This window comes from Zea mays, chromosome 5 (genome assembly GCF_902167145.1).
Source record: "Zea mays cultivar B73 chromosome 5, Zm-B73-REFERENCE-NAM-5.0, whole genome shotgun sequence".
NCBI classification, from domain to species: domain Eukaryota; kingdom Viridiplantae; phylum Streptophyta; class Magnoliopsida; order Poales; family Poaceae; genus Zea; species Zea mays.
This window is the reverse complement of record NC_050100.1, coordinates 35361779-35433867: the sequence shown is the minus strand read 5'-3', so window position 1 is coordinate 35433867 and position 72089 is coordinate 35361779. Positions and strand designations below refer to the sequence as shown.

Genomic DNA, 72089 nt, shown 5'->3' with positions numbered 1-72089 from the left:
AACTGGTTTATAGAAATTGAGGTGATTCCAAATATACTAGTTTAATAGGTATATACCCGTGCGTTGCCACGAGACGGGGAAGCGGGTGGAGCGGCGCCTAGACTACAAATATAATTATTGTTTATTACTAAACACTAAGTGTCGGGTACCATAATTAGGGGTACCCCCAATGCTCCTAAACACGACTAAAAAACATCTTCAAAACAAACCATATACGGCTGATAAAGCGCGGTTCAAGTCAAGGCCACGTCTGCCGAGGGACGCGACCTCATCCGAGCCCAGCCTCGGGCGGGAACAGTAGTCTCGGACGGATTCACGCCTCGCCCGAGGGTCCCCTCAGTCAGCAGACGCACCCTCGGCTCGCCCGAAGCCCAGCTTGGGCAGACTTTGTCGTGCAACGACCTTGGCCAAATCGCCTTACCAGCCGATCGTATCGCATGCGCATTTAATGCGGGGATCGCCTGACACCTTATCCTGACACGCGTGCCTCAGTCGGCAAGGTCGAAGTGACCGCAGTCACTTCGCCCCTTTACTGACCGATCTGACAGGAAAACAACAATGTTCGCCCCGCTCCGGCTAATGTGCCAACCACCAGGATAAAACTGAGTCACGATCTCCCACGAGTTTGGCCTCGGGCGCAACAGGGAGCTCCGCCTCGCCCGACCTCAGGCCTCGGCCTCAGCCTCGGCCTCGGAAGAAGATCTCCGCCTCGCCCGACCCTAGGCCTCGGCCTCGGGAGGAGTCACAACCTCGCCCGAGCCCAGCCTCGGCCTCAGGAGAAGTCTTCGCCTCGCTCGACCTGGGCCTCGGACCGACTACGCTATAGGGGATACATCATTACCCTACTCCTAGCTAGCTGCCTCAGGCTATGAAGGAACAAGACCGGTGTCCCATCTAAGGTTACTCCGGTAATAGGTAATGATGGTTCCCCACGTGCGCCCATGACGTCGGTTGCTCTCAAACCCCCTACGGAAGCAAGACAACGTCAGCAGGATCCATGCCGCCCGACAGTTGTGCTTCTACAGGGCTCAAGGTGCTTCTCCGACGGCCACGTTAGCCCGTCTACAGGGCTCAAGGCGCTTCTCCGCCAGCCACATTAGCACATAGCTACACCCCATTGTACAGCTGGGCATCTCCTTGTATCTATAAAAGGGGATGTCCAGGGCTTTCCTAAGGCACATTGAGGTGGGGGACAGACGTTGCAACACTGACAACGTTGGACGTCGAGGACGGACGGGGAGACACGCAGGGACTCTCTCTCCCTCACTCGCTCTCGCCCTCGCTCCCTCATGACGCTTGTAACCCCTACTACGAGCACCCCAGTGCAAGATAACATAAGCCTCATTTCCCTCTTGTGTTCCATCTTGCATCAACCCATCTGGGCAGGGACACGCAACAACAAATTTACTGGTCGGTTGACGGTCCTCGCGGGTCCAAAACGTTGATAGTTGGCGCGCCAAGTAGGGGCTCGCTGCGTGTTAACGAACACTTTCCCGTTGAGTTCCAGATGGGTAGCCTCCAGCAGCCTCTTCAACCGGGGACACTGCTCCGCTTTGGGAGTCTCGAGTTCATGTCCCTTGACGGCAGCTACGACATGGTACTCCTCTCCTCGCAGCGCGACAGCAACAACGGTCGTCGGCTCGCCCGGCAGCGGCGAACTCGACGATGGCTTCCCACCGTGGCAGAAGAGGAACACCCGGGTTTGCCCCGCCACCGTCCTCGCCGGAGGAGGAGGAGATGAGGCAATCGTGGCCATGCAGGAGGCGGCACCTCGTCGGCTGTCGGGCCAGAGCGAGTCGACGACGCCGGCACCCCCGCGGGGGCCATGTCGGGTGTTGTCCTCGCACCTGAGACAACGACGGGTGTCGCTTCCCTACAACGTGCCAACCCCAAGCGGACTGATGACGCCAGCACCCTCGCAAAGGACTTGCTGGGCGTTAGCCTCGTACCTAAGATAACGGTGCAGTCCGTCCCCAACGCGACTTCGCCACCGTCCATCGACCAAGAGGTACCGTCTGTATTTCACCCCGTTCCTTTTAGATTCAGCCTCGATCCACCAAGCGACCCCGCTTCGGTGAGCGCTTTCGCCAGGGCATACCCTGACCTTCCAGGGTATCATATGTGGTCATCTTGGGACCGACTGACGACCGTCTCAACCTCCGGACCCGCGAGTTCCGAGGAAGACGATGACTCCGACTTCGGTTGGGATTTCTCCGGACTTAGTGATCTCAGTGCCATGCGAGACTTTATGTCTGCATGTGACTACTGCCTCTCCGGTTGCTCTGACGATGGTCATAGCCTCGGCGACGAGGGTTGCGACCCAAGCCGCGAGTGTTTCCACATTGATCAGGGGGATCACGGCGAGGACAACCACCTCGGCATGCCGCAACATGACAACACCCATGTGCCTGCGTCTCGCATTGACATCCCGTGGGAGTTAGCTGTGGTCCCAATCCCAGCGAGGGGTCAGAACGCACAGCTCGAGCAATTCCGCGAGATGCAGGCCAAGCTCGACGAAGAAGCAGGGCGGCTTGTGCAGCTCCGACAAAACATCGAGCAGGAGTGGGCAGGACGAGCACTTGCCGGAGGAGCGCCTCATCGGGCCCGAGACCTCCAGCATCTTATCATTGACGACGCCAGGGCAGGGCTGCCCCTGGCCTTCAGCGGGGTCGGCCAGAATCTAGCTGCAGCAGCGATGCTGCTCCGAGCGATGCCAGAGCCATCCACCACCGAGGGGCGGCGTATCCAGGGCGAACTCAAGGGTCTCCTGGAAAACGAGGTGGTCCGACGAGTCGAGAGCTCTGCCTCCCGAAGGCAAGGGTGCCCCTCGAAGCATCGCGCAACGTCCTCCCGACTCATGCGGGAGGCCTTGGTCCGCACCAAGCACACGCGGGACGGGACGCCTGCTGCCCCGGATCGCCTCGGCGACGAGCACCACCGCCGCGATGGTCGAGCCCGCCTCGAAGAGAAGGTGCGCCGAGGCTACCACCCCAGGCACGGAGGACGCTACAACAGTGAGGGGGACCAGAGCCCCTCGCCCGAACCGCCAGGACCGAGGGTCTTCAGCCGGACCATACGACGGGCGGCTCCACGGGCGAATCAACGACGACCCCGGCAGGAGTCGACGCCGACACCAGCAACAAGTCAGCCAGGCCTGGGGCCGCGGCCGCGTCAGCAGCCTCCCCTGGCGTGATGACCGCTCCAACACGGGGGTCAGCCTAGGAGGCTTGCCCCATGGCAACTCGCGCCGCCTGGGCCCCCCTTGAAGAGCACCCTGTGCGGAGGCCAACCAACCGGCATGGCGCGCCGCAGCACCGGCCGCCGAGGCCGGCTTCGTCTTAAGTGCCTTCGTGGGGGCCAGACCAGCCAAGCCCTGCCTTCGCTTGCTAAAAGAGAGAGACAACAAGTTCAAGACACACAATGAAAGAACCAAAGCAGAGGTATCCTCAGTACTTACCCGCTCCGGGGCAAGGCTAATCGTGCCTGTGGGGAGGCCCCTCGGGCCCCTATCCCCGCGGGCGCTGCCGAGGGTTGCCTCGCCGCCGGCTTCGGCACCGTTTCCGCCTCGGACGCCCGAGGTGCCGAGGGAGCGGCCTGCCCAGGCGTCGTCACGACGGCCGAGGGACCTGCCTCCTGTGCAGCCAGCGCGGGCACCTGCTCTTGGGGGACAGGCGGATCGGCCTGACCCCCCGGAGTCACAACAATTGTCTCGGCCAAGGGGTCAAGTACCCCCTCGGCCCACCTCCGCTCCTCGGATTGGGACCTTGGTGTCCCGGCCCCAGGCACTGATGGTGCTAGCCCACTTGGAGGCTGGCTCGGCGACCCCTGGCCCAGCCTCGGATCCGGGATGAGTCCAAGTCGGGCCGCCATGTCGTCGTCTTCGTCATCATCGTCGTCATCATCATCGTCGTCGTCAGGCGTCTCCGGCGACGACTCCCTCGGGAGCCCATCCCTCGCCTGCCTCCGACGACGCTTCTCCAAAGCTTCCCGAGCTAGCATCCTCTCGCGAGCTCGGGCCTTTTCCGCGTCCTTCTTCTCCTTCTCCTTCTTCGCGGCAAGCCTCCGCGCGGCTCGGTCCGCCGCGTTCTCCGGGACCGGTGGCCGGACGGTTATAAATCCTCAACCCCTGGGGACAAACAAAAATCCCAACAGTAAGAATCAAAGGCGTAGAGAACTCGACACAAAACAGAAGGAGGATCAGACACTTACCAGGGACACATACCCACGGTCGGGACGCATCGCGGGCTGGCTAAGGGCGCCGGCATCCGGCCTCCCTACCGTATTTGTTACCCGCTTGAGGAGGTCGTCGGTGGAGAGGGAGGTCGAGGACATCCACGAGTCCTCCGAATCGACCCCCGGCCTCATCTCCGCGAGCCGCAACCGCCGCTTGGCCAAAGGGAGCACCCTTCGATGATGGATAGCGGCGACGACCCCCGCAGTGGTAAGGCCCGCATCTCGTAACTTCTGCAAGGCCTGCAGGATAGGCTGGAGCTTCTCCTGCTTCTCGCGTGTGGCCCCTCAGTGCCAGTTAGTGCCGGCGGCGGTCACCACTCGTTGAGAAAACGGCGAAAGGATCCCGCCGTCGTTCCGGAGATAAAACCACCGGTTCTGCCACCCCTTGTTCGAAGATGCAAGGGTGGCAGGGATGTACTTGAAAGGGAATTAGGCTTTCACCTAGTTCCCAAATAATTTTGGTGGTTGAATTGCCCAACGCAAATCTTTGGACTAACTAGTTTGCCCAAGTGTATAGATTATACAGGTGTTAAAGGTTCACATTCAGTCAATAAAAAGACCAAGTGTTGGATTCAACAAAGGAGCAATGAGGCAACCGAGGGCACCTCTGGCTGGAGGCACCGGACTGTCCGGTGTGCATCGGACAGTGTCCGGTGCGCCCAGAGGACACCAACTCAAACTCTTCGCCCTCGGGAATTCTCGGAAGACGGCGCGCTATAATTCACCGGACTGTCCGGTGTGCACCGGACATGTCCGGTGCTCCAAGGAAGCGCGGTCTCCGGAACTCGCCAGCCTCGGGTTCGCGCGGCAGCCGCTCCGCTAAAATTCACCGGACTGTCCGGTGTGCACCGGACTGTCCGGTGTGCCAGCGGAGCAACGGCTCCCTGCGGCGCCAACGGCTCCCTGCGGTGCATTTAATGCGCGCGCAGCGCGCGCAGACGGCAGGCACGCCCATACCGGTGCACCGGACATCAAACAGTACCTGTCCGGTGTGCACCGGACACCCAGGCGGGCCCACAAGTCAGAAACTCCAACGGTCAGAATCCAACGGCAGTGATGACGTGGCAGGGGGCACCGGACTGTCCGGTGCGCCATCGAACAGACAGGTTCCCAACGGCCACATTTGGTGGTTGGGGCTATAAATACCCCAACCACCCCACCATTCATTGCATCCAAGTTTTCCACTTCTCAACTACTACAAGAGCTCTAGCATTCAATTCTAGACACACTAAAGAGATCAAATCCTCTCCAATTCCACACAAAACCCTAGTGACTAGTGAGAGTGATTTGCCGAGTTCATTTGAGCTCTTGCGCTTGGATTGCTTCTTTTCTTTCTCACTTGTTCTTGAGATCACAACTCCATTGTAATCAAGGCAAGAGGCACCAATTGTGTGGTGGCCCTTGCGGGGAAGTTTTTGTTCCCGGCTTTGATTTGAGAAGAGAAGCTCACTCGGTCCAAGGGACCGTTTGAGAGAGGGAAGGGTTGAAAGAGACCCGGCCTTTGTGGCCTCCTCAACGGGGAGTAGGTTTGCAAGAACCGAACCTCGGTAAAACAAATCTCCGTGTCTCACTTGCTTATTCGCTTGGGATTTGTTTTGCGCCCTCTCTCGCGGACTCATTTCTTTATTACTAACGCTAACCCGGCTTGTAGTTGTGTTTATATTTGTAAATTTCAGTTTCGCCCTATTCACCCCCCCTCTAGGCGACTATCAATTGGTATCAGAGCCCGGTGCTTCATTAGAGCCTAACCGCTCGAAGTGATGTCGGGAGATCACGCCAAGAAGGAGATGGAGACCGGCGAAAAGCCCACTACAAGCCAAGGGAGCACTTCATCGGAAGAGTCCCGCACCAAGAGGAAGGAGAAGAAGACGATCTCCTCCAACAAAGGGAAGGAGAAGAAATCTTCTTCTCATCACAAAGAGAAGAAAGAAAAATCTTCTTCCCACAAGACGCATCGGAGCGGTGACAAGCACAAGAGGATGAGGAAGGTGGTCTACTACGAGACCGACACTTCATCACCATCCACCTCCGGCTCCGACGCGGCATCCGTCACTTCTAAGCGCCAAGAGCGCAAGAAGTATAGTAAGATCCCCCTACGCTACTCTCGCATTACAAAGCATACACCTTTACTTTCCGTCCCATTAGGCAAACCACCAACTTTTGATGGTGAAGATTATGCTAGGTGGAGCGATTTAATGCGATTTCATCTAACCTCGCTCCACAAAGGTATATGGGATGTTGTTGAGTTTGGTGCGCAGGTACCGTCAATAGGGGATCAAGACTATGATGAGGATGAGGTGGCCCAAATCGAGCACTTCAACTCACAAGCCACAACAATACTCCTCGCCTCACTAAGTAAAGAGGAATATAACAAAGTACAAGGGTTGAAGAACGCCAAGGAGGTTTGGGATGTACTCAAAACCGCGCACGAGGGAGACGAGCTCACCAAGATCACCAAGCGGGAAACGATCGAGGGGGAGCTCGGTCGGTTCCGGCTTCACAAAGGGGAGGAGCCACAACACATGTACAACCGGCTCAAAACTTTGGTAAACCAAGTGCGCAACCTCGGGAGCAAGAAGTGGGACGACCACGAAGTGGTAAATGTTATTTTAAGATCTCTCATTTTTCTAAATCCCACTCAAGTTCAATTGATTCGTGGTAATCCTAGATATACTAAAATGACCCCCGAGGAAGTTATCGGGCATTTTGTGAGTTTTGAGTGCATGATAGAAGGCTCGAGGAAAATCAACGAGCTTGGCGACTCATCCGAAGCCCAACCCGTTGCATTCAAGGCAACGGAGGAGAAGAAGGAGGAGTCTACACCAAGTCGACAACCAATAGACGCCTCCAAGCTTGACAATGAGGAGATGGCGCTCGTCATCAAGAGCTTCCGCCAAATCCTCAAACAAAGGAGGGGGAAAGACTACAAGTCCCGCTCCAAGAAAGTTTGCTACAAATGTGGTAAGCCCGGTCATTTTATTGCTAAATGTCCTATATCTAGTGACAGTGATCGAGGCGACGACAAGAAGGGGAGAAGAAAGGAGAAGAAAAGGTACTACAAGAAGAAGGGCGGCGATGCCCATGTTTGTCGGGAATGGGATTCCGACGAGAGCTCAAGCGACTCCTCCGACGACGAGGATGCCGCCAACATCGCCGTCACCAAGGGACTTCTCTTCCCCAACGTCGGCCACAAGTGCCTCATGGCAAAGGACGGCAAAAAGAAGAAGGTTAAATCCAACTCCTCCACTAAATATGAATCGTCTAGTGATGATAATGCTAGTGATGAGGAGGATAATTTGCGTATTCTCTTTGCCAATCTTAACATGGAGCAAAAAGAAAAACTAAATGAATTGATTAGTGCTATTCATGAAAAGGATGACCTTTTGGACTCCCAAGAGGATTGTCTAATTAAAGAAAACAAGAAACATGTTAAGGTTAAAAAGGCTTATGCTCTAGAAGTAGAAAAATGTGAAAAATTGTCTAGTGAGCTAAGCACATGCCGTGAGATTATTGACAACCTTAGGAATGAAAATGCTAGTTTAAATGCTAAGGTTGATTCTCATGTTTGTAATGTTTCAATTCCCAATCTTAGAGATGATAATGTTGATTTGCTTGCTAAGATTGATGATTTGAATATATCTCTTGCTAGCCTTAGAGTAGAGAATGAAAAATTGATTACTAAGGCTAAAGAACTAAACGTTTGCAATATTACAATTTCCGACCTTAGAACTAAAAATGATATGTTGCATGCTAAGGTTGTAGAATTAAAATCTTGCAAACCCTCTACATCTATTGTTGAGCATGTATCTATTTGTACTAGATGTAGAGATATTGATGTTAATGCTATTCATGATCACATGATCTTAATTAAGCAACAAAATGATCATATAGCTAAACTTGATGCTAAAATTGCCGAGCATAACTTAGAAAATGAGAAATTTAAATATGCTCGTAGCATGCTTTATAATGGGAGACGCCCTGGCATTAAGGATGGCATTGGCTTCCAAAGGGGAGACAATGTCAAAATTAGTGCCCCTCCTAAAAGATTGTCAAATTTTGTTAAGGGCAAGGCTCCCATGCCTCAGGATAACGAGGGTTACATTTTATACCCTGCCGGTTATCCCGAGGACAAAATTAGGAAAATTCATTCTAGGAAGTCTCACTCTGGCCCTAATCATGCTTTTATGTATAAGGGTGAGACATCTAGCTCTAGGCAACCAACCCGTGCCAAGTTGCCTAGAAAGAAAACTCCTAATGCATCAAATGATCATGCCATTTCATTTAAAACTTTTGATGCTTCTTATGTGCTTACTAACAAATCCGGCAAAGTAGTTGCCAAGTTTGTTGGGGGCAAACACAAGGGTTCCAAGACTTGTGTTTGGGTGCCCAAAGTTCTTGTGTCTAATGCCAAAGGACCCAAAACCGTTTGGGTACCTAAAATCAAGAACTAAAATTGTTTTGTAGGTTTATGCATCCGGGGGCTCAAGTTGGATACTCGACAGCGGGTGCACAAACCACATGACCGGGGAGAAAAGGATGTTCTCCTCATATGAGAAAAACCAAGATCCCCAACGAGCTATCACATTCGGGGATGGAAATCAAGGTTTGGTAAAAGGACTTGGTAAAATTGCTATATCTCCTGACCATTCTATTTCCAATGTTTTTCTTGTTGATTCTTTAGATTACAACTTGCTTTCTGTTTCCCAATTATGTCAAATGGGCTACAACTGTCTTTTTACTGATGTAGGTGTCACTGTCTTTAGAAGAAGTGATGATTCAATAGCATTTAAGGGTGTGTTAGAGGGTCAGCTATACTTAGTAGATTTTGATAGAGCTGAGCTCGACACATGCTTAATTGCTAAGACTAACATGGGTTGGCTCTGGCACTGCCGACTAGCCCATGTTGGGATGAAGAATCTTCATAAGCTTCTAAAGGGAGAACACATTTTAGGATTAACGAATGTTCATTTCGAGAAAGACAGAATTTGTAGCGCATGTCAAGCGGGGAAGCAAGTTGGAATCCATCATCCACACAAGAACATCATGACGACCGACAGGCCGCTTGAGCTACTCCACATGGATCTATTCGGCCCGATTGCTTACATAAGCATCGGCGGGAGTAAGTATTGTCTTGTTATTGTGGATGATTATTCTCGCTTCACTTGGGTATTCTTTTTACAGGAAAAATCTCAAACCCAAGAGACCTTAAAGGGATTCTTGAGACGGGCCCAAAATGAGTTCGGCTTAAGGATCAAGAAAATAAGAAGCGACAACGGGACGGAGTTCAAGAACTCACAAATTGAAGGCTTCCTTGAGGAGGAGGGCATCAAGCATGAGTTCTCCTCTCCCTACACGCCACAACAAAATGGTGTAGTGGAGAGAAAGAATCGAACTCTATTGGACATGGCAAGAACCATGCTTGATGAGTACAAGACATCGGACCGGTTTTGGGCCGAAGCGGTCAACACCGCCTGCTACGCCATCAACCGGTTATATCTTCACCGAATCCTCAAGAAGACATCATATGAACTCCTAACCGGTAAAAAGCCCAACATTTCATACTTTAGAGTTTTTGGTAGCAAATGCTTTATTCTTGTTAAAAGAGGTAGAAAATCTAAATTTGCTCCTAAAACCGTAGAAGGCTTTTTACTTGGTTATGACACAAACACAAGGGCATATAGGGTCTTTAACAAGTCCACTGGACAAGTTGAAGTCTCATGTGACGTTGTGTTTGACGAAACTAACGGCTCTCAAGTAGAGCAAGTTGATCTTGATGAGATAGGTGAAGAACAGGCTCCGTGCATCGCGCTAAGGAACATGTCCATTGGGGATGTATGTCCTAAGGAATCCGAAGAGCCTCCAAAAGCACAAGATCAACAATCCTCCTCCATGCAAGCATCTCCACCAACTCAAGATGAGGAAGAGGCTCAAGTCGATGAAGAAGAAGATCAATCAAATAAGCCACCTCAAGATGATGGCAATGATCAAGGGGGAGATGCAAATAATCAAGAAAAGGAGGATGAGCAAGAACCAAGGCCGCCACACCCAAGAGTCCACCAAGCAATCCAACGAGATCACCCCGTCGACACCATCCTCGGCGACATTCATAAGGGGGTAACCACTCGATCTCGTGTTGCACATTTTTGTGAACATTACTCTTTTGTTTCCTCTATTGAGCCACACAGGGTGGAGGAAGCACTTCAAGATTCGGATTGGGTGGTGGCGATGCAAGAGGAGCTCAACAATTTCACGAGGAATGAGGTATGGCATTTGGTTCCACGTCCTAACCAAAATGTTGTAGGAACCAAATGGGTCTTCCGCAACAAGCAAGATGAGCATGGTGTGGTGACAAGGAACAAAGCACGACTTGTGGCCAAGGGATACTCCCAAGTCGAAGGTTTGGATTTCGGTGAAACCTATGCACCCGTAGCTAGGCTTGAGTCAATACGAATATTATTAGCCTATGCTACTTACCATGGCTTTAAGCTTTATCAAATGGACGTGAAAAGTGCTTTCCTCAACGGACCAATCAAGGAAGAGGTCTATGTTGAGCAACCTCCCGGCTTTGAAGACAGTGAGTACCCTAACCATGTCTATAGGCTCTCTAAGGCGCTTTACGGGCTCAAGCAAGCCCCAAGAGCATGGTATGAATGCCTTAGAGATTTCCTTATTGCTAATGGCTTCAAAGTCGGCAAGGCCGATCCTACACTCTTTACTAAAACTCTTGAAAATGACTTGTTTGTATGCCAAATTTATGTTGATGATATTATATTTGGGTCTACTAACGAGTCTACTTGTGAAGAGTTTAGTAGGATTATGACACAGAAATTCGAGATGTCTATGATGGGGGAGTTGAAGTATTTTCTAGGATTTCAAGTGAAGCAACTCCAAGAGGGCACCTTCATCAGCCAAACGAAGTACACTCAAGACATCCTAAGCAAGTTTGGAATGAAGGATGCCAAGCCCATCAAAACACCCATGGGAACTAATGGGCATCTCGACCTCGACACGGGAGGTAAGTCCGTGGATCAAAAGGTATACCGGTCGATGATAGGATCATTACTCTATTTATGTGCATCTCGACCGGATATTATGCTTTCCGTATGCATGTGTGCAAGATTCCAAGCCGACCCTAAGGAAGCTCACCTTACGGCCGTAAAACGAATCTTGAGATATTTGGCTTATACTCCTAAGTTTGGGCTTTGGTATCCTAGGGGATCCACATTTGATTTGATTGGTTATTCGGATGCCGATTGGGCAGGGTGCAAAATCAATAGGAAGAGCACATCGGGGACTTGCCAGTTCTTGGGAAGATCCTTGGTGTCTTGGGCTTCAAAGAAGCAAAATTCGGTCGCTCTTTCCACCGCCGAAGCCGAGTACATTGCCGCAGGCCATTGTTGCGCGCAATTGCTTTGGATGAGGCAAACCCTGCGGGACTACGGTTACAAATTGACCAAAGTTCCCTTACTATGTGATAATGAGAGTGCAATCAAAATGGCCGACAATCCCGTCGAGCATAGCCGCACTAAACACATAGCCATCCGGTATCACTTTTTGAGGGATCACCAACAAAAGGGAGATATCGAGATCTCATACATTAATACTAAAGATCAATTAGCCGATATCTTTACCAAGCCTCTTGATGAACAATCTTTTAACAAACTTAGGCATGAGCTCAATATTCTTGATTCTAGGAACTTCTTTTGTTAAAATTGCACACATTGCTCTTTTATATACCCTTGATCATGTCTCTTTTATATGCTATGACTAATGTGTTTTCAAGTCTATTTCAAACCAAGTCATAGGTGTATTGAAAGGGAATTGGAGTCTTCGGCGAAGACAAAGGCTTCCACTCCGTAACTCATCCTTCGCTATCACTCCAACCATCTCTCTATTCTTTGGGGGAGAAATGAGCATCAAAGAAAAGGACTTCGTCTTTGGTATAATCTTAACTCATTTACTTATGACCAAAGGGGAAGAAAATACTTCGGAGGCTCTAATGATTCCATTTTTGGCGATTCATGCCAAAAAGGGGGAGAAATAAGCCCAAAGCAAAAGGACCGCACCACCACCAATTTCAAAAAACTTAGTGTTTTCAAAGAAGTATTTATCAATTGGTATCCTATTGTGTTCAAAAGGGGGAGCAAGTAGTATTTCAAAATGGTATATCAAAACCCTCTTGAACGCTAAGAGGAGTATCTCATTTAGGGGGAGTTTTGTTAAGTCAAAGGAAAAGCATTTAAAACAAGGGGGAGAAAATTTCAAATCTTGAAAATGCTTTTGCAAACTCTTATTCATTTACCTTTGACTATTTGCAAAAGATCTTTGAAATGGATTTACAAAAGGATTTGCAAAAACAAAACATGTGGTGCAAACGTGGTCCAAAATGCTAAATAAGAAAGAAACATTCCATGCATATCTTGTAAGTAGTTTTATTGGCTCAATTCCAAGCAACCTTTACACTTACATTATGCAAACTAGTTCAATTATGCACTTCTATATTTGCTTTGGTTTGTGTTGGCATCAATCACCAAAAAGGGGGAGATTGAAAGGGAATTAGGCTTTCACCTAGTTCCCAAATAATTTTGGTGGTTGAATTGCCCAACGCAAATCTTTGGACTAACTAGTTTGCCCAAGTGTATAGATTATACAGGTGTTAAAGGTTCACATTCAGTCAATAAAAAGACCAAGTGTTGGATTCAACAAAGGAGCAATGAGGCAACCGAGGGCACCTCTGGCTGGAGGCACCGGACTGTCCGGTGTGCATCGGACAGTGTCCGGTGCGCCCAGAGGACACCAACTCAAACTCTTCGCCCTCGGGAATTCTCGGAAGACGGCGCGCTATAATTCATCGGACTGTCCGGTGTGCACCGGACATGTCCGGTGCTCCAAGGAAGCGCGGTCTCCGGAACTCGCCAGCCTCGGGTTCGCGCGGCAGCCGCTCCGCTAAAATTCACCGGACTGTTCGGTGTGCACCGGACTGTCCGGTGTGCCAGCGGAGCAACGGCTCCCTGCGGCGCCAACGGCTCCCTGCGGTGCATTTAATGCGCGCGCAGCGCGCGCAGACGGCAGGCACGCCCATACCGGTGCACCGGACATCAAACAGTACCTGTCCGGTGTGCACCGGACACCCAGGCGGGCCCACAAGTCAGAAACTCCAACGGTCAGAATCCAACGGCAGTGATGACGTGGCAGGGGGCACCGGACTGTCCGGTGTGCACCGGACTGTCCGGTGCGCCATCGAACAGACAGGTTCCCAACGACCACATTTGGTGGTTGGGGCTATAAATACCCCAACCACCCCACCATTCATTGCATCCAAGTTTTCCACTTCTCAACTACTACAAGAGCTCTAGCATTCAATTCTAGACACACTAAAGAGATCAAATCCTCTCCAATTCCACACAAAACCCTAGTGACTAGTGAGAGTGATTTGCCGTGTTCATTTGAGCTCTTGCGCTTGGATTGCTTCTTTTCTTTCTCACTTGTTCTTGAGATCACAACTCCATTGTAATCAAGGCAAGAGGCACCAATTGTGTGGTGGCCCTTGCGGGGAAGTTTTTGTTCCCGGCTTTGATTTGAGAAGAGAAGCTCACTCGGTCCAAGGGACCGTTTGAGAGAGGGAAGGGTTGAAAGAGACCCGGCCTTTGTGGCCTCCTCAACGGGGAGTAGGTTTGCAAGAACCGAACCTCGGTAAAACAAATCTCCGTGTCTCACTTGCTTATTCGCTTGGGATTTGTTTTGCACCCTCTCTCGCGGACTCATTTCTTTATTACTAACGCTAACCCGGCTTGTAGTTGTGTTTATATTTGTAAATTTTAGTTTCGCCCTATTCACCCCCCCTCTAGGCGACTATCAGTACTGCTGCGTGCGCCTCGGCCTCAGCTGGAGGGTGCAGCCACCGGCCCGCACCGCCATACGAACCTTCTTCGCCTCCGTCGTCACGGCGAAGAACTCCGCGGAAAAGAGATGGGTCCATAGGTTCCAGTGAGGGTCAATCCCCAAAAAACCCTCGCAAACCGCCGCGAAGATGGCCGCTTGCGCGATAGAGTTGGGGTTGAAGTTATGCAGCTCCACTCCGTAGTGGTGCAGGAGCGCCCGCATGAAGCGGCTCGCTGGCACTCCAAACCCCCGCTCATGGAAGGCGATGAAACTAAGCACATACCCCGACGGCGGAGTCGGGTCAGCCTCGCTCGAGGGGGCCATCCACTCCGGCTGTAGCCCATCAAAGAGGGGACAGAGCATACCATCGGCAACGAGGGTCTCCAGATCCTCCACAGCGACGGTGGAGAAAGGCCACGGGTCACGCGGCGGAATGACAGTCACCTTGTCAGCCATCGCCGAACGGAGGTGGTGGAGGCGGAAGGGACGAGGTGCGTGGTTTCCTTTTCTCTGGCTGCTCTCTTAGGTTGCGGAAACCAAAGCAGAAGGCAAGCGCAAATAGCAGGGTAAAGAACCACCACTTGCCCCTCTTCCGAGTATATAAAGGCCCGGGCGAGATCCACCCAAAGCTTCGCCCGAACCCGTCGCGAAATTCAAACTCGAAGGTGAAACGATCTTTCTGTTCATCGAATGGCCCGCGCACGCACAACAGACGCCCCGCGAATCGCTCGTCCCGTCGCATTAACTCCTTGGCAGCGCAAGCGACACCTCCGGCAGGAGAAGCGGGCGCTGTTTCGCCTCCGTCATGATGACTGCGTCAAAAAAGGTGCGCCGCCTTATTTAAATTCATATCCTTTTCCTTTTCCTCTCTCTCTCTTGGCACAGGGACCGGGAAAGGGGATATTCCGAAAAGGATCCTTCCCAGCGAAGGAAATGGGCCCCGAGCCCTCCTACTGATCAGGGGTTCGAAGGTTGCGCCCTCTGGGGTTCGGCAACCGCCCTAGAGCACTCGGGCTCCGTGCCCTTTACTGATCAGGGGTTCGAAGGCTGGCCCCTCGAAAGGGTTCGACAGCCGCCCCAGAGTACGCAGAGTCAGGGATGACCCTGGGTACGTCCGTTACATGGTCGAGGCTCGGGCTACACTCTTGAGGTACCCTAGGACATTTCCGAGACCCGCGGGAACGATTTTGTAACGGAATCCCACCGGAGGGAGGCATCGAGCCCTCGGACCCTATCGAATGGGTCCGGGTCCGGCAAATCACCTGCAGGTACTTTTGGAACGCGCTTCTGGGCCACTAGCCGACCCTTATCGAACGGGGCTCGGGCGTCCACTCGGATCACCCGTTAGCAACTCACTGGAAACACCATGTTCGGTGCCCCCCGAGGGTAACATGGCGCTTCCCCCCTTCCTCCTTGCGGAAAGGCGACGAAGGGGCGTACAATAAAAGTTGAGACAGTCCTTGATCGTCCTCTCGCTCCGTGCAGGGGCTCGGGGGCTGCTCTCGCACCAGGCTACGACCGAACTGTTGACCACGTCAACAAACCAGCGTGAAAACTCGAAGCCTGACCGTGCACCCGGGCTACGGCCAGGCCGCATGAGGGAACGACGAGGCCATCCGAGGCATCGCAAAAAATTAAGACCTCAGAGGAGTCAAACCACTCCTCCGAGGCCTCGGGGGCTACACCCGGCGGGTGCGCTCGCGCGCACCCACCGGAACGAAATATAACCGAGAAGGGCCGGTCCCTTGCAAAAAACCGGCAGAACCTCCAAGCGAGTGCCCGCACTCCCTTTGAGGCTCGGGGGCTACTGTCGGGTACCGTAATTAGGGGTACCCCAATGCTCCTAAACACGGCTGAAAAACATCTTCAGAACAAATCATACACGGCTGTTAAAGCGCGGTTCAAGTCAAGGCCACGTATGCCGAGGGACGCGACCTCATCCGATCCCAGCCTCGGGCGGGAACAGTAGTCTCGGACGGATTCACGCCTCGCCCGAGGGTCCCCTCAGTCAGCAGACGCACCCTCGACTCGCCCGAATCCCAGCTTGGGCATACTTTGTCGTGCAGCGACCTTGGCCAAATCGCCTTACCAGCCGACCGTATCGCATGCACATTTAATGCGGGGATCGCCTGACACCTTATCCTGACACGCGTGCCTCAGTCGGCAAGGTCGAAGTGACCGCAGTCACTTCGCCCCTTTACTGACCGATCTGACAGAAAACATCGTTGTTCGCTTCGCTCTGGCTACTGTGCTAACCAGCAGGATAAAACTGAGTCACGATCTCCCACGAGTTCGGCCTCGGGCACAACAGGGAGCTCCGCCTCGCCCGACCTCAGGCCTCGGCGTTAGCCTCGGCCTCGGAAGAAGATCTCCGCCTCGCCCGACCCCAGGCCTCGGCCTCGGGAGGAGTCACAACCTCGCCCGAGCTCAGCCTCGGCCTCAGGAGAAGTCTCCGCCTCATCCGACCTGTGCCTCGAACTGACTACGCTATAGGGGATACATCATTACCCTACTCCTAGCTAGCTGCCTCAGGCTATGAAGGAACAAGACCGGTGTCCCATCTAAGGTTACTCCGGTAACAGGTCATGATGGTTCCCCGCGTGCGCCCATGACGTCGGTTGCTCTCAAATCCCCTACGGAAGCAAGACAACGTCAACAGGATCCATGCCGCCCGACAGCTGTGCTTCTACAGGGCTCAAGGTGCTTCTCTGACAGCCACATTAGCCCGTCTACAGGGCTCAAGGCGCTTCTCCGCCAGCCACATTAGCACATAGCTACACCCCATTGTACAGTTGAGCATCTCCTTGTATCTATAAAAGGGGATGTCCAGGGCCTTCCTAAGGCACGTTGAGGTGGGGGACAGACGTTGCAACACTGACAACGTTGGACGTCGAGGACAGACGGGGAGACACGCAGGGACTCTCTCTCTCTCTCCCTCACTCGCTCTCGCCCTCGCTCCCTCACGACGCTTGTAACCCCTACTACGAGCACCCTGGTGCGAGATAACATAAGCCTCATTTCCCTCTTGCGTTCCATCTTGCATCAACCCATCTGGGCAGGGACACACAACAACAAATTTACTGGTCGGTTGACGGTCCTCGCGGGTCCGAAACGCCGACACTAAGGTACATGTGTTGTGTTAGTTAGCCCCAAATTTCTAAAGCAAAGATGCGTGAGTTTAAGTGTTCACTCAAGCCACATTATGTTTTTAATAGATTATTAATAATTAAATATAATATTAGATTAAATTAATATAGATGACTCAGTTTATAAGGCTATTCACAATGGAGGTTTCATGGGGTGTTTCATGTATTAATTAGCCTGCCACATCAGCTATTTTGATGACATGTCACATCATTTAAGAAGGAAGAGTTTCATGGAGTTTCATGGGGATGAAACCATGTTAACTCGTTTCCAAGATCTTGGAAACTGTGTGAAACCTCCACTGAGAGTGTTTTGTTTCATCTTCATATAATTGAGTAAATTCTATTGGTTATTTATATGCAGCATTTAAGAAGTATGTTGACATATGAAATAGTGAGATGAAACTCTCTATTGAGAGAGGGTATTTCATTCATCCATAAATCTGATGTGGCATTTTTGGAAACAGTGACATGAAATCCCCATTGTGAATAGCCTAAACATTATATTCTCAAAAATCAAGCTGGTCTCTCGACTCTCGTATCTAGAAAAATAAAAACTGGATTCTCAGGGCCTAAATATAAAAGAACAAAACCTCTTGGCTGCTGCTGCTCTCCGCCAACTTTGAAAACCCCAGTCTTCCTTTCTCCACTTGATCCCTCACGTGCTCCTCTGCTCCGCGGCTCATAGTCGCCGCCGCCGCCGCCGCCATTGCCGCCTCCCGCTTGTACGCCTCCCCAGTCCCCACCGGACCCCTCCCTGCGGAGGTAAGGGTAGCCTCTCCTCTACTACCTGTCCTGTCTCCCATGCGCGTCCCGGGGATCACGTCTTCTGGTTGGCTGGGCGGCGGCGAGGACTCCAGCGGGTTCGGAGAGCGAGCGAGAGCGGTCGGCAGATAGGAGCGGTACCTCCGTTTCTAGGGTTGGGGGGAAAGGTGACGGGGTTGGGTTGATGGAGCACACAAAGTAGACCTGAGCGTTTGGGGTAGAAAACCGCGTCAACTTGATCAGCGAGCTAGTGGCTGGAGTTTTTCTTCCTTTTTGTTCTTATCTGATGCTTGCTTAGTTTTGGGTTTATGCATGCGGATTTCTCCTCATATGATACTCGCGTTGGGCGCCCTTTTGCCACTCTAAAACTGTGATTAACTGATTACGGTCTGGATGGTGAATGCTGTTGCTTGAGAGCATCATCATCCGTTGCTGCCTTATGGACCTGCCATTTGAGTGTGAATTCCACTTGTATTGTATTTGTGAGACAGTGTGTAGTGTACCACTTGTTCCGGGCCTATAGGTTATTTTCTGGTGTGTGGTTCTATTGTTTATATGTGGAAATGCCCTGATTGTTCAACATTAGTACATTACCCATCCTTATTGCTTTCCTTCACTCTGACAACACATATATGTCACTGGTATTTAATTGCAACATTCTACCATCTTGTACCCATTTAGGATGCACCTATTGCTATTGTTGGGCGTTGTTTCACCTGTGTTGTCTTTCTGTTTGATGCTTCAGTACTAGTGACCATGGCTCACATGCAGTCAAGTCCGAAGGGGCAAGAGGTTCATGAGGTCACCAGGAAATCCAATGACCAGATTGTTCTGAAACAAGACACTGTTGATGATGAAGACTCTGGTGATACCACCTCCTCTGCTGGTGAAAGCAAGTATCCTGGTTGGCCTGGAACTACTGTGTTCAGGATGCTGATTCCTGCACAGAAGGTCGGTGCAATAATCGGCCACAAAGGTGAGAGGGTCAGAAGACTGTGTGAGGAAACAAGAGCCTGTGTTCGTATTATTGGCGGTCATCTTTGTGCTGCAGAGCAAGCTGTAAGATAGCCATCAAATGATCCTCTACAGTTAAAAATTCTTTTAAATATGTCTTGGTGGCTCATGAGAAGAAAAACCATGATTTATGTTTTGGCTCAACTGAAAAGAAAGAAATCCTAAAATTTGCTTTAATTTTTGGAAAGGTAATCATTTTTGGAAGGGAGCAGCTTGATGAGCCATTACCTCCAGCCATGGATGCCCTACTAAGAGTATATCAGCAAACAATTAACAATGACTCTTTAGATGTGGGACCCGATAATGTGATTGTGAGGCGGATTCTTGCACCAAGTGAGCAAGCAGCAAGCCTTATTGGCGAGCATGGTGTGATGATTAATTCAATCATGGAAGCTTCTCAAACCGACATCCGTGTCCTTGGTAACTTAATTTGACGTAACCTCCCAGCTCAATTTTTGACAACTACTATTTGCTTCTGCTCAGTGCTTGTGTCTTAGATTAGATTATTGCACTGACGTAATTGGAAAATGAGTAATCTGCCAGGAAGCAACATATTGTGTTTTACTGAAGTACAGTTAGTCCTGCTGTCGCACAACTTTGCTCTGATGTTTGAAAGCATAAAGTATGTTTTGCTACCATCGGAGAGGTCCAACTGATATTGCATCTGGATCTTTTGTGAAACATGATAGCACTTAGCAACGCTAGGCAGAAGATGCACTTTTGAAATGTAGTGTTGCACCGTTGTTGTCGCAATCGTTAGTTACACATATGTTCTCTATATGCTGTCAGATATCCATATCTCTTAATGGTCGTACCTACCAATTTGATTCTGATAAAAATCAATCAATCTATTAGTTACAGAACAAGCAGAGAACCCACTGTACACGGTCTCTTCTTGTACTTAACTGGTATTCAGCTTCATTCAAAGAGTTCTGGTAAAGTATAAACTGTGCTAGAACTTTTGAGCTCCTTAATTTTCATGTAGTATTTTTGTTACTTGATTTTTCGCCTATCTTGCAATAGCAACTTTAACACTGAAAAGATTGCTTATGGCCACTGGCAAGTATGAATTGATCAAATTCTCAAAACATATCATTTGCTGATTTGATGAAGCATGATTCTTACCTTATTTGTATCTAATTTGTTACATTCATTGTTTAGATGATGATCTACCTCCTGTTGCACTGGAAGAAGATAGGGTTATTGAAATATGGGGATCGCCTGCAGGAGTGTATAAGGCTTTGGAACTTGTTGCTTCTCATCTGAGAAAGTACCTGGTTGATCGAAGTGTGATCCCATTGTTTGACCGTTATGTAAGTTGTCGGCTACTATTTGAAGCATTTGTTATTCAATTTCAATGGTACACTAGAAAAGCTGCACGTTTGTATGCTCCCCAATATGTACTTCTTGTTAGTGCATCTGTCCTTGTTGTATTCGATCTCATATATAGTTCTTGTTGTACATAGTCTCTATCATGTATCGGTGTATATATTTGGGCCTAGTGCTCTCATTGTATATGAGTGCTATTCATATCATGGTATACATAACATAGCCAAAAATTAGGGTTAGAGTTATTCCTCACTTTCCCTAATCATTCCTCTCTCACGTCGCTTGGTGGCCTTATCTTGTCGTCTTGCGACTCTGCACATCTTCGTAGTCAACTCCTTTGGGTAGGCGACGTTCATTAACACGACCGCTTGTCAGAGCTCGTCCATCAGCTGCGGCGACCCATCTGTTAGCGCTTGCTCCTGTCCGCCTGCTCGCCTCTTGCCCGTGTGCTCGCCGGCCAACACCCATTCTTGTCGGCTGGCTCGTCTGCCCGTTTGTCGCCCGTGCAGGCCACCACCCACACTGACCACCTTTGTTCGCCCACGTCGGTCACCTCTACTTGGTCAAGCGTCGTGTGCGGTCTCCTACGTCAATAGTGTGACCGTGTTAAGTTTTTTAAAAAGTTCATTGTCTGTTTGCCTAAGATGTCTCCGTCTTATTGCAACGCTGTTGTTCTTGTCCTTCGCGGTTCGCTGCTATTTAATGGGACCAACTATCATGTCTGGGTTCGTCGCATGCGCTGGTACATGCGTGGATTGCGCCTCTTGGAGTTTCTCATTGGCGAACTTCCATGGTCGTCTTCTCCCATGACTCTTGTGCGCACTTAGATACATGAGAAGGCAACTGATGAAGACAAGGTGACACTTCTTGGTAATTTTTATGATTGTATCACATCATATGAGTCTTAGTTTAGTGCTTACAATTTTGTGCTTGTATGAGGATGCTCGCACCGGTTCTATTCTTGCTACTAGTGTGGAGGATCAATTTACCGTAGAGATTATTCACTTTGGTCGGCCTCATCTGATGTGGCTTCTCTTCGTGATCGCTATGAGCGTACTGGTCACTTTGTTTGTTACTATTTGTCAGGATCAATTGTTACATCGAGGAGATTACGCAGTGGATGGGTTCTATAGCCAGATGTCTGCAGTTTGGCGTTAGCTTTATGCTCTTGGTCGGCAGTTGTCCTCTGACACTTGTGAGTTTTGCTTTGGTCAGTCAACTGATCTTCAGTTTCGTCGATGTATGACTTCCTGACTTAACTTCGTGACGAGTTTAAGCCTCTTCATGCTCAGTTGCTTGCTCGACATCCTCCTATTTCACTAACGGATGCTCTTGCAGATGTTTGTAATGAGAAGACTCGTTTTTGTGTGGCTAGTTTACTGCCATCTTCTTCAGTGGTGGTTGCTCGTTCTGCGTTCTCTCGACCTGTTGTTACTCCATTGTCTTTACCTTTGTCAACACCCCTCGACAAGGTGGGGGTGGTGGTCTTCACTACAAGTACTATGGTAAAGATGATCATGTAGAGGCTTTTTGCTACAAAAAGAAGAAGGCATATAAGGCTCAGACTTGTCGTTCTTCACAACTTGCTAATGGTGCCAGTACTGGAGGTTCTCAGGAAAGTTGTACTGATTTAGTCACTCAAGAGATGTTGATGCTCCTTCGTTGCCTTGTTGCCTTTTCACTAGGTGTTGCTAGTTATGTGACTCTGTCTTTGACTCTGCTAGGTTGTGCTGTTGCTTCTCAGTTTTCTACTGAGGGACCACCTTCCACATCCACTATAGGTACTCATACAAGGGTTCTTGATTCTGGTGCTTTTTTTACATAAATCCCTCATTGTACCAATCTTTTTTTTATATGTCCTCATCCCCTTATTGTTCATACAACTAATTGATCATCTCTCTATTGTTGGGCATGCCACTCTTTTGTCCAACCCTTTTTGTGTTCATGATGTTTCCTATGTTCCAATTTTTTCCTCGCGCAGGAGAACTGCATATCATTATATTAAGAAGAAAGGTAGCACGACATTACAAGGCCAGCTCATGGCGGCCAAAAACGAAAATACACAAAAGTATCCATTAAGGACACAAGGACAAAAAACTACCACTAAATTAGATATCTAGGAAGGGAGCAGTTAAGAGCGAAATGCCCTTAGCTCCAGCAATCTCCCATAGTATTCTCTCCTCTCTAGTTTGGATCAACACTACAGGCATATTGGGAGACTCTTCATAAAAAGCACAACGGTTTCTATGCTTCCAAAGCACCTAGGCTCCAAGGATGATGAGCGAGTTGAGTCCTTTTCTAACTGGATCCGCAGCAGCCTCAACAACGAGTCTCCACCATGAGAAGGAGATTCCATTCAGATTTGGGGACAAATCTTGAAGTCCCACTTGACGCAACCAACGATACCAAAATTCTCTAGCGAAGACGTAGGAGGTCAAAAGATGATCAATGGTCTCTGCTTGTGCTATGTTCCAAACTTATGTTTGTTGGTTAGCTTATTGATCATGACTGTCGTGTTATTCTTGATCTTGATTTTTGCTATATTTAGGATCGTTGCATAGGTCACCTGGTTGGTACTGGCCCTTGTTGTCATGATTCTCGGCGCATATGGGAGCTTGATTGGATTCATCTTTCTTTCGCTACGCCTGCCAGTCTTATCGGCTCTACTTTTGTTGCTTCGTTCATCTCATCGTTTGCTTATTGGCATCTTTGTGGCTCCCGTCTGTCCACTTTGATTTATTGTGGTCTTTTAGGTCCGGTTCCAGGTCATGAGTCTTTAGATCAGTGCTAGGGTTGTTCTTTAGGAAAGCGATTTCAACTTTCTTATCGTTCTAGTGAGTCAATGACCCTGTTTGGCACAACTACTGCTTGTTGAAAAAGCAGCTTATCTGAGAAGCTGGTGCAAAGCAGTTTCTACTTATTGTCTGCTTTTAGTTTATTCTGAGAAGCAGTTGAGCTGATAAGCTGCTGCAGAAGCTCCCTGTTTGTTACATCTTTTGCTTAAATCTTTGAAGAAGATGAAAATAAGTTGTGCCAAACAGGATCTTCAAATGTCCTTTTGGTATTTCTTTTTGAAAAACTGGCAGGAGCTCTGCCTTTCAATTAAGATAGGGAAGAGGTTATGTACATGCTTAAAAAACGAAAGAACACCCTCCTAACATTCTGGACAGCACAAAGGTGCAAAAGAACCAAAGAGACTCTATGACTCTACACTTCCTAAGTTAAGGCCCTTCTTTGTTGCTCGATGTCCTCCTTTGCTCTAGAGGTAACTTGCACTGCCATTTCAAAAGCGCCGGTGAAGATCCTTCTGTTCCGTTCTTTCTAGATGTTCCAAATAGTGTAAATCACTACTCCGTTGAATCACCTTCTTTCACTTTTCAAAATCTTGGCTTGGGATACCTCCCACCTGTAAGTAGAGGGACTTTAACTCTCATCCAGAGGATGACACTACGAGCTGGGACAATTTTCATTTATTTCTCACACACTACTCAAAATGCCATACCCGTATAAAGGTTGGAGACACATATTTATAGCCCTAGAGGCTGCAGTACCCAGTGTTATTAAAACTAAGTTTAAACGACGTTTAAACTACGTTTAAACGTTAAAACTCTAATTAGAGGTTGAGACCATGTTTTAGCGTTTTGGCATTCTAAACTGTAAAACGCAAAGTTTTATGAATTTTAGACCATTAGCTACTTTTGGGCCCAGTCTATTAGTTACTTTTGGGGTCCAATCCAGCTCATGGGTGAAGTTTTGGTAAGCCACTAACCTCTCTATCTTAATATTTAACTTCATGTTATTGTCTGAAATTATGATGTATTGATATTTTTCCTATGTTGTTTAAAACTACATTTAAACTTTGTTTAAACATTTAAAAGTCAAAATTTCACCCATGAGCGTTTCAGCGTTTTATCGTGTTAATAACCTTGGCAGTACCACACCTTCTCACACACACTACACCCTTAACCATATAAATCATGCTTGTCCACCAAAACTCACATTGTGGGACTATTCCCAACACCCTTCCCCCTCACACATTGTAAGCCAAGATTTATTCAAGAATGCACTGGGCCAACCTGAGCTCCGATACCAATTGTTAGAACTGGACCACCGACACACAGCGTGCCCGCACACACACCTAGGCCGTCGGGTCACAACACATGTGCCCGAACGCACAACAGCGGGTTTTAGGTCTGTTGGGTCAACACCCCCAAAAAGCTAGTCCATTAGGGGGTTGCACCCTCAACCATATAAAATATGCTTGCCCACACACAACTCACAATGTGGGACTATTTCCAACAGACAATAGTTTTTCATTCGAGTACAGAGGTTGAGTTGCATGCTATGGCTTTTGTGACAACAAATGTGACTTAGTTAAGGTGGTTGTTTGCATATTTTGGTGAATATGTTTCTATGCCAACTCTTTTGTCTGACAGTACCAGTGCTATTAGTATTCCTCATGATCCGGTATGAGCTTACTAAGCATATAGGTGTTGATGCGTATTACACGCATGCACATGTTCAAGATGATGTGATTGATCTTTGCTATGCGCCTTCAGAGCTTGGTTGATTTCTTCACGAAGTCGTAGACCAGTGCTTAGCATAGATTTTATCTTTCCAAACTGAGTGTGTTTGATCCACCTTGACTCATTGAGTTTCATGAGCGATGTGGTGTTAGATGCCTATGCACGTGTCCTTGTTGTATTTGGTCTCATATATAGAGTTCTTGTTGTACACGGTCTCTATCATATATCGGTGTATGTATTTGGGCATAGTATCCTCATATTGTATATGATAGTTATTCAAAAAAATTTGAGGACTTGTTGCTTTACAGGTTCCCATGCCAATCTTGCACATGGACATGCCTCCATGTCACTACATTGACTATCCTGAGGGCCCTGTGCATCCAGTTAGTCCAGGCTATCACTCTGTATCTACTGAAAATCTCCAACATGAACGATGGATTGGCACTAGCTATTTGAGGGGTAGGCATCCTATGGGAAATCTACGACATGCTGATACATTTGAATACAGATGGGAAGCACCTACACCTTTCAGGAGATATCGATCTGTTACACCACCAAATCATGCTATAAGTGCATATGGGCCAGAAGCATCTTCACCTACGGAAGCATATCTATCAGCTCCAATGAAATCACGTTCACACCACAGCCTTATAAATGGTTGGCATGCATCTCCAGTTAGTTCAACAGATTCTGATGAAAGAATATGCTCCCTTATATCTGTGTATGGACAACAAGCACAGCTACAGAAACAGACATGTCAATCAGCTAAATTGGGTAAAAATCCACAGTTCGGAATATCTTTACATGGAAGTGAAAGTGAAGCCCATCCAACAAGGGTATCTCCATCAGATTCTACCGAACAACCTCCATCTCCATGCTTCAGAATTCATCCACCAACTACTGTGGAAAATCTTCTACACTGTCGTGTATCTGCATGTGGACCAGAAGCATCACTACCACTACATCTGGCTGTAACATCATCAACTAGTCGATCAACAGTAGTTGCTTCTCAGGTCTGTATGATTTCCAAGGACTCTTATTTACTTGTTTGACCACATGTTTTCATTGTTTTGATAAAAAATGATTTGTGTCTATTTGGTTATTTGACAGGTTAAGAAAAAGATGCAAGTACCAATATTCTATGCTGAAGCTGTCATTGGCCCAACTGGTGAAAGAATTGAATACATTCGTCGTACCAGCAGGTCGAGCATTTTGATAAGCAATTCTGAGGGCACAATGTATATTGAGATCACTGGAAGTGCTGCAACAGATGTTCTAACTGCAGAGCAGCTGATTAAGGTATTCTAAGAAATTTATCGTACCTCTGCTGAGATAGTAATATTAATCATTTACATAGGACATTCCCTGTCTATATGATAAGCAAATACTGAAATTTCCCAGCTGACTCCTGTGTGGTTACACATGTAAAACATAAAGTTTTCTGTACTTTTTTTAAAAGAAAGTAGTTTCTTTGGTTGGATGCCTACGTTCAGTGTCTAGTGTGTTCAGTATATTTGATTAATTGATACTTATTTGGGTAAGAATACGGCTCCGTTCAACGGATGGTACTGGTCTTGTTCAGACACTCATTGTTAGTCTAAGCGTGCTTGTGCATTCTAGTTGTTAACGTTCGAATGCACTACAATTGAGTCTTTCAATTGTAACCTGATTTTAAATTGGAGTTGACCAAAGAAACAACTCAATACTTTTGTTAGTGTGACCAGTGTACAGTGGTCAAGGTTCAAGTTTACTTGTTTTTTTTTTTTTGCAGCAACAACAACAATAACAACAACAAAGTCTTTTAGTTCCAAGCAAGTTAAGGAAAGTTACATGTTTTTGCATTCCATCTTATTTTCTGTTGTTGTACTCCCTCTATCCCAAAAAATAAGGCATATATTTATTGAAAAAGTCTTTAGAGTGGAACTTTGACCATTAATTTTTTTTTTAAAATATGACATCAACGAATACAAATTGAGCATCATATTAAAGTATTTTTGAATATAAATTCAAGTATATAGCATGCATACACTAAAAATATATGTTTTTTTTTGCTAAATTGTTGGTCAAAGTTTTAAAACGTAGACTTTTTCTAAAAAAATGCACGCCTTATTTTATGGGATAGATGGAGTACTACTTATAGAGATCATTTTTAAACTGCTATCCTAAAAAGTAAGTCCCACTTTTCGACGAGTCAATTAATCCCATTTGACCAAAAATCTATAAAAAAGGAATTAATATTTATGATGCATAATAAGTATCATTAGATTAATCATGGACTACATTTGTATAATAAATCTGTTTGAAGATATAAATGTTGATACTATTTTTACTTCATTTAAAATTATAAGACATTTTAGTTTTTCTTGGTACGTAAATATACACTATATAGATACACTATACCTAGAAAAACTAAAATATCTGACAAGTTGAAATGGAGGGAGTCTAAACATACTCTCTCCGTCTCAAAATACTTGATCTTGTAGGATTCAAAATTTGTCCCGCACTTCCGAATGCACATTTCTCTTTCCCCGACACATCTTTTGCTTTCCCAATACATCTCTATTTCTATTTCTCTCTACCTCTTCCCTTATGCGCCGTTTGGTTCACATATTTGTAACATGATGGATAACTGATAACATTAGATTATATTTGTTTAGGACCAGCCGTAAATCAGATACCACACTAGAAACTAATATCAACCTATTTAAATTTGTTACCACTGGTACCCAAGTGTGAATCATTACCATTGTCATTTACATTACATTTCGTGAACCAAACAACACCTTATCTTCTATGTATCACACCTTTTCCCTATTCCTTAATTTTGGTGTCTAAACGTAAAGCGTCAAATATTTTAGAACAGAGGGAGTAGTTAAACTTGAGAGATTTTATTTTAGTCCTTGGATCACATTATCTTTGGGACAGATGTAGTAATTTAAGCTAATGCAGTAATGCTTTAAATTTTGTTGTGCTTACGGTTATCAGGGTTCTAAACATGAGCTATTCACAATCTTGATCATTGTTTCCTTTTCTAGAACTTTATGGCCGAAGCAGCTGCCGCCTCCCCTGGTCACAGTTACGACTTCATTCCATCATATTTGCCAGCACCCAGATCTGCCCAAGCTGATATTTTTGCTTCCCCTGAGACAAGTGAAGTGTCCAGTTTGCCAGAACGGCGCCTGCAAATGATTTACTGAATATCCCCAACAGTTTTGTTTCTGCACATACCACCAAAGATAGCCAAGCACCAATACCGGCAACACAGGAATATACCAGAGAGTAAATTGAGAAGATGTTTTGATATCCACCCTGAGACTATGCAAGCTTTACAATTTCAACCCTTTCATCTGGATTACTTCTAGACTCTTTGTTTTGTTGTAGCCTTGATTCATTCCATGGATTGAACCTTAGAAACTAGAGCCTGAGCATATGCTTCTGTATATGGATTATGGAAGCAAAGTTTTGGTTGATTCAGCGAAGGGGTAGCACGATATGTGTGCCGGGATGATTGAACGGTTGCATTTCACCGAAACAAATTCGTAAACCTTTGCTCCATGAGATACCTATTGTTTGTTGTCTGTTAGCTGCTCTAGTGTCACCTGTTAGTATGATGAATATTTGCTGGTTTACTGGGCCTGGCCTGGGTGCTGCACAAAGTCACCTCCTCGAGAAAATCAGGGTAGGTGTTTCTATTTTTCTGTTGTGGCATGATGTGGAAGAAAACCTCTGGTCCCGGACGTGAGGCTGCGCTGAAACCTCTCGCCTGCCCTGTTGGGCATGCGGGCATTAGAGAGGGAAAACGCCGCGTTTGGGGGTTCCGCTGCAAGGCAGAGGCAGACGCATTCAGCTCCTCGTTTTTTCTCTCTCCTCTCTTCGTCCCCGCGTGGAGAAGGAGAGAGAGAAACAGGGGAGCGCCCCCCACTCCTCTTCGCTGCCAAGAAACCACCATTCCTAACGGATTTCTACCCAGTCTTCTTTAGGATTTCCGATTCGGTTCTCCGGTGAGAGGGTGGTATGCATCGTAAACCGTCACACTTATCGCATTTTTTTTTGTCGTCGAGGATGTGACCTACGTTATGGAATGTGGAAGTGTATTTTTATGACAGTTTTGATTTTCTTTTCTTTTAATCAATAACAGGAATCTTGACCAGCGTGTGCCACGTAATAACGTTGCTGACTTGCTGCACCTTTTTTTTGCAGGGAATTTTATTTTCCTCCGCTGCAACCGGTGCAAACATTTCGAATCCCTCCATTCCATTCCTCTCCGTGCAATCGGCCATTCATATGCTCTTTGGCTGCATTGAGGCATCGGTACGCGAATTTTGATGTGAGCTGACCAGACATGGCTGCGAAAGACGGCTCGGGATCACAAGATCTGGGGGGGCACACGTTCTGGCCCATGCTGTCCTACGCTTGCGGCGAGCTGTGTGTGATCGTACTGCTCTACGTGTCTGCCCTGGCGTCCTATGCGGCCACGAGGCTGGCGCGCGTCTGCGGGCTCCGGCCGCCCTGCATCCTGTGCGGGAGGCTGGACCACGCCCTCCACGGGAAGCCATGGTTCTCTTCGGACTTGGTCTGTGCCGCGCATCGGTCTGAGATCTCGTCTCTGGCTCACTGCAAGACCCATGACCAGCTTGTTGCATGCTCCGGCGATCTCTCTCGGCCTACGTCGGCCAGGTCAAGAAGGTTGTGTTCTTGTTCGGATCCACTCAAGAATGCTCGCGGCGCGCAGAAGCATTCTGAAGCAGCCAATGCTGTGGAGTCTTGGGATAGCAGTGTACCTGCAGATCATCCAAATGAGAAGAGTACGTATGGCATGTGTAGCCCTCGAAATACTATATATATATAATTGGATATTTTGATCCTCTGACTAACTGCACGCGTTGTTTCTCTCTCTCTCTCTCTCTTGATGTAGCTTTTGTGGTGGGCATTGAGGAAGTCCATGAATCAGATGGTTCGCCAGGCTCGCATGGACAATCTACAAAGGACAGCGCCCCTTCTGCGAACGGTGGTGGGGCAGCAAAGAGCAACTACATATCGCCCGCACCAACACGCATCGCTGTCGACCGCAACGGCAGTGTGAAGAATGCTTCCGTCGCTAGGGCCAACTTGACATCTCCTCGGCCATCAGAGATCATCTCTGCCAGGGACAGCAATTCCACGACCCAGCAAGAAGTGAAGGCGCTCCTCTCTCAGATGTCATCTGTGCGGGGCCTCGATGGTTCTTCCAGTGAAGGATCTCCTAGCCCCGGTACCAGCGCTCCGAACGAAGAGAGCAACCCTGCGGCAGCGAGCAAGAGGCCGTATCTCGAGAGGAACTACTCCGTGCTGGAACCTTCAGAAGGGAGCCAGCTCGCCGACGACGTGGAAGGGGAAAGCTCTCTCGAGAACGTGAAGAAACAGCTTGAGCTCAACAAGAAGGCAATGGCCGCTCTTTACAAGGAGCTTGAGGAAGAACGGAGCGCTTCGGCGGTCGCGGCTAGCCAGACGATGGCCATGATCAATAGGCTGCAGGAGGAGAAGGCTGCAATGCAGATGGAGGCTCTGCAGTACCTGAGGATGATGGAACAGCAGGCTGACCACGACCACCTGGCGATTCAGGACCTGCACGATTTGCTTACGGAGAGGGAGAAAGAGTTGCTTGACTTGGACGCTGAGCTCGCGCACTGCAGGAGGCTCCTGCAGAACGATCCGTTCAACGGCGACGGACGTAATAATGGCGCTGACACAGTGAACACAACGATTGACGGCAGAAATCCGGCGGCGATCGAATGCTTGGATGGCGCGGACCTTGTGGGGAGCGCCATGTCGCTTTTCGAAGACGAGAAGGCGTTCATTTTGGAGTCCTTGAGCAGACTGGAGGAAAACCTTGGCATTTTCACAAACAGGCTTGCTTCCGGTGACGCCAGAGGTAGTCAAGAAGACGTGCTGTTTGAAGAGCATGAGCATACAACAGCTGATGGGTCTCCTTCCAACGGTGACAAGTTGAGCGGCGTAGCGAATCTTAAGGCTGGGATTTCTCTGCTCAATATAAGACTGAGGGCACTTGAAGACGACCAGGAGTTTCTCAAGCAGGTGTTGAGTTCCCTCCAATGCGGTAGTGATGGACTGCAGTGTATACAGGAGATAAGCGGCCATCTAGCAGAGTTGCGAAGAGTTGTAACTCGCTAAGGAAAATGGTTTTGCCCCGAGTCCACACTGTTAGGTCATCGTGAGGTAAAAACATATTTTATTGCCTAGATTATATATACTTTATTGATATATTTTTTTCCAACACAGTAGAAACATATTGTTATGTCATTTCAGTTTTCTTTGAAGCAAAATTCTTGAGGTCGGTACTAGTGTTCACAGTTCCTAAATATCCAATGCCTTTACACAGGTCTTCTCATGCAGCAGACTAACGAGGGTGCTTCCAGTGAGTGCCCACAATCCCATCTATCTGAAGATGGATGCCGTTGCAGGAAATACCCATGCTCTTCACTTCTGATCGGGCTCAACAGCAGACCAAAATTTTCCATCTCTTGCACTTGAGTTCCTCATCGACATTTGCAGACTACTGAAGCAGATGGAACTCTAAAAGAAGTGCTGAAAGAGACGAACCATCTCTTGTATGTGATATGGTGGTTGTTGAGAAAGTAGGAGCAAGCCTGTAACTGTAGATGTAACCAACCTTGATGGTTCCTGCCAAGGAGGAGTTAAATTGTACATGATATATGCAGTTGACGTAAAGTCAGCGAATATCTCCTTATTCTGGGATGCAAGGTGTCATGACAATCAAATTTCCTTGTCTCCAACCTTCCAATTTTCCACCGGCTGGCGTTCTGTAGCTTAACACTCCTTGTGGACTAAACATCACCTTTCACTCACATGAAATATATCAGTCCACTAATGTTGCAACTCAACTACCGAAACACAAATGGGGGTCTAAATGCTTCGAGCTTTACACCTACACGTAGAGGTGGTAATGGATTGATCCCTTAATTAATTTTAGTTTAAAAAAAAATAGAAAAATAGAGTTCGATTTTAATCCGATTTGATTCTTAAATTTTATAGTGTAAAATTTAGAGCTCATTATCACCCCTACCTAGACGTCGCCCGTGAAACTCTTTCTGTCGGATACCTTGAGCTTGACCTTTGGGGTCACTTGAGAAGAGGTTTGGAGTTGAAAGAGACTCTAGACCTTTATGATAACCTTAAAATCGTGACACAAGCAACCAAAATCGATCAGAGATGATCTTCTCACGCAGGTCAAGAAAATATTCGAACCCCTTCTCCACCCATACACATCGGCATCGTAGCCTATGTGAGAACAACCGTGACCACTGACCGAGGCCGAGCCTTAAGAGCTTTGGCATGTGACAAACAAGGGGATTTCTTTAATCCCGGCCTAAAATTCGCTTCCATGGGGAGTCGAACTTGGAGCTCGAGGAAGGCCTCAAACAGTACCATCAAAGTATGGCTTTCTTGGCGAGTGAACATTATGGTTGTGGAAACCTTCCTATGGTAATTTCCAAGTGTTCGCCATTAGTTGGCTACAAGTCCATCTAGTCTCCTGTTATGAGAAGTACCTATTGAAATTCTGTAAAGAATAACAGCAAGAAAACACCATTAGTTTTAAAATCCTCCTTCCCTTCGAAAGTTTCGGAGGGAAGAGTGTATGTAGCATAGCTTTAGCCTTTCATAACGGGAGAGTGCTATAGAATTTATGTGCAAGAATTCAACACCATGCAATTCATTGTAAACCAAAGGTCTCAATATCATGCTTATGTGAATGAACATGTTGAAGCACAGAAAACATAAATGCACAACACTAGGGTTCAACTCGATAATACCTTCAGAGGCTCTCTACACAATGCGACGTTACAATACACATGTTTACAAATGGTCGATTGTTGTAGTAGTGACACTATTCATCTATTTATAAAGACGGACTGGTATACACATTCGTATGAAATTACAACTCTACCCCTACTATTACACTGTAGCCCTTCGCTATCGAGGGGGGGGGGTACAATTACACTATTTTACAATCCTGACCGTCTTCATCTTCCTTCTCTGAAGCCTCTTCCGAAGACATCGAAACATTGTTTTCCCTTGCTTTCACTAGACAAGAGTTCATAACCAACAACAAGATTATCATGATTAACTTTAACATGAGTTTACTCTTCTTTCAAAGAGCTAAGTTTAGTATTGAGATTCTTATATATCCCCTCAAGTTTATCATGTTTTTACTTTGAGTTCTTTTAGGGATGTTTTGAGCTCCTTGAGATTGGATGACATAGTTTTATTTTCTTCTTTAAGCTCATCAATAACTTTTTCCACTGTCATATTTAGCAAGTAGAGACTTCTTCTCATGTTTTATTTTTTATTTTTTTATCTCTTGTCTTTCTAACGATTTGTGTGTATTCATTAAGAAATAAAACTAATTCATCATATGTGGGAGCGCTAAATTTTTCATCGTTATCACTAACACTACTATCATCATCACTTTGTATCTATCGTTCACCTTTGTCCATAAGTCATAGGTGTATAGAGAATGATGGTGGTGGATAATAAATCCCAACTGAAAGAATACCACCTTGTCTTCTTCGTCATCACAATCGCATGAAGCTGAGACACTTGTGGAGTCAATGTTAGTGAATCAACCACCAACAATATAGGCCTCCCACCCTTCTTATTCTTGTGGAATTGTTTCTACTATCTATTCTCTTGAATGCTTTGTTCTTTTTTCTCTCATCATCCCTCGAGTCATCTTTCTTGCCCTTGAAATTATTTTTCTTGGGCTTGGAGTATTGGTGAACAAGATGACCAAGTTTACCATGATTGTAGCATTTCATCTCTGAGATGGGCTTTCACTTGCTACTAATGAAAAAATTTCTTCTTTCTTGAATCTAATTTGATGACATCCTTGTTGAGTTGTCTTCTTCACCATTCGTTCTGGCTTTACATCATCACTTGAGCTCTCAAGTTCTTCTTTGGTTTTTTATTTACCTTTCTTCTCATGGTTTTCCTTGAGAGCCAAGCCCTTCTTCTTGTTTGAAAAAGAGACAGATTTAGTGTTGATGTGGATGTACACACGAATAAGCTTTTTTCTAGTCCTCATTGGAGCCTCTCGCAAGGATGCCCACACGAGGGCCAACCTCCCATTCCAGTAACTCCATGGATAGACCTGCAATCTTTTTCATGCACAAGTGGGTCTCCTAGATGACATCTCTTGGGCCTAGAGATGACAATGGGTACCCGTGACCCGATACCCAATGGGTATTTACTCTATTAGTGTATGTATATGGGCTAAATATTCTACACATGGGTCTCTTTTTGGGCAAAAACCTTCACCCAATGGGTAAATGGGTATTACAACGTTCCGCCCTCACCCATACACGTTAATCCGTGGGTATAGAATTCCCGGTAGAAACTTAGCCCAAAAGCATGAACTTGGGCTTCAATCATCCATCTCTTTTGACTATTTAACAACCTTTTGGACGATAATGTCATAGAAGGCTTAACAACTATGTGATGACCATGTAATGGAACATGTATGTTATGTGGTATTATCCTAGTGTTGCTACTTTATTCATTTATATATGATGTTCTTAAATAGATGATTGAATGCTGCTAGAAATTTTGTAATGGTATTTAGATGGATATACTAGACATTTGTATAATGTGGATCTGTAGATGTTTAATCCTTGTGGGTACAGGTGACCCGATAAGTGACCCATACCTACCAGTGGATATGGGTGACCCGATAGGGCTATTTTTTGTCGTGGGTATAGGTATGGGATAGTAATACCCGATGGGTATTTACCCATTGTCATCTCTACTTGGACCGCTTACCATCGTATTTACCATCAAGTTTCCAGCCAAAACTTCGTGGCCTTATTTTGTCCTATACACAGTGGTGGACACATCATAAGAGCAGATGGTGTGATCTCGCAAGATTATAGATCCCTTGAATACAACTCCGATACTAATACGTGCAAGCACAAAGTGATTTGAGGTACGTGAATCTCACTAAACACTAGGGCTAACCTTAGAGCATGCACTAGATATAAGTGAGAGTCTAATTAACCTATGTACTTCACAAAGCATCTATGGTAATCACTAAATGATTCTTATAGAGCTATTGTATGATTCTTATAGAATTAATGTGAATAAGTCACAATTTACTAGATATGTTTCTCAGCAACCACACATCTCAAATTGTGGCTAAGAGAGTATATCTAGTTATCTACCCCGATCCAAATATAGTCATTGGAAGTCTCCGTAAAATTTTTATGTAGGCACCTAACATATCTGGTGCACCATCGAACATGTCCGGTGTATTCATGTCAGCTATTAAGTTATAGTCGTTGCCAATCTTTAGATATTGGCATCTGGGGTGCTATCCAATGTTGCACTAGATACATTCGTGCCCTCTGGCATTCCATAACCCATGTTGTAATATCTTTGAGTACCATGTCTGGTGCGATATTCGATACATCACCTTTCTGTGCTTGGTATCTAGTGCACACATGCCTATTTGATGATCTTAACATAATTATCTTTCGTCACACAACACTGGTATTGTCCGGTGTTTTAATCAGTGTATGCATATGTTTTTTTATTCCTTTATGTTCGGGTTTCTTTGATCTTTTGTTTTAGACTCGTATATCTAATATCTTGTTGATATGTTGATCATCCGCATCGACTTCTCTTTGCTTTAGTCAAATTTATTTCACACATCCTTTAAACTATATCAATGATTACTAGCAAATAGTATTACTTTTTTACATGGTTATAGTGATCATTCAATATTAAAATCTTGTTTTAGATAAATGTCGATCTATATTTTTTAATATAATCTACAGCTCTTAATCACGTTCTTAGGCTATCTTTGGCAGTCTCTCTATTCCACTCTATCGTACTCCTTATTTCAAACAAGTACAGTCTATAGCGTAAAATATTATTTTATACGATTATATACACGCCCTACTGAACCCACCATACACGCTCTACTAAACCCGGCCTTAGAGCATTTTCAAGAGCTCCCTAAAAATGACTCATCAAAATCAGTTTTAAGGAGCATCTAAAAATTTAGTACGGGTAGATTTTAACCCTTTCTCCAACAGATCCCTTAAAGGGGTAGATTGTTTCTGAGGAACCTAAAACCCTCTCATTTGTAGCTACAAATGAGGAAGTTTTAAGAGCTATGAAAAAGTTAGAAACATTTTAATGGAACGGTTGAAGACACGTTTTTGTGTTTTTCTAAACAAACTTGATTTAGGAGAGACTTAACTTTTGTGCCTAAATTTAGTGCATGTTTGGTTCGCTGCCTAACTTGCCACACTTTACCTAACTTTTGTGTCTAAAGTTAGTTCTTCAATTCGAACGACTAACCTTAGATAAAATGTGACATAGTTAGCCACGAACCAAACAGACCTTTAAGCTCTTGGAGATGCTCTTAGTGTACCCGCAGTATTCCTGCCCTCTAACATCAACATGAAACGGAGAGGACGAACATGTTCCGCGGCTCTGTGCTGCCCGCACTGGCTGGCACTTCTCAGGACCTGGACCATGCCTCAGAACCTAGCGTTTGCAGCGCGCTGTGACCGAATTTTTTGTATTTTAGCCCCTAAACAGAAGTAAAATCACGTTTAGACCTAAAAAAATTTTAAATGCAGTTTTGGACCCTTAGCTCGGCGCCATAGCCTGTGGCGCCGAGCTAACACAGCTCGGCGCCATCGGCTATGGCGCCGAGCTTCATGACGTGGCAGCCCGCGTGGCACACCTAGCTCGGCGCCACAGATCTTGGCGCCGAGCTAGGAAACTTAACCGAAACCCCCTTTTCTCTTCGTTTCTTCTCTGTTTCGCTCGCCGCTTTCGTTTCCTACGCCCGCCGCCGCTCATACCGCCGCCGCCGCCGAGCTCGCCGCCAGCCCGCCGCCGCCGAGCTCGCCGCCCGCCCGCAGCCCGCCGAGCGCGCCGCCCGCCCGCAGCCCGCCGAGCTCGCCCGCCGAGCTCGCCCGCCTCTCCGCCCACCGCTCGCTCGACTCCGGCCGCCGCCTGCCGCTCTCCCTCCGGCCTGCTCTCCTCCGCCGAGCTCACAAGGTAATAATTTTTTATAATTATTACTTAATATTTTTGTATTTAGTTGGTATTACTTAGTTATTTAGTGTTTAGTTGTTCGTTAGTGGTTAGTTAGTATTTAGCTTTTAGCATTTTAGGGTTTAGTGTTTAGGGTTAGTGGTTACATTAGTGTTTAGCATTTAGTTAGTATTTATTTAGTTTAGTATTTAGTATACTAGCTAGCCATTTACTTGTAAATATATTTAGTCCTTTTATATGTTAGTTAACGTGTTGTTCTTTCAGTCCTTTTATATTTAGTCCTATTTACTTGTAAATTTTTTTATTGTTTAGTAAATTGTTAGCTCTTGTTCGTGTTTAGTAAATTGTTAGCATATTGTTAGTGTTTAGTAAATTCTTAGTGTTTATATAGTTATCATTTTGTTTAGCGCATTGGTATTACATGTTTTCTGTTTTGGCAACCATCGTGTTGTCGTTTATTCGCAGGTTCTATAAACATCACTTTACAGGGGAGGTGCTGCCAAATTTTTTACTGACAATAGGTTTTTTTGTACGTAGGTGTTCGTCCGACTTGACCTTCTCCACCTTTAGCTGGACTCGTACGCGTTCTAAGGTATACAATGTTTTCGTACATTATTTATAGATTATGTAATTTCGTTTGATGTGTTTATTTAATATTTACTATATAGTTATTAGTTAATATATATTTATTACTTAGAAAGTTAGTAGGCTTAAGTATATAGCCATTATTGAGTTAGTAATCCATTTTTGTAATAGATGGACAGCCTAGTAACACTATACCATGGAGGAAGGGTGGAGATAGATGCTTATGGGAGTGTTACTTTTGATGGTATGAAGATCGTAACCATGTTGTTCGTTGAAAGACCAACTTTTGACCAGCTTTTGGCTCGAGCTTGTGAGGAGATTAGTTGCGACATAAACGACCCTCGAATATCAATTCAGGGTTTGTTGTCCCATATTACATATGGAACAGTTGTCCGACGGTTGATCTCCATTACCTCAGAAGATGATTGGGTGATATATTTAAGAATTGTGAAGACGATGGTTCCACCATGTTTGGATGTGGTTGTTCAAAAGTTACCTGTTAGTCATTGCGGAGGTCCAGTCGGGTTGTCTCCACACATGCCAAATGCATCTCGTATTGAAGCTCCTTTGGTAGAGCTTCATGAAGAAGTCGTTGTTGTGCCCGATGCTCAATCGGGTCCGCACGAGTATGGGATTTCTCGTCCTATTCCCGGCGTTTGTGGGGCTTCTAATGCGGTTGTACCCCCCCAAGAGATCCCATTGACCCAGGATCCAGTTCACGATCATCCTAGTAAGTGTCTTCGACACATTGTTCGTATCCATCATTATTTCGTTTGATTAGACTTTTTAATGTGGTTTTTCTTGCTCCGACCCGATGCAGGATCTCCACATATCGATAATGCTGATGTTCAGATTGATGTGCCTGTGTCATATAATATGGACAACATATGCAGGGCATCCAATAGTGTTGATGTTCAGATTGAGGATGAGGAGGAGCCATATGAGGCTGCACGGGCCGTAGATTCTGATGATGACCGTCCGGTTCAAGAAATGACCGAGCAAGAAATTGAACTCATAAGACGTTTGTGTCCGGAGCGAGACCCTGCAGTACATGAATTTAGCAGTTTAAGTCAATCCAGCCTTGCGTATGCTGAAGGACCGCTATAAAAAAAATAGTAAGTACCGCTATAACATTACATCTGGTGCAAAAAAAATACCAACCTCATCGTAATCGACCATATATCCACAAAAATATCCAACGCCAAGCTCCGAAGGAACTAATCCATACTTAGCTTCAATACCACATTTGCAGAGTACTGGATCAAATTTGACCTCTTCTGCCGCCCACCCCATGTATCTCTTTTCCTTTACCTCTGGCTCTGGCCAATGGGACAAAGGACCATACAACCACTCTCTGAAACGACACTTACGCCACCCGTATGGATGCAAGAGAAAAAATTAGTAATTTATTGTAAATAAAAACTAGTTTATACATTTAGCGTATCAATGGGCTCACATAATCAATGTTCGGACAACAGAACTGCTTGTCATAGTCTTCGTCGATGACATCACGGTCTCCACAATCGCATCGAGGCGGTGAGTCCATCCGTCTTTCTGTTGCTACCTCCTTCTCCTCATCCGTCATTGGTGGAGGATTCGGGGGAGGAGGTACCCAACGCTTAAAACGCTCATGACTGGTCTTTCCACTCAACCAATTAACGAAAAGAAGATATCGAGGGTCAAATTTATCAGGACCATCGATCCACTGGAAAAAGAAACACCTCTCATGTCCCTAAAATAATGGAAAGATGCACTATTACATATCTACAAAAAAATGAATGCGAACAAAATTAAGTGATAAGTCATAAGCTACGTACGTCCAAAGTGCCACAAAGGTAGTAGCAGCGAGCAGCCGTGTCTGGATGTTGTGATTGATGTACCCAAGCCAGTCTGCCACAGTCACAGTTAGGCACGGGGAGTTCAGGAGGAACAGGAGCATCCTTACTAGATACGTCCGGATATAACTCCCGAGGACGACCTCTCTTCTGCCACAACGCCTCTCGGTACATGTCTTTCATCTAATAAACGATTATAATTATCACTTGTACCTATTATGCTTTATAATAAGTTTACACAAACTAATAATCGAAATGATAATATAATAGGTGTATACAAATTATTAAACTAAAAACCTAATATACAAAACGAATCAGTTCGAAATCATACCTTGGTCTACGAAGTGAACCAACTCAAATCTTTAAATCCAGGAAATTTTTACGAAGTTTGGAAATGGGATGAAATGAGCTGCTCTCGGCCAGCCGCGCGGGCGTTTTTATAGGAATTCGTAGCTCGGCGCCAAAATCTGTGGCGCCGAGCTACGCGGCCGCGCCGCCACCACGTCAGCGCCAGGTCAGCCCTGGACGCAGCTAGCCGTTGCGGCCACGTCACAGCTCGGCGCCACAGGCTGTGGCGCCGAGCTGTGTTACCTCGGCGCCACAGGCTGTGGCGCCGAGCTAAGGGACCAAAACTGCATTTAAAATTTTTTTAGGTCTAAACGTGAATTTACTTCTGTTTAAAGGCTAAAATACAAAAAATTCGGGCGCTGTGAAGTCGCTCAGCGCCGCTGTCGCCGTCTTGTTCTCGGTCGTAGGTGCCTTCGCGCTCGATGTCAAAACCTACAGCTTCTTCCATGATGTGTAGGAAGCAAATTAAGGGAGTAAAAATAAGGATGGAAAGAAATTTGAAATGGCTTTACACACCGAACCACTTGTCTTCTTCCCTAAACAGAGCACTAGCTTATTTAACGATCTAGCTCACCAGCAAACCCCAGCTAAAATCCTTCAGCCTTCTCTTCGGCGCATGAAACGGGAAGTCGATTAAAGAGGGAATAAAGAAAGACGGAAAAGAAATTTTAAATGGATACGACTGGCACTAAAACAGGGGTACTATGCTACTAGCTTGTCTAAATGATCTAGCTCACCAGCTAGCTAAAATCCTTTAGCCTTCTCTTCAGCACATCCAGGGACTTCTTCCGGGCGCTCTGCACCGTGCCCCGGCCTGAGAGGCTCCCGAACAGGCTGTCGGGGGCATCCTTGAACTTGTCACAAATTATCGCCACCTTCTTGTGGTCTAAGGCTCCGTAGCTCTGCTCCCTGGTTGCAGGGTTCGCGAAGCTCTCAGGCTGGCTGCTCAGCAGAAGGTTTGTGAGCTGCCTTACTTCGGCTAGACACTCTCTGAAACTGGTTCCCTTTCTCAGGTCCAGAAACCCGGCCGTGCGGTACGTGTCGTCAGCGAACCCCTCCAGCGCCCTCAGATCGACGTCGATGCTAGCAACGGCGTTCGCGTTGAACCTTTTCACCCGGTCACTGAGAAGGACCGTCGTCATAGAGTCCGAGATGTGGCTCAGCGCGCCAGATACAACCTTGAACAGCGCGTCCCTTGGCACGGCCTGCTGCCCGGAAGACACCACCTCGTGAAGGTAGATGATGACCTCGTTCATGTAGTCGTTGGCGTGCTCTGGAGCTTCGTCCGGGGTCCAGTTGATGCTAGTCAGCTGCAGCATGAACTCGTCGATCTTGGAATTCACCAAAGTAACCGATCCGTTGTATGCCGCATTCTGGGAGGCTTTGAGCACAGCTCTGGCACTCAATCCAGAATGGGGCTTCTCGAGGAGGCACCTAGGGACACCACAAAGTCGAGCGGCGTGCCAAAGGAACATGTCACAGGACTGCTCGAGAACGGCGATATTTCCTGCGATCTGCACCACCTGTGGAAATTCCAGGGATCCACCATGTATCAGCTTCAGAAAACCATCATTCAACGTCTCAATCAAGAACTTGTCCAAGTAGCTTTTCACCACATCATAGACGTTTACGCCACCACTGAGTGACAAGTAGCTGACCAACTCCTCGATGAAAGAACGCACAATACGACAAGCATTGGGAACAGAGGAGGAAAATGGAGCGACGTATGGCAAATTTGATACTCCATCAATGGGGTCAAGTTGGAATGCCGCTATGTTTGCGTCGTATTCATTTTGTTTCTTTATAACCATCCTCTCATATGAGTCCCTAGAGAAGGCCTCGTTGAGCTGCTTCCGGCAGTCAGAAAGAAGAAGTTCAAGATACTTGTCCCTAGTTTTATCAAGGATTTCAGCCAGCGACATGGATCGGTACCCATACTTCTTCAGGGTTGCACCAAAAAGGCTGACATAACCTTTTATGAGGAGGAGGTGGTTGGCAGCATGAATGCGAGAGAACTGTTCCTCTAAGATCAGAGTAAGTTTAGAAATGGCTGTTTCAAGCATAGTATCAACCTGGCTCTCAGATAGAAGTCCATCTGCAGTTCGAAAGACACGGTCCTCAACAATAAAAAAGCCAGCTACCTGAGCAATGAAAGGTTGATAGGACTCAACGAAGGGTTGTGATGTAGAAATTTGCAAGTCCAAATTGAGTTGCATGAGCCTGTTATTGTAGTAATATTCTCGAAACTTCTCCCCAAGACCAAGGCCTATGTGAATATGGTGTGCCCTGTACACTGGCACAAGATCAAATTCCAGCATTGCTTCCTCAGCCATGTGCTCCACATCCAAGGTGTAAGCATTCACGTCGAACCCAACGAGGCTAGATTCTTCTGCTTCCCTTTGTCGGGCACAAATTCCCTGATCTTTCTTATGAGTCAGAGATGTCTGGTTTATTGCGACCTGCCCAATATCCTTAGCAGTCCTTCTGATATACACAAGCCACTCATTAAACTCACTACAAACTTTCTTCTCAATGTACAGCTTTACCATAGGAACTTGTTTATGAATGACCTTTTTCAGAAGCTTCAGTGGAATATTTTGCAGGTAGTCCTTCTCAATCAACTCCAATGTTTTCAATGCAGAAAGTAATTTTGCTTCGGTAATGTCCCTGTTGCATACCTTGCAGAGGTTGGTTACTTGCAGACAAATCTTCAACGTAGCTAGGGCTTCCCCAACGTTACTGTTTACAGAATAAATCTCAAAAAGCTCATCAAGCTTCAGTAGCAAAGCGCTAGCAACCTCTTGCAACCGCAGGTTCTCATCAGATAATGTGCCCTTAAGCTCATCAGCATCAACCAGGACACCACGAAGCTCATCAACAGCAAGGATGAATTCCTCATAGTGGAGTCTACAAATCTCTTCGATCTCAACCTCTTTATTCTTCACGATGTTCTGGAGGCTGTGCAAGAGGGCTTCAGGCTTCCCAGACTCGAAAGCGTGCCGGACTACGGGACCCACATCCTCATTGTTTGCAATGAAGGCAGCAAGACCCAAACCAACACCATCCCCATTTTCTGTAGCGCCTCTCTTCTTTGTCTGAGCAGTCATGTTTTAACTGCAAAACAAATGGAAAGAGATGGTGCACATTATAAGACATGCTTGGGTTATTTTAAAATGGTTATTAGATGTCAAGAATGCATAGAATAGAACAAGACCCAAACAGAGAGAAATGGCAATCCATAAAAACAACATCATTTTTTAGAGAGAGAGGCAGAGAGAAATGACAATTCATGGAATTCACATCATTTTGAGAGAGAGAGATGCCATAGTGGAGTCTTATATGGCAGAAGCATTGCACAATGCCACATACACAACAGTTCACAATATTAGAAGCACATCACTACTGATGGCAGGCAGTGTTTTAAAAAGAGCTAGGCAAACAGTTGTGCTCTGCCTAGAACTAGACGTGCCTATATGTTTATACTTTTATGTGGGCAGAGAAATGCCATAGTAAATAAAGAAAACTTAGCCCATTTCGTTAAAAAATTGATGTTATCATGCATCCATGACTAATATGACCGTGATTCATTTTTTCCAATCTCTAAATTTTCCTAATTTCATGAATACATAAGCCTAGAAATGGAACTAGGCGTCGACCCTTTTTAAACAGAGAAGGTATGTCAACATATCATCCGCATCACAGTCACCACTGTAGTGACACAGGTAGCACGCCAATCACGAAATATAGGATGCGAAAACAGATCCACAATAAAAAAAAGATGGGGGAAATAGACCCTCCTCTATTTCTCTATCTTTCCCCTTAACTAAGTCGTCAACAACGGGGTGCAGAAATCGGAAATCGGAACGGATCACAGTGCTCGGACTAGGATCACAGCCGCTAGGGCAAGCAGCACGTACTAGTGGGCTCCCATCGGCTAGTTGAAGTTACTAGAGGACGAGGCGGGAGGAGAAGAGGGAGAAGGATTAAGGGAGATCCTCACCTGAACTGACGGAGAGCAGTGCGAGTTCTGGGGAGGGGCACGATTGACGGCCGGCGGAGGCGTCCTGCGAGGAAATGGGATAGGGTGGTGTGAGAGCTGACAGAGGATGCGGAACGATGAAGGGGGTGACAGTACCTGGGACAAGTGGGATCGATTGCCGGCGGGGACGGGGTGCGCGAGGCCGGCGGACGGCGGCAGAGAGAGAAAACTAGTAGAGGGGATGTCCGTTTCTCTGTGTCATCGGTTCCAAATGGATTTTAGCGGCTTTGCATGTGGTGTTTGTTTGGAGAAAACAAGGGCGGCCATGGGTTTAGGTTGTGTTTGCTTGGTTTTGGTTGGGCTGCGCCGCGATACATCGGTCCAATGGTACCGGCCTGCGTCGGCTATGTGAAGTTCTCTTAGCTTATATTTAGTTAGAGAGCTAATTAGAATAGAACGATTCTATTCTAATTTCTAAGAATCGAACCGTTTCATTTTATATTTGGTAAGAAGAATATAGTCGTTCTATTTTTTTCTTTGGTTGGAGAGTACATCAGAGCGGAGTCGTTTTGTTCCGTGTTTAGTTGGAAAATGCAGAATGTCATGATTTGAATGCAAAATTGCACATAACTCATGCAAACCAAACAAAACTGCAAAACCGCTGGTGCAAACCTACAAATGCTGGGACCAAAGTTTATTACCACAAATTCACTTATGCAAACGTGCAACATCTCATAATACATGAGTTCATATCACCATGATACATAACTAGAGTTCATCCATACAAATAAAAGATACATGTTCAAATAAAAGATACATAGTTCATCACCAGTGTAACCATATTTCATCCAACCACCATGATACATGAGTTCATAACACCAAGACAAACCATTGTTCATATAACCATAGTTCTAATTATGACCCACAAACTAAAAGTTTTCACTAACGAAACTCGAAAACCATGACAACTTTCAATCGAATGGTAGATTCACGAAAGCATGAGCATCATTAGGATGTCTAACCAAGTGCTGAACAACCATGTAGCTAGGCTCGTCAGGATCAATTTATGATATATACCGATACTAATTATGCTACACGGTATAAATGTTTATGCAATTCGGTATAATGCGTAAAAATCTGTTACCTGATGCATGCTTACAAAATTAGGATGGAAAAAATGTATTATGGATTGGCATGCGTGGAAACAAAAAATCGTATTTAATACTTTATTTCCTCCATAAATATAGAGTCGCTCCAACAGTCATGCAACTAGACTCGTTAGAACCAATTTATGATATATATTTATACAAATTATATTACACAATGTAGGTATGTATGCAATGTTGTACACTGCGTAAAAAATATGGTATGTGGTTCACTTGTGGACGCATCTCCAGGTTCGAGAGTAAAAATCTTAAGTTTTGAGCATAAACCCCTCAGTTATAAGCGTGAATACCAAGCCAACGTGATAGGTTGATATCTCTGGTGGATTATATTCACGATTATATTTTTATGGCAGTTTCGAAAAATATGGGAGTCACATCCATGCAGTTTCTATTTATATGCAGATCAAAAAATTATAGCATATCGTTGGAGTTTCCATTACATGCGCAAAAAATTTGGATGATATTTTGGTTTCCACTGCACGCATGCCAAAAAATAGGATGACATGGTTCACGCAGAGCATAAATTCATATACAAAGTCGTATAAATACATACACCGTGTAGCATAATTGATAAAAACCTAATATTGGTTAAACTAATAGCCCCGCGGGAATTAGGGACAGTTTTATGGCAACATAAAATCGTATTCATCGTCGTAAAAATCATCGCTGGAATACATAAATAGTGTAAGTAGAAGGCATAAAACATAACCATCAATGCCATAAACATGGATCAGATAGTTCGTCGCCGGAGGACGACCCCTAGGACGCTAGATCAATGGTCGCGCGCCGAAGCCACTGGATCGGAGGAGTTGGTCGTCGAAGGATGCCAGAGCCACCCATGCCAGAGCCAGAGACGACTACGTCTCGCGCGACCGCCGGAGCAACCCGCGTCCCATGTGGCCACCGCCGCCGCTGCCGAAGCCTACCGCGCCTCGCGCAACCACCGTTGCCACCAGGCCTAGGGTGCGCCGCTGCCGCTCGTCCGCTTCGGGAGCGCTGTCACCGCTTGCCCGCCCGTTTTTGGAGCGTCGTCGTCGCTCGTTCCTGGTGGAGCGCCGTCATCGGTCGCCCGCCTCAGGGCGGCACCATCGCTGGCCCCCAGGATTGTCGCCGCTCGCACGACCGAGGGAACCGCCACCGCCGATCGCACGCCCGAGGAAACCGCCACTACCGCTAAAACCTAATCCCTGACGACGTGAGGTGTTTTTATAGCAACTCGAACCTGGTTCGGCTGAACCGGATGACACCGTTGAGCCAGGGCTTCCTCTAGTTATTGGAAGACCAGGGCTCGTATTATACAATCGTATATATATATATAGTACAATTTGGTATGCATTTCTAACAACGACAAAATTTAGAAGAAGTTATGCATGATAAAATTTGGGGAAATTCTATGGATATTGAATTATTATCACCGCAGGAAAAACTTGTCAACTACTTCTACCTTAGAAGGACCATAGTATTATGGGTATATAAAATCCAAGAAAACAATATGAAAGTCTTGTCAGATACAAAGCTCGTCTAGGTGTTGAGGGCTTTAAATAAATATATAGCACTGATTATAAGGATACCTTTTAGTCCTGCATGCTATTAAAGCAACTACTATCAGAATTGTTGTTTCTATTGTTGTATCTAGAAGATAACCTCTTCGTAAACTAGATATGCACAATATTTTTCCTCCATGGATATTTAGAAGAAAAAGGTGTACATGCGACAACCTCCTCGGTCTGAACATCAGCCATGTCTTGATTATAACCGTAAGATGGACAACACACTATATGGAATGAAACAAGCACCTCGTGCATAGTATGCCAAGTTGAGTAAGAAACTTTGTGCTCTCAGATTCAAAGGATCAGAGACGAACACCTATTTATTTTTATTATCGTAAGAATGATATATCTATATTTATTCTATTATATGTTGATGATATAATTATAATAAGTTCAATATAAAAGGCTATCATTCAAGGATCTGAGAAATCATCACTACTTCCTAGGAATAGAAGTAACCAAGATGCATGATAGCATAATTTTGACACAAGCTAAATACTTAACAGATCTTGAAATTGTTGGCATGACAGACTGCAAACCTGCAAGCACACCATTATGCACTAGTGAAAATTTACCTCTTTTTGAAAAATGTTGCTAGGACCAAAATATGAAATACAATATAGGAATACATTATTTGACTTTTGACTAAACCTGGTATCATATTCCCAGTTAAGAAGGTATGTCAATATTTGCATGCTCCTACTGCAGTGTTGTAACACCCCGGGGTCCACAAACACCCCGGAATGCTACTGAACAACACTTCTGACATCTATATATAAAATTTTGGCAGCACCCCCTTTGCAAAATTGCATAAATAAGGGGGGCAACAGTGTATAAACATATATCATGACAAAGCATACTAAGTATTATTAATCGGCTAGCAAAGATAAGTTAAACATACGATATGAACTGGATTAACTAGTGCGCACGACTAGTTAAAAGAAACAAACTTCCTTTGACAATAAGTTTCTAATTAAATCATGGCTGCGCCTGGGCAGCGTTATTGTGAGAGTGAAAGTGGTCGTGCTGCTACTCCCCTCATTCCCAACATGTATCAAGTACCTGCATTGAATAATGCAAGAGTGAGATGACACATCTCAGCAAGTAAAATAATATCAAACTGTTTAACCACATAAGAACATTGTTTTACCACCACTTGATTCCACAACTTTCTTATTACGACGGTGCAACACGTATACAACGTACAACACACCTAGTCACCACACCTCGCAGGTAGAAACCACAATAGTAACATAATAATGTCACACTTCATATATACCTCATGAGTGCAAATGTCTGCAAATGCAAGGATGACTTCTGCCTTCATACCTCTAAGGATATGAAGCCGCATCGTACCCCTCCTCGGGCAACGTACGATGCTAAAAATGTACCGGTACGGTCGGACCATAAGATCACGACATAACTTCAAAATGCAAGATGGATGATGCGATGTGCATGTCATGCCTACAACACTTCATATAACGTGATTCAAAAAAGATACTTCAACTTCATTCAAGATGGGAATCAACCACATATATCATAACCAAATTATGATCATCCACAATATTAGACAATGGAGAATTAATACTTCCAAACAAATAAACTTCATCATAGAATTCAATGATTAACATAATTAAAACTTATGCATACTCAATGACAGGGAATAGGATGCAAACCAAACGGTAGCAACCACCACTATATTTACTTGCCTTTACCGGAAGTTCGGGCAAATCCCTAAGTACGATCCGGAAGTCCACCACCTGTTTTTTGACACACAACTTAGTGCACCAATTCCACATAATCAGGCTCATAAACGACGTTGTACCTACGCACAAACTCAAACCCCGCCGCGGGTTACATCTCTCCCCACACCCACCAAACTGCAGCGGCGCTGCTTAATAATTTCATAACTTTAAAATTATGACAGCAGTGGTAACAAACAAAAACTCCAGAGTCATCTACATAAAATTCCCCACAAGTTTTGTATACAATTTATAATTAAATCAACACCTAATTAGCCCAAAACAGTCCACAAGATGAACCCTGTAATCTGTTTTTTGTCTTTTGGACAGCGACATACCCGGATTCAAACAGCGATATCTTTTAAAATATAATTCCAAATCAAGCGCATAAGTACTCATTGGAAAGATAAGACAAAGCCCTACATGATTATAATACTGGTTAACACTAATTACCCACGAAAATTCCCAGAAACTGCTAATACTACTGCTGTTCACCCACCTGAAAAATCTGTTTTTTTGGACAGCAACATAACCGGATTCAAACAACGATATCTCCTAAATTATAACTCCGAATCGAGCGCATAAGTACTCGTTGGAAAGGTAAGACAAAGACCTACATGATTATAATACTGGTTAACACTAATTACCCACGAAAAATTCCCAGAAACTGCTAATACTACTGCTGTTCACCCACCTGAAAAATCTGTTTTTTTGGACAGCAACATAACCGGATTCAAACAACGATATCTCCTAAATTATAACTCCGAATCGAGCGCATAAGTACTCGTTGGAAAGGTATGACAAAGCTCTACATGATTCTCCCACTGATCCCCACTAATTGCCCACGAAAAATTCCCAGAAATCCCTAGAACTACTGTTGTTCGCCCTCCCACAAAAATTCTGGACAGCACCTCTACCGATTCGCATAGATAAACATATAATCAATTGAATTTTAGCGCAAAAACATAGATAACTTCAAGATCACCTTGAGTTACACCTTTTTCCTCCTTCCTTCCTGAAAGTCGCCTAGAGGGGGGGGGGGTGGATAGGCGAAACCTGAAAATTAAAACTTTATCCCCCAACTAGATCCCTTGATTAATGGTTAGAACAAGATATACAATTATTGGAGTATAAAAACTAAGTCCTTGCTTGTAAAGAGTATTGCTTTCAAATAATGCGGAATTGATAAATCAATACTACTAATAAGTCTATGAGAATAAATCACAAGGGCTTAGATAAGAAGAGTAATGCCACGAGTTCTTTCTTGCAATGTGTTGCCTCACTAAATGAGAATTTAACTTAAGGCAACACCAAATAAGGTTAGCAAAGAATAGTGCAAGGAAAAACTTAGAGTGAGGGAAAACAAACAAATCACAAGCAATAAACACAATGGACACGGGTGATTTGTTTTACCGAGGTTCGGCCCTCGAAGGCCTAGTCCCCGTTGAGGAGTCCACTTAAGGACGGGTCTTTTTCAACCCTTTCCCTCTCTCCACCGATCACCCAAGGATCGGCGAGCTCTTCTTCTTCTCAAGGATCACTCTCGATCCCACAAGGACCACCACACTCTTTGGTGTCTCTTGCTAGCTTTTACAAGCCTCCAAAACTTTGGAGGAAGTTCGATGGGAGTCAATACTCCACGCACAAATGAACACAAAGATGTAGCACACACTATCTCTCAATGAATCTCACAAGGCGCTAGGGCTAAACTCAATTGAGTAGCTCTCGATTGCTTGCTCTCTCTTTTGTGGCACTTGTGTTGGTTGTAGTGGTCTAGATCTTGTGTATAGGATGGATCAATGAATATATGTGGTTGGGAGGGCTTGAGTATGTCACTAGATGACTTGGAATGTTGCTTGGACTCCCACTCCTTGAAGTGGCCGGTTGGGGTGGTATTTATAGCCACCATCCAATTTTGTAGCCGTTGGAGAGGCTGTCTGTTCGATGGCGCACCGGACAGTCCGGTGCACACCGGACAGTCCGGTGCCCCCTGCCACGTCACACTGCCGTTGGATCTGACCGTTGGAGCTTCTGACTTGTGGGCCCGCCAGGATGTCCGGTGCACACCGGACATGAACTGTTCATTGTCCGGTGCACCAGAAAGGGCGCGCCTGACGATTGCGCGCCACTGGCGCGCATTGAATGCGCCTGCAGGTAGCCGTTGGCGCGGAAGTAGCCGTTGCTCCGTGGTTCACCGGACAGTCCGGTGCACACCGGACAGTCCGGTGAATTATAGCGGAGCGGCTTCAATCAGATTCCCGAGGCTGGCGAGTTCCGGAGGCCGCGCTTCCTTGGAGCACCGGACACTGTCCGGTGTACACCGGACAGTCCGGTGAATTATAGCGGAGCGCCTCCAGAAATTCCCGAAGGTGGCGAGTTCGAGTTGGAGTCCTCTGGTGCACCGGACATTGTCCGGTGGTGCACCGGACACTGTCCGGTGTACACCGGACAGTCCGGTGCGCCCAGACCAGAGGGCCTTCGGTTGCCACTTTGCTCCTTTGTTGAATCCAAAGCTTGGTCTTTTTATTGGCTGATTGTGGACCTTTTATACCTGTATGATCTATACACTTGGGCAAACTAGTTAGTTCAAGGATTTGTGTTGGGCAATTCAACCACCAAAATTATATAGGAACTAGGTGTAAGCCTAATTCCCTTTCAATCTCCCCCTTTTTGGTGATTGATGCCAACACAAACCAAAGCAAATATAGAAGTGCATAATTGAACTAGTTTGCATAATGTAAGTGTAAAGGTTGCTTGAAATTGAGCCAATATAAATACTTACAAGATATGCATGGATTGATTCTTTGTTTTTAACATTTTGGACCACGCTTGCACCACATGTTTTGTTTTTGCAAATTCTTTTGTAAATCCTTTTCAAAGTTCTTTTGCAAATAGTTAAAGGTAAATGAATAAGATTTTACAAAGCATTTTCAAGATTTGAAATTTTCTCCCCCTATTTCAAATGCTTTTCCTTTGGCTAAACAAAACTCCTCCTAAAAGAGATCCTCCTCTTAGTGTTCAAGAGGGTTTTGATATATCATTTTTGAACTCCCCCTTTTGAACATAATAGGATACCAATTGAAAAATTCAACACTGAGTTTTTGAAATTGGTGGTGGTGGTGCGGTCTTTTTGCTTTGGGCTCATTTCTCCCCCTTTTTGGCATGAATCGCCAAAAACGGAAACATTAGAGCCCATTCTATAAGTTGTCTTCCCCTTTGGTAAATAATATATAAGTGAAAGATTATACCAATGTGGAGAGATAGTATGGAGTGATGGCGAAGGGTAGATAATACCAATAGAGTTGAGTGGAAGCCTTGTCTTCGCCGAAGACTCCATTTCCCTTTCAATCTACGACTTAGCATAGTAATATACTTGGAAACATATTAGTCGTAGTCATGGTACGGGAATAATAGGATATATGTATTTGTACCAAAATGAAAGAGATATGATCAAGAGATATGTCAATTAAGCATGATCATAGTTCTATATAATATAGATTTCTCCCCCTAAATATGTGCCTTGAGAGGAATACATATTTTGGCCTTAAATGCCAATTGCACATAATTAGAGTAATGAGAGAATATCTACATCATATAGTATGAGAAGTGCATTGTGTCATAGTATAAGTGTGAGGCTCATGACAATTTATGCACTTATGAAAGCATGTTATGAATATTGTCATGACATATTTGAAGCATTTACCCTTAAGGATTTCAAAGAGACTTAAGGACCATCCACCTTTGAAGCAAAGGTAGCTTATCCTCGTTACAAGGTCAAGCTTTAAGCTCTTTGACAATAGAATCACTTCATCTAGTTATAACAAAGATACATTGATGCAAGAGTGAAACTTATTAGAAGTTATACTAGGTATGAAGCAGGGTGAAATGTATGAGCATGCTTTCTCTTCCTTTTAAACAAGATATGCAAGGAATGTAGGAAGATTTAGGTACATGAATGAATAAGATTGAATAGTTTTACCCTTTTGTACCTTTACATAGTGATGCTCTCTTCATTGTGCATTGTCCTTGGTCTAATTGAATTTGCCTAAGACCTGTACTCAAGACAATATATGGAAATATTTTGCACAAGAGAGAGTTCTTACAACTAGTGATCCTTTTCTAAGTCATGGTTAACATATATTAAGTGGATCACAAATTGTATAAATGAATCATGAATTCTCCTTTTAACTTAGTGCATATCAAGAGAGGTATCGATTGGAAAGAATATGAGGCACTAAGTGTCATTTGATGTTATTCTATGATCAAACAAACAATGGATGCGATCAAGAGAGTAACATATAGGAATTAAGCTTAATATAGGAGAAATCAATAAGCATGCTACTTAAGTAATGAGAGCAACAATCCTTGATAAAAGCAACATTATTTTAACAAGATGGATTGATGTGCAGTAGCAAACTTCATGAGAAACACTATTCTCATGCAAGAGACTATATGAAATTACTAAGATAAAGCTATAGTCTCAACATAATCAAGAATATAAGAATGGACTCCCCCTAAAGGTATGCACAAAGTATTTGAAAGAATTGATTTAGTGCATTCACTTTAAAAGACATAAGGGGAGATCCATTAAACATCTTGATCTAGGCTTATAAGATTTGCAATAAATAACTTAAGCCTGGTAATTTCATAATGAAAGAGGTTTAGAATGCTTACAACCACACCATTGATTGTTGTGAAGACCTTATTGTTCAAGTAGGTGTTGTTGTCCTTGATGTTCTTCCTTTTTCATTTGAGAGTCCTCCCTTTATAGTTGTCTCTTTTTCCTTTCAAGCTCATTGAAAATACTTAAGAGAGATGTTAATAGCGCAAGGGAGCATATGATGAAAGATGAATATTTTAGATAATTAACATACATGATTCATCATCCACAAGTCACACAGACATGAAGTAAAATCTTTAACATTAGTGCATTTCATTTGACAAATATGAGAGAGCACCTTTTAAGCATTTTAATAATCATTGGAGATTTCACTTTATCATATTGACGTTAGTTAATCATTACTTGGAAGCAAATCAATACGATACCATATATATATAAATATCGCAAAGGCATTAAATAGATTCTAATGGACAAGTGAATTAATGAAAATGAGATTGGATGCATATCTTAGCCAATCTAAATTCAATAAAGAATTTATTTCTTCACAAAGATAGAATATGATAATTTAGAGTGAATAACTATTGATGGGAACTAAATCTTGATAAATAAGGTGAGTTCCCATACCTTTGCTTTTACCTTTCTTCCTTAGGGTGAAGATCAACCCTTTGAGGCTTGTGGCATTAAACTTGCACTTACTTTCTTGTAGATTTTCATAAGTAAGCTCAATAGAAATGTTAGTAGCAACACAAGCACTAGTTTCCCTTTTTGTAATCATTTTTGATAAAGAATGAAAGGTGGATTACTAAAGCATGGAAACTTTATATTATGAACTAGATTATTCCATGAAGTATGCCTAGTTTTAACTCATAAAACAAGCATGGTTAAATCCTTGAGACTTAAGGGAATAAATCTAATTCATAACATGGAGAGCGATAAATGTAGAAGAATCATATCCAATTTAAGCAATAAAACATACAACATAAATTATTGGAATGATTTTACTTGTCATGATGGATTACGCATTTCCATAGAGAAATTTATCTCTACAAGTGAGACTACTTAAATTACTTAGATAAAAACATTAGTCTCACTTTTCTAGCTATAGAGAGAATTTTTCCTTTTATAAGTGTCCTAAGTATTTGAATTTCTTACATGACACCTTATTCTTTTAAGAACATGAAATATCTCTCTATATCTAGAGCATGGCAATAATAGAATAACTAATGTAAAAACATGCCATGAGAACTTGCAATAATTTAAAGCATGTAGATTGTCATAATATAGAATTGATAAATACACAATCTACCATATGAGAGGAATTTCTTCAAAGAATGATGTCATAATTTTAATACATGCTTAAGTGCTTTCTATTTCTATGTGACTACACAAGACACATGACAATTTAAGATAATTGCACTTAAGAATATAAATGTTACCATCCTTTGATTTTCCTCCATGTTGTAGGCTTTGATATTCCGCACATGATGATTCTTTATTTCCTACAACATTAATATCTTCTCGAGATGATATGAGTTTTGAATACAATAAATTGAAGTAACCTTGGGTCAATCTTGAATATGTAGATCATTTGAAGATTGATAGCTTGAGTTGATAAGAATTGAATTAACTCCCTCAAGCACCCCAAAGGTTCATATCATCTCCTTCTCCTACAAAGCTTGTCAAGCACATTTTGGTACCCATCGCTTGATGGGTCCGTTAAGGTTAGTAAACAAAGATCTAGGAACCCAAGTGTCCTTTGTGTTAGCGCTTGGTAAACTCGTTACCTTTCTAGCACAAGTTACAATCTTGGGTTGCCTAGTTATATATGAATCAAATGACAAGTTAGGAGTGGGATTTTTACCAATGGGACAATCTTTGCATTGATGTCCCTTCTTCCGGCATGTGTAGCATAGGCGTTTTCCAAGTTTTGAAGATTTCTTTTTTTCTTGTTTGTTGCTTGCTACATGGTTAGTAAAAACTTTCTTTTCTAACATCATGCCTTTTTGTTTTAAATAGGGACAAGATTTAACTAAGTGTCCCTTCTTTGAGCATTTAAAACAAAGTCTATCATCCTTGTTAATAATCAAGCCATTTTTAATGTAGGGACATGACCTAATCAAGTGTCCCTCTTCAAAGCATTCACTACACTTCTTATTTTTCTTAGTGTGAAGTGTGGCTTGATTATTACCTTGGATGTTACCTTTTGTGGAGGCGAGGTTGAGGCTTTTGGAGGAGGTATTGAATTTCATCTTTTGTTTCTTCCTCTTGGCAATCCTCAAGTCCTTGACATTTTCTTCAAGGGATGTAGTGCATGCCACGGTTGTTCCCGTCTCAAGCTTCTTCACCATGTGGTCACGGTTATCTTGAGAAGGTTGAGCAATACACTTCCCTTTAAGTTGTGTCAAGCTCATCTTTAGCCTCTCGTTTTCTTCTTTGAGCTTTTGATATGTATCATCATTTGTTTCTGCAAGTTCTAGCTCAAAAGAAGATTTGCTTGTCGACGGACAACAAGCATTAGCACATGGTAATATAGTTTCAATTTGAATACATGTGCAGGTGTGAGGTTGTTGAGATTTTAAGTTTTCTATCACAACCTCATGACTAATAACTAATATGATATGATCATCCATAAGATTTTTATGAGAACATAAGAGCATATCATATTTTTCTTGAAAAGCTAGATTTTCAATTTTTAGCTTTTCTACTTGGTCCTTAAGCAAGGTATTCCTATTTACTAATTGAGCGATACATTGTGAAGCATTATCTTGCTCAATTGAAATTGTTTCATACCTTTGGACCAAATCAACATGAGAGCACTTTAGCTCCTCATGTTCTTTAGTCAACTCGTCAAAGCATTGCATTTTCATGGAGAGAATATTTTCTAGCCTTTGACGAGCTTCGCCTTGTTCTCTCGCTCTTTCTAGAAGTTTGAGCATGACTGCCTTATCTTCTTGGCTTAGGCGAGCGTAGAGTTGCACAAAGCTTCTTTCTTCCTCCTCATCCTCATTTGTGCTTCCGCTATCATTTTCATTAGCCACACAACACATGTGGGAATCGAAATGGGAAGACAAACCTATTGGAGAGGTGGATTCATCGTTTGGTCTCCATCGTTCATTTTCTTCTTCTTCCTTGCAAGGGTTAGTATCACAAATATCGAAAGAAGTAGAAGCACAAAATGAACTATCATAATAGGACTCATCAAATTTGCTTCTGATTCTAGTCCAAATATCATGCGCATCATGGATTGATTCGTCATAATTTGATATGAAGGCACGATAATCTTCTTTACTAAGAGAATTAGTTAAGATGTCAAAAGCTAGGTAGTTTAAGCGAAAACATCTTTGATCCTCCTCGGAGATAATTTTTTTGTTATAACTAGGAGGGAAGATACTCTTGTCTAAAATTTGTTCTAATTGTGGATCTACCGTTCTAAAAGCATTTATTACTCTAGTAGACCATGAATCATAATTAGAACAATCGGAAAGTAATATCTCAAGAGTTACCTCCTTTTGAGTTGCGTTCGATGGAGGAGTCTTCTTGTTCTTTTGGGATCTTCTACGAGCCATCACTTCGAGTTGTTAGACTCAAGATGAAGTGCCTAGCTCTGATACCAATTGAAAGTCGCCTAGAGGGGGGGGGGTGGATAGGCGAAACCTGAAAATTAAAACTTTATCCCCCAACTAGATCCCTTGATTAATGGTTAGAACAAGATATACAATTATTGGAGTATAAAAACTAAGTCCTTGCTTGTAAAGAGTATTGCTTTCAAATAATGCGGAATTGATAAATCAATACTACTAATAAGTCTATGAGAATAAATCACAAGGGCTTAGATAAGAAGAGTAATGCCACGAGTTCTTTCTTGCAATGTGTTGCCTCACTAAATGAGAATTTAACTTAAGGCAACACCAAATAAGGTTAGCAAAGAATAGTGCAAGGAAAAACTTAGAGTGAGGGAAAACAAACAAATCACAAGCAATAAACACAATGGACACGGGTGATTTGTTTTACCGAGGTTCGGCCCTCGAAGGCCTAGTCCCCGTTGAGGAGTCCACTTAAGGACGGGTCTTTTTCAACCCTTTCCCTCTCTCCACCGATCACCCAAGGATCGGCGAGCTCTTCTTCTTCTCAAGGATCACTCTCGATCCCACAAGGACCACCACACTCTTTGGTGTCTCTTGCTAGCTTTTACAAGCCTCCAAAACTTTGGAGGAAGTTCGATGGGAGTCAATACTCCACGCACAAATGAACACAAAGATGTAGCACACACTATCTCTCAATGAATCTCACAAGGCGCTAGGGCTAAACTCAATTGAGTAGCTCTCGATTGCTTGCTCTCTCTTTTGTGGCACTTGTGTTGGTTGTAGTGGTCTAGATCTTGTGTATAGGATGGATCAATGAATATATGTGGTTGGGAGGGCTTGAGTATGTCACTAGATGACTTGGAATGTTGCTTGGACTCCCACTCCTTGAAGTGGCCGGTTGGGGTGGTATTTATAGCCACCATCCAATTTTGTAGCCGTTGGAGAGGCTGTCTGTTCGATGGCGCACCGGACAGTCCGGTGCACACCGGACAGTCCGGTGCCCCCTGCCACGTCACACTGCCGTTGGATCTGACCGTTGGAGCTTCTGACTTGTGGGCCCGCCAGGATGTCCGGTGCACACCGGACATGAACTGTTCATTGTCCGGTGCACCAGAAAGGGCGCGCCTGACGATTGCGCGCCACTGGCGCGCATTGAATGCGCCTGCAGGTAGCCGTTGGCGCGGAAGTAGCCGTTGCTCCGTGGTTCACCGGACAGTCCGGTGCACACCGGACAGTCCGGTGAATTATAGCGGAGCGGCTTCAATCAGATTCCCGAGGCTGGCGAGTTCCGGAGGCCGCGCTTCCTTGGAGCACCGGACACTGTCCGGTGTACACCGGACAGTCCGGTGAATTATAGCGGAGCGCCTCCAGAAATTCCCGAAGGTGGCGAGTTCGAGTTGGAGTCCTCTGGTGCACCGGACATTGTCCGGTGGTGCACCGAACACTGTCCGGTGTACACCGGACAGTCCGGTGCGCCCAGACCAGAGGGCCTTCGGTTGCCACTTTGCTCCTTTGTTGAATCCAAAGCTTGGTCTTTTTATTGGCTGATTGTGAACCTTTTATACCTGTATGATCTATACACTTGGGCAAACTAGTTAGTTCAAGGATTTGTGTTGGGCAATTCAACCACCAAAATTATATAGGAACTAGGTGTAAGCCTAATTCCCTTTCACTTCCTCCCACCAATTCTCCAATTGAAACTTGCACCCACACGAAGAAGATCCGACGAGGAAGAACGACACTTGGAGAAGAGGAGATGGGGGGTGGCGGCTAGGGTTGAGGAGATGGCTGCTGCAAAAAACTTGAGAATGGAGAGGGGGCGGCTGCAGCACTTGGGGAAGAGAGAAGAGGGAAGAGGGGGGGGGGAGGGTGACGGCCAAAGGAGGGAAGGGGGGGGGGGGTCGGCTGCCCACAAGGGGCCTTAAGAGAGGGGCGGCTAGGGTTTTGGGGGGAAAAGTGGGCTTCCCACCGCCGGATCGCGATCAACGGCCCAAAACCATTTCTACGCCAGAGCTCTCGACCCCCGCGCACACATCAAACATAAATTTTACTGTTTTACAGATGTTTACCTCCTAAAATTCCAAACCCCCCATAGCACGGGACCCGCAAGAGAAAACAAAGAAAAAAAAGAGTAAACTTCAATTTCTCTTCTTTTTGAAAATTGGGTATCACACTCTACCGCCCTTAAAAAGAATTCGACCTCGAATTCCGATGCTTCTATCAGAACGATAAAGGAAAGATTAATGAACCAACAAAACTCACACATAAAGAAAAGTTCGGGTACTTCTACCGCATCAGCTCCTCAAGCTCCTAGGATTCTGAGATTCGCAGCAGACGACACTCTAGAGTCTGGTCTTGCTACACTGGAATTGGCTCTAGCTCGATTTGATGGTCTGGATTCCGCAAATACTTCCTCCACATAAAGACATGGAATACATGGTGTACTCTGATCATAGATTTCGACGATTGCATATGCTAAGCCCAGCTGCCAACTCGGCTAAGATAGTAGACGGTCTTATATATCTCGGACAAAGCTTTCCTGACACCAAATCAATCATTGACATATGCAAGTACTTCAAGGAATGTATATATGAATGCACTGCATATAGTATTCCTATAGCCTAAACCAAACTTAGCCAAACAAGAGCAACTTCAAGAGAGTAACTTAATGCTTGCATATTTTTGGATAGCAGCACAACGGTTAATTGTTTTGTTCATAACTCATAAAATAAGCATCCAAAAATAATAAACTAGGACTTTATGGAAAGCTTATAAAGTCCACTATACTCTTGGTATTATCTTCACAGCAAGATTTGACACTTAGAAAGGTCAAACAATGCTAAACGTAAATTCTGTCCAGACTTGGACAGAATTCAACTACTCAATTCAAAAATCCATAATTGGAGTCTCAGTCATCCAATTCAGGTGCTCTCAGACTTTTTAGAAAGCTAGTAGAATTGTCTATAATTCATTTATAAACATATCTGGTTAATTCAATGCATATCAAGGTCAAAAGACATGAGAAAGGCTCTGCTATCCAAATTTACACAGATTCAGAGATCACACTTAAAACAGCCGTAACTTTACTTATAGATCTCCAAAAAGGGTGATCCAAAGTTTGTTGAAAAGATTAAGAAAGGTACTACAACTTATTTATAATTTATAATAAGTTATTCGAAGTTTAAATTGGGCAAACAAGGTCAGTTTCGAAATCTGTACAGAATCTGCATAGATTCCAAGACTGGACTTGAGAAAATCATAACTCCCAAACTACTAGACCTATGGTCATGAAATTTTTACACAAGTAAGATAAAGAAGTCGGCTACAACTTTTATATATAACATCTCTACAGAAAAGATGGTTTACTTCATTGAACTAGCTGCATAACTAAAACTGGTCATGCAGACCCAACAACAAGCAATAGATTTTATTCAGGTTCATTACTCTTCTAAGATTAAGCGTTCATCGAAAGACTAATAACTTTAGGTTCTTCATTACGAGATACTTAGAACAAATATAAGTATAGAAGCAATATGATAACTTTTTAAACCATTTAAGCCTAATCTCACATCATGCAAACATGAATCTGTTTAAGCATGTTAGGCCTGCCCACATATTCATCCAAGCACATTCTATACATTATATCATCTCATATAGGAACTCTCTTTTTTTAATTATACTATACATATATCTATCGAATAACTCAGACAAATTGCATCTCAACCTAGACTTCACATGACGTAACTATTTCATACTTACGCAATCACGCCAATACAAGAAAACGTGGTTTCACAACAATACGTACTGGCCTATTCAAACGTTCCTTGCTATCTCTGTGTTCCAACCCACGCTCCACATATACATAAACAAGATAACCATCCCAACCACTATGTCTATTCCCTCCCACCATACAACTTAATTAACATGGATTGCGAAAGAGCTCACCACAACTAAACCAAACTCCCATGAAAAAAATCACTAAGTAGAAAATTGACAATCAATAGCACAAATGTTCATTTTTTTCTACCTCTCACTATAAAAGCAATGGTAACAATGAAATATTGTAAAATCATCTAAACTTCATGATCTACAACTTTCGTATTCAAAGGATAAACAATTTTTTTCCATCTACCATTTTTAATTTGACTTGTAAGGCGACATACATGATCTGCCACCAGAAACTGACGAAACATGACACATAAATTCAAAATATCATAACTCCCTGCAGCTTAACAAAATTTTGCAAATATAAACCCATTGAAAAGATTATAACATTCTGTAAAACTTTTATTATAATGAGTGTCTCGAAATTGGTTTTCAAACCGATAAAATAATGTAACTCTTTTGTTGCAAAACTGATAGGATGGAAACAATGGACAACTAAAATTCAAAAACCTATAACTCCTCCTATACTCAACTTAAAACTACAACGAACACGCGTTGGAAAAGTTTGAAATTTGTCCATGACTTTTGCAATAAAGTTGCACCCAAATTTATCTTTATAGCCCTCAACTCTGCATGACCTACAGCTAAACTCAGCCCGAGATACTGCACATTGGAGATTCGACTTATAACCGGACAACCACCTCTCCCAATCTATTTAACAGACAATTACAAGTAAATACCCATTTAAAAGGTACTGAGAAGAACTAAAGTTTTGCTTAAAGAGAATTCCCAAATTTGGGCTATGAAACTATCAAAACACGGTCGATTTATTGGTGGTTATAACGACACCTAAAGTTCAGACACAACGGTGCAACAACTTCAGAGCAGCCTAACTCCAATTATATACAATGAAAATTACAAACCAATACTCTTTGGAAAGATCATGAAATTACTAAAACTTTCATAATCTAACAAAGACCAAATTATACCATCTTCAAGGTCTATTCTTTCGTACAAAATTAAGGCTTCTATAGGAAACCCATAACTCTCAAATGTTTAGACCAAACTGGGTGATTAAGCATCATATGCAAACATGAAGAAACCTACTACAAAACATTCTGGATAAGTGAAGCCTGATTCAGCCTCCAACTAATTTAAAATGACTCCCAAAACCAAGCAACACCTTAACCACAATAAAAAAACAATATAAAATGAAACCCAAGGCATTGGCAGGTGCAATCAACACTAGGATTTCCCACTACCAAATGGGGATGCAACTCCCCAAGGTCTTTAAACAACACTTTACCTAATAGGTTAGAACACTAAGCATAACAATCCACGAATTCAACAACCTCGTTTGTTAATGCCACTAAGGTCCAACATCCATGTAGCAACAATGTACAAAACACCTGACATACTCGTCTCTAGCACTATAAAACATGGTTGTTATTACACCAGAATTCAACTACTAGAGATCTCCACAACTATTCTGTTGACGTGAAGCAAATGGTGCTCATGTCATATAACGTCTTTTTCTCCTCTCAAAAGAGATAAAATTTGCAACACTCATAAATCAATGGAGGGATAACAACAAGAAAACTAATGTACTTCTCGACATAGACTCATGCAAAAGCTTCATAAATATTACTTTCAATACTAAAATAATAACACGATACTATGCTCAACAGGAGTAATTGGACGTCAATAAGACAATCCACATAACCAAACTACCTTGATTAACCTCACATACAACAAAACCTACTATTACTGCACTTGAACAATTTGTACCTCGTGATATCATAGGATGGATTCAAAGTAGTACAATGTTGGCAAATAAAAAAATATAAAATGGGTTGTCAATATCGCCCACATGACTAGCCTGCAACAACTAAAAATTATGCATAGCCTTTATGGCTATTGAAACAAGCCATAGAAGGAAAACATGCATGACATAAAATCCACTTGAAACCACCCTATTTATTGTTAAAAATAAGGTTGCACATAATAAGGAAACCTATCAGGTAGACATGGTTGGACTTATCAATCTACGTCATCTCACAAATTCACTCGAGTTCTACCAGTCTAAAGATTTCATAGACATTACAACGTTGCCTCTGCTCTAGAGAGACAAACCAATTTTATACTAAGATCAAGTTAGCAAGTAGCCACACTAGCCTAAAAAAAGTGAGGCGCAAAGCATTGCCTCCATGGAAATATTACATTGATAAGTTGGGTTGTAGCCCAACATTCAATTAGACCCAACAACATGATAAAACTACATTATATAGTGTTTTCACACCACACCAAGCCGGATTAGACCCACTATACACAGACTCAATAAACAATCGGTCCTACAAGTACTAGAACCCCAAAAAAATCCATTTTAAAAAAACAACCATAATCAAGCATATAGAAATATATGATAGTAATAGCTCAAAGATTTGAAAAACATCGCATAAAAAACATCATGACGATATGTATACAAAACAAGTACATTAGTAGCTTCACTTGCATAATAACTTCAATAACAACCACATCAAGAAACCAATATTAATTAGAAGTAACATATCATATCAAACATTAAGTCGTTAACGACATACCCCATCAAACCATAAAGGGATTTGGAGTAAGGGAATTCTAGTGATCTATACAATAAAATACTAATATGAAAGATATACGAACCCATACCCTTCCTATATGTGCAAGTGTGTCAAATTTATCTTCAAATTGCGTAGAATCTAAAGCCTATGCTTTGATACCAACTGTAACACCCCGGGGTCCACAAACACCCCGGAATGCTACTGAACAACACTTCTGACATCTATATATAAAATTTCGGCAGCACCCCCCTTTACAAAATTACATAAATGAGGGGGGGCAACAGTGTATAAACATATATCATGACAAAACATACTAAGTATTATTAATCGGCTAGCAAAGATAAGTTAAGCATACGACATGAACTGGATTAACTAGTGCGCACGACTAGTTAAAAGAAACAAACTTCCTTTGACAATAAGTTTCTAATTAAATCATGGCTGCGCCTGGGCAGCGTTATTGTGAGAGTGAAAGTGGTCGTGCTGCTACTCCCCTCATTCCCAACATGTATCAAGTACCTGCATTGAATAATGCAAGAGTGAGATGACACATCTCAGCAAGTAAAACAATATCAAACTGTTTAACCACATAAGAACATTGTTTTACCACCACTTGATTCCACAACTTTCTTATTACGACGGTGCAACACGTATACAACGTACAACACTCCTAGTCACCACACCTCGCAGGTAGAAATCACAATAGTAACATAATAATGTCACACTTCATATATACCTCATGAGTGCAAATGTCTGCAAATGCAAGGATGACTTCTGCCTTCATACCTCTAAGGATATGAAGCCGCATCGTACCCCTCCTCGGGCAACGTACGATGCTAAAAATGTACCGGTACGGTCGGACCATAAGATCACGACATAACTTCAAAATGCAAGATGGATGATGCGATGTGCATGTCATGCCTACAACACTTCATATAACGTGATTCAAAAAAGATACTTCAACTTCATCCAAGATGGGAATCAACCACATATATCATAACCAAATTATGATCATCCACAATATTAGACAATGGAGAATTAATACTTCCAAACAAATAAACTTCATCATAGAATTCAATGATTAACATAATTAAAACTTATGCATACTCAATGACAGGGAATAGGATGCAAACCAAACGGTAGCAACCACCACTATATTTACTTGCCTTTACCGGAAGTTCGGGCAAATCCCTAAGTACGATCCGGAAGTCCACCACCTGTTTTTTTGACACACAACTTAGTGCACCAATTTCACATAATCAGGCTCATAAACGACGCCGCACCTACGCAAAAACTCAAACCCCGCCGCGGGTTACATCTCTCCCCACACCCACCAAACTGCAGCGCTGCTTAATAATTTCATAACTTTAAAATTATGACAGCAGTGGTAACAAACAAAAACTCCAGAGTCATCTACATAAAATTCCCCACAAGTTTTGTATACAATTTATAATTAAATTCTAACACCTAATTAGCCCAAAACAGTCCACAAGATGAACCTTGTAATCTGTTTTTTGTCTTTTGGACAGCGACATACCCGGATTCAAACAGCGATATCTTTTAAAATATAATTCCAAATCAAGCGCATAAGTACTCATTGGAAAGATAAGACAAAGCCCTACATGATTATAATACTGGTTAACACTAATTACCCACGAAAAATTTCCAGAAACTGCTAATACTACTGCTGTTCACCCACCTGAAAAATCTGTTTTTTTGGACAGCAACATAACCGGATTCAAACAACGATATCTCCTAAATTATAACTCCGAATCGAGCGCATAAGTACTCGTTGGAAAGGTAAGACAAAGACCTACATGATTATAATACTGGTTAACACTAATTACCCACGAAAAATTCCCAGAAACTGCTAATACTACTGCTGTTCACCCACCTGAAAAATCTGTTTTTTTGGACAGCAACATAACCGGATTCAAACAACGATATCTCCTAAATTATAACTCCAAATCGAGCGCATAAGTACTCGTTGGAAAGGTATGACAAAGCTCTACATGATTCTCCCACTGATCCCCACTAATTGCCCACGAAAAATTCCCAGAAATCCCTAGAACTACTGCTGTTCGCCCTCCCACAAAAATTCTGGACAGCACCTCTACCGATTCGCATAGATAAACATATAATCAATTGAATTTTAGCGCAAAAACATAGATAACTTCAAGATCACCTTGAGTTACACCTTTTTCCTCCTTCCTTCCTCCCACCAATTCTCCAATTGAAACTTGCACCCACACGAAGAAGATCCGACGAGGAAGAACGACACTTGGAGAAGAGGAGATGGGGGGTGGCGGCTAGGGTTGAGGAGATGGCTGCTGCAAAAAACTTGAGAATGGAGAGGGGGCGGCTGCAGCACTTGGGGAAGAGAGAAGAGGGAAGAGGGGGGGGGGAGGGTGACGGCCAAAGGAGGGAAGGGGGGGTCGGCTGCCCACAAGGGGCCTTAAGAGAGGGGCGCCTAGGGTTTTGGGGGGAAAAGTGGGCTTCCCACCGCCGGATCGCGATCAACGGCCCAAAACCATTTCTACGCCAGAGCTCTCGACCCCCGCGCACACATCAAACATAAATTTTACTGTTTTACAGATGTTTACCTCCTAAAATTCCAAACCCCCCATAGCACGGGACCCGCAAGAGAAAACAAAGAAAAAAAAGAGTAAACTTCAATTTCTCTTCTTTTTGAAAATTGGGTATCACAAGTGTATTGTATAGCAGTAAAATGAATATTAAGATATATTAAATCTTATATAATTTGGTGCGAAGATTTGCTAATCCTTCTCAATGGTAATGGTTACTCATATGTCGATTAGGCACGGTCTAGATGACATGGGATATGTAGGAAGTTTTGTTGTTTTTCTAGTGAATAATCTTGTTTCTTAGAATGCAAAGAAATAAGCAACAATGCTTATATCAGTATTGAAGCAGAATACAAAGCATTAGCACATGCTACGGCTAAGATGATGTGGATACAAACCTTATTGTGTGAATTATAAGTTTCAAGTCCTCTATGTGAAAAGCTATGAGTTCATAACATGGGCACAAAGTATTTAACATTTAATCTAGTTTTCCAAGCTAGAATAAAGCACATTAAAGTTGACTACCATCTGTCAAAGAACGAGTGACCACAAAATTATTTGATTTTGATTTCATGCCTACAAAAGGTCAAGTCGCCGACGGGTTCACAAAAGCTTACTGTAAGAAAGTTGGACAATTTTAAGTACAACTTGGTCTAGGAAAAGTGTCGTTGAGTGAGACTATAGAATGGTATAGTTTAGATTCTAATCACATGTGATCTTCTCTATGTAGACATGATTGGTTGTAGTTTCCAAATATAAGAGATGAATTTGTTTTGGTTTAGATAAAGAAAGAAAAATGTAATAACCAAATGAATACTTCTTTAACTTTAAATAGTTAGTAGGCCTTGCATCACAACGGTTTCCATATATGACATATGATTTCTTTGTATAACACAAATAAACATGAGTTGCAATGGTTAGATGCGAATGCTCTCTTCCTTAGAGACCATGGTTCAAATCCTGGTAGAGGTGAGGAGGGACACGACACGCGACAAAACTTCTGCTTTATATTAGTGAGGACTTGTAAACCAAGACAACGGTAGTTACTGCACTCAATAAATAGGTAGACTTTGGTGGAATGAGCAAAGATTATGGAGCTATTTTCTAGGAAAGTAAGTTGTCGAGCCTCCCGCCTGGCGAACCAAGACAACGGCTGCCGCTGTCGCCGTCGTCATGGTGCGCGGTGCGTGAACCAGGCCGTGCAGAGCTCAGGTTCCTTCACCCCTCGTGCTCCTCTTCCCCTAGTCTTCTCGTTTCTTCGAGCATGGACCTCGCTCTCCTGGACTTTCGGCCTGGGTTGGCCTTCGCGGATTCCCTCAGGCTCAATTTAGCTTCTTCGGTTTTGTAACACCCTGAATTTGGGGGTAGAATTTTTTCTTCTTTTCTCTCACCAAATTCGGGCGTTACTCTCTTTTCTCTTTCCCCGTTTGCTCCTTCTTCCCAATTTCAAACCAGTATAGCGGCATGTGTCCATGTCATGTATAAACCAAAACCTAAGTCTCATGGGTGTTGCATCATGCCGAAGCGCATTTCTTTGTCTGATGTTGAATGTTCGTCTCGTTCCGTTCCGGATTTCGGTTCGCGATTTAATTCCGTTTAGTGGTCCGCGCTTGTCGTGGGTTTTCGATCCGCGAAGTGGCCCGGCCCAGCCCAACCTAGTCCAGCCCAGCCCAGCCGGCCCGGCCCGCCCCGGCCTGCGCGCCCCTGGCGCCCAAAACCCCCCCATGCGCCCCCCTCCTCTCTCTCTCTCATTTGGATCTCCCGCGTAACAACCTCTCCTCTCCCTCTTCCACCTCTCTCTCCCCGTGGTGCCCTAGGGTTTGGAGACGACGATCACCAGATTTTGGACCCCGAGGTGAGCTCCCCTCCCCTCCCCTTTTCTCTCTCTCTCTCCCTCTCCCTCCTCTTCTTTCCCCCCGCGCGCGCCCCCTTTCTCCCCCTGCCTGCGCGCGACCCCACCCCGGCGGCGCTCGGCCTCGCCCGCCCGGCCTCCCTCCCCGCGGCGGCGTTCGGCCCCCCCCCCGCTCGGCCCCTCGGCGCGGCCCCCGTCCGGCCCCCTCGCGGCGGCGCTCGGCCCGCCCGCTCGGCCCCTCGCGGCGGCGCTCGGCCCCCGCCCGGCCTCCCCTCGCGGCGGCGCCCGCCCCTGCCCCGGCCCCTGCGTGTGGCGCTCGCCCGCCCCGCCCCTCGGCCCGGCCGGCCATGGTGGCTCGGCGCCCTCCCGCGGCGCGGCGAGCCCCGCTCGCCCGCGCGCCCCCCGCCCCCGGCTCGGCCGCCCCCGGCCGGTTCAACCGCCCCCCGCCCCCGGTTCAACCGCCCTGGCCCCAGCTCGACCGCCCGTTCCCCGTCCCGGCCTCGCCCGACCGTGTCCCCGCTCGCCCGCGCTCGCGGTGATTATTTGTTAATTAGCGTGTTGCGTCGCGCGCTTCGCCACGCGACGGATTTGTCTAAAATTCAGATTCTATCTTGTGTTGCGTCGTGCGCTTCGTCGCGCGACGATCCATTTTGTTTCAGGTTGTTTAAGGTGTAACGCTGCGTGTGTATTCACGCGACGTTCCACTTTGGACTCAGTTTAGTCGACGTATGCCGTCGTGCGCTTTGTCGTGCGACGCTTAGCGTCTCCTCTTAACTAAGGCGAAGTATCTCGCTGCGTGCTCAGTCGCGCGACGAGTCGTTAACTTCTTAATTTGTTTTAGAGAGCTTTGTCGCGCGTCTCGCCGCGCGACCATCCTTTTATTTATCTCCACCTGCTTATAATAATTAGACATGAAACATGACTTTACTTTACGCTAAACATAGTGTCTACATTAAATTTCCTTCCATTAAGCGAATGGTTAATTTATAATCATGTAACGTGATCGTTTCTCGACTGTCTTTTCCTCTTTCTCTCTTAACCGTACTTGCAAGCCCGCGTAGAACGTCTGTTTACTTATTGCATTCTACTGTATGGTGTACTGTTCTTTGGTATTAAATATGTGGATGTATGTATGTTTGCGCTCGTATAGAGAACGATCCGGTTGAAGAGCCTGAGGAACTCGCAGGAGAAGCCCCTGAGCAGCAGTCGGTTGGTGGAGGCAAGTGTCCTTTGACCTATCTATGTCCTATTCATTATTTAATTCACCTCCCGCTTTACACATTTATGCCTAAGGATTGACTAGCTTTTGTTATCCATGTCCTTGTTTACCTATTTGGGTTGGATTATTACTGTTTAGCTTTGTGCTATTGCTCAAACTCTAATCAATGAACATGATGAGAATATCTATGATACGCTGTTTTCCCTTCTCTTATTATGATGTTATGCTTGTGGTCATCAAGGGGGCTCGAGCGGTTTCTCGAGTGCCTCTCCGTAAGGACCTGTTCTATGGATGACCGCCCGGGAAAACAGTGCAACCATGAGGGTGGAATGGGGTGCCCTTAGCTGAATAATTAGAGGATCCGGGGTGTAGTTCACTTAGCCGTCGTGCCGTCAATGGGGCTCGGTGTATGCGGCTCGCTCTGCCAAGTTTGGGTTCGCCCCTTGGGGAGGAGTGCGGTGCATTTAGGAAACCTAACGGGTGGCTACAGTCCCGGAGAATCTTTGTAAAGGCTACGTAGTGATGCCCTGCTGGGTCACCTTGGTAGTGATCAATGGAGAGTCATGATCTCCGGGCAGAATGGGAATCACGGCTTGTGGGTAAAGTGCACAACCTCTGCAGAGTGTTTGAAAACTGATATATCAGCCGTGCTCGCGGTTATGAGCGGCCAAGGGAGCTCCAGTGATTAGTGATACTTGATCAGAGATACTTTGGTACAGGTGGTTATGAGATCGATGATTCTGGTTATGACTATGGTGCTGGTAAGTGGTATTCTTTCCGTTTGGAAAGGGTACATCGGGTTAATAACTTGGGTTAATGCTAAAACTTGGCTTTCTACTAGTAAGTAATAATCTGACCAACTAAAAGCAACTGCTTGACTTATCCCCACATACAGCTAGTCCACTACAGCCAAACAGGATACTTGCTGAGTATGTTGATGTGTACTCACCCTTGCTCTACACACCAAACCCCCCCATCCCCAGGTTGTCAGCATTGCAACCACTGCTCAGGCGAAGATGAAGCTGTGGAAGGAGACTTCCAGGAGTTCCAAGACTACGACGAGTTCTAGGTGTGGGTTAGCGGCAACCCCCAGTCGGCTGCCTGTGAAGGCCGCGGTTATCTACGTTTCTTTTCCGCACTTTGATTTATTGTAAGGACTATATGGACGTCTCAGACGTATGATGTAATCGACTATTTCCCTTATTAATACTATTTTGAGCACTGTGTGATGATGTCCATATTATGTAACTGCTGTGTACGTGAATAACTGATCCTGGCACGTACATGGTTCGCATTCGGTTTGCCTTCTAAAACCGGGTGTGACATAAGTGGTATCAAAGCCGTGCTGACTGTAGGACCGCTAACCTAGAGTAGAATGGTCGCTCTAAGGACTATAGACCTCTGTCTCTGCCTTGACTTTGATATCCCTTCAAAAGTTGGTCATACCGACCAAACCTATGTTCTACTATATATTATACCTTGCTGAAAATCATGTTTTATTCTAATCCTTCATTTACTTATGATTCACTATTTGCTGGTCATATTAATTCTGTTCTCACCCCTTTTGCTTGTGATGTCTTTTGTAGATGGCTCGACTTAGACACACTGCACGAAAGTCAGTCATCCCCTTCTTACCCTCCCGCCTTGCTGAGCGTCCGCTTCGCCGTCCCGTGGCCGGACAGTCCAGCCACTTGGAGAGACTACACCACCGCCTGCGTGAGGAGCAGGAGCGTCGACGACAGGAGCAGCAGAGCTCTTCTTTCTCGCTCCAACAGGAGATAGAGTCTATGAGGAGCTGCTCCCCTGTGCTTCCTCTGGAGCCGCCCCCTGCACCACCACTGGGCGCCCCAGCTTCTGGAGTAGCTGCTGGAGGAGACCCAGACGACGGAGATGGCGACGACAGCTCGAGCCACGACATCGACTTCTCCGCTAACCCTGAGCCGGAAGGATGGGTTGCTCGACCCATCACTCGCGACGCTGCTCGCGGGTGTCACTTCCACGATGCGCTCGACACCCTGCTACGTCGGGCATTTAACCGACATACTTGGTCCGTCGAGTATCGCTGTGTGGTCTACCAGCACAGTCGCGGGGTCTACCCGGACCGCTGGGAGGCAACTTGCTTGGTGCGCTGCCCGGAGAACAGTCTCCAGGGTGCGGAGGCCTGCTCAGAGCACTATTCTATCTCTGAGCGGGACTCAGCTGAGGCAGCCATGCAAGATGCTGCACGGCGTGCGCTTTCGCACTACTGCTCGGTTTTCGGTGGGGCAGCTGACGGTCTTGACCTGAAGTATTACCCCCGCCGTCCATCTGGCAGCACAGGAGGCGTGATTGTCTCACCTGTCGGTGAGGGCAATCCTAGGTTGAGCAGCACAGTCAACCTAGCCGCCGTGCTAAACACGGAGCTGGACCATGCATTAGACGAGCTGAGTAGGGCTCGTGCTGAGATCGCCCTGCTGCGGGCTGAGCGCGCGGAATGTCGTCACCTGGATGGTGGTTCCCCCGCTCCCGTCGGGACTCAGCACCCGTACCGCTCACCTCAGCGTGGACACCAGTCTTATGGCAATCCCGCCTGCAAGACCAAGATAACTCTAGAACCATAGATCGTTAGAGTTGGATCTTGTAATTAATACGAAATATATACATAGAAGCTTCAGTCTTAGCGTTAGTCTCGATCTTAGTTAGTCTTAGTTAGACAGGGTGGTTTGCTATATCCTGTGCATTTATGTTTGTCATGATGAACTATGTTTGGTTTGGGTCTTTGTAATGATTGTCACCAGAGTGTGGGTACCCCCTGCATTTTGGTTTATCTATTATGTTAATGGAGTTAGCTATATAGTTGGGAAACCTTTTTATTCCACTTTCCTCTTTATCTGAGAAGCTGTGTGGTCTGTGTTGGAGATCAGTGAAGATGCTCATCTGTTCAGTGCTGTTGAAGAATTCTATTCTCTTTCCTTATGCTGCAAGATTTGCCAGATCAGTTCTGATGTGTGGTTGCATTCTGCAGATGTCAGAGAACAGGCGCAGAGGAGGAAGGCGTGCTCAGCAGGAGCGAGCCGCTCAACAGGATGAGGTGCCCCAGCAGCAGCACCTGCCGCCCCCGCCCCCGATGTCGATCGAGCAGATGTTTCTGATGCAGACTCAGGCAGTTCAAGCCATCGGTCAGACTTTGGCCGCCATTCAGCAGCAGCAGCAGCAACAGCAGCAGGCTCCACCTCAGCCTCAGATGCCTCAGATGCCCAGAGACAAGCGTGCTGAATTCATGAGAGGTCATCCACCAACGTTCGCTCACTCTTCTGACCCTATGGATGCTGAAGATTGGCTGCGCACTGTGGAGCGGGAGTTGCATACCGCTCAGTGCGATGACAGGGAGAAGGTTCTGTATGGTCCCCGTCTGTTGAGAGGGGCAGCCCAATCATGGTGGGAGTCTTACCTCGCCACCCATGCCCACCCTGACGCCATCACTTGGGAAGAGTTCAGAGGTAGCTTTCGTCAGTACCATGTCCCTGCAGGTCTGATGACGGTGAAGAAGGAGGAGTTCCTGGCCCTCAAGCAAGGGCCATTG

The 72089-nt window shown here is 44.8% G+C and overlaps 3 protein-coding genes across 3 annotated transcripts; 2 read left to right on the top strand and 1 right to left on the bottom strand.

The window, feature by feature from the left end:
• Positions 1 to 17915: 17915 nt before the first annotated feature.
• On the top strand, positions 17916 to 28453 carry LOC100191666 (uncharacterized). The gene is made up of 7 exons (NM_001137095.1): positions 17916 to 18023; positions 18769 to 19082; positions 19226 to 19457; positions 20199 to 20350; positions 25201 to 25905; positions 26003 to 26191; positions 27928 to 28453. The coding sequence occupies exons 2-7, from the start codon at positions 18780 to 18782 to the stop codon at positions 28087 to 28089; spliced, it is 1743 nt and encodes a 580-aa protein (NP_001130567.1). The 5' UTR covers positions 17916 to 18023; positions 18769 to 18779; the 3' UTR covers positions 28090 to 28453.
• A 294-nt stretch (positions 28454 to 28747) lies between these two features.
• Positions 28748 to 31668, top strand: LOC100381475 (uncharacterized). The gene is made up of 4 exons (NM_001174311.1): positions 28748 to 28904; positions 29093 to 29697; positions 29808 to 31108; positions 31272 to 31668. Exons 2-3 carry the CDS (start codon positions 29235 to 29237, stop codon positions 31061 to 31063), a joined length of 1719 nt encoding a protein of 572 aa, NP_001167782.1. The 5' UTR covers positions 28748 to 28904; positions 29093 to 29234; the 3' UTR covers positions 31064 to 31108; positions 31272 to 31668.
• An 8571-nt stretch (positions 31669 to 40239) lies between these two features.
• LOC100383257 (uncharacterized) lies at positions 40240 to 44022 on the bottom strand. Its single transcript, NM_001175918.2, has 3 exons — positions 43883 to 44022; positions 43748 to 43811; positions 40240 to 42861 (listed from the first exon to the last, which is right to left on the bottom strand). The coding sequence occupies exon 3, from the start codon at positions 42852 to 42854 to the stop codon at positions 40488 to 40490; it is 2367 nt and encodes a 788-aa protein (NP_001169389.1). The 5' UTR covers positions 42855 to 42861; positions 43748 to 43811; positions 43883 to 44022; the 3' UTR covers positions 40240 to 40487.
• Positions 44023 to 72089: the final 28067 nt, after the last annotated feature.

Coding starts and splice junctions, on each gene's coding strand:
- LOC100191666 (NM_001137095.1), top strand. CDS start 18,780: ATGGCTCACATGCAGTCAAGTCCGAAGGGGCAAGAGGTTCATGAGGTC. Junction 19,083..19,225: donor TTTGTGCTGCAGAGCAAGCT/GTAAGATAGCCA, acceptor ATTTTTGGAAAG/GTAATCATTTTTGGAAGGGA. Junction 26,192..27,927: donor CTGCAGAGCAGCTGATTAAG/GTATTCTAAGAA, acceptor TTCCTTTTCTAG/AACTTTATGGCCGAAGCAGC.
- LOC100381475 (NM_001174311.1), top strand. CDS start 29,235: ATGGCTGCGAAAGACGGCTCGGGATCACAAGATCTGGGGGGGCACACG. Junction 29,698..29,807: donor AGATCATCCAAATGAGAAGA/GTACGTATGGCA, acceptor CTCTTGATGTAG/CTTTTGTGGTGGGCATTGAG.
- LOC100383257 (NM_001175918.2), bottom strand. CDS start 42,854: ATGACTGCTCAGACAAAGAAGAGAGGCGCTACAGAAAATGGGGATGGT.